General features: G+C 47.4%; 2 protein-coding genes, 1 long non-coding RNA gene and 1 pseudogene across 3 annotated transcripts in view; 1 reads left to right on the top strand and 3 right to left on the bottom strand.

Annotated features, from left to right (window-relative positions):
• Positions 1-407, bottom strand: part of LOC125943888 (uncharacterized) — a 1,754-nt gene extending 1,347 nt beyond the window's left edge. Inside the window, exon 1 of the mRNA XM_049663444.1 lies at positions 1-407. This exon is cut by the window's left edge and continues 615 nt beyond it. The gene's annotated coding sequence lies outside the window, so the exon portion shown is untranslated.
• An 8,746-nt stretch (positions 408-9,153) lies between these two features.
• On the bottom strand, positions 9,154-12,799 carry LOC119444569 (uncharacterized; annotated as a pseudogene).
• Positions 12,800-26,624: 13,825 nt separating this feature from the next.
• On the bottom strand, positions 26,625-28,187 carry LOC119444570 (tigger transposable element-derived protein 4). The gene has a single exon (XM_037708948.1). It carries the CDS (start codon positions 28,185-28,187, stop codon positions 26,625-26,627), a length of 1,563 nt encoding a protein of 520 aa, XP_037564876.1.
• Positions 28,188-45,384: 17,197 nt separating this feature from the next.
• On the top strand, positions 45,385-56,812 carry LOC119445591 (uncharacterized). Its single transcript, XR_007465963.1, has 4 exons — positions 45,385-52,077; positions 52,154-52,286; positions 52,479-52,669; positions 55,476-56,812. It is a non-coding gene; the product is annotated as an uncharacterized LOC119445591 (long non-coding RNA).
• The last annotated feature ends 6,520 nt before the right edge of the window (positions 56,813-63,332 follow it).

The raw sequence follows: 63,332 nt of genomic DNA on the forward strand, positions 1-63,332 counted from the left end.
GCTGTAAAAAAGAAACAATTGTAGTTTCTTGTTTGTCATTTGTTTATTCAGTTTCACTGAGACACCTGCTTAGATCTTTCATTGTGAAAAATAATTTTCTCTGCAAATGGCGAGCAGTGCCCAAAAGGGTTAAAGGGCAACTCACCAGGCTTGGGCTTAGCAGACAAGTTCAGTGTGCATATGGGTGTAGTAACAGTCATGTCTACAAAGTCTTATAATCACTGACATATGGCATGGAATCTGAAAGCTCGTTTGCGCTACTTCTCAGAAGAGCGAGTCACTCCGCCGGCAAGGACGTCGCAACTCGCCTTCATGTCACGCATGCTGCCTGCAGTGTACAAGTAGCCATAAAGATTGCCACTGATAAACACTACACAGCAAGAAAACAACGGAGAAGAAAAATGAAACACAAGGGGACAGTGTTGACATAGGTGCCACATGGATTCTCGACTTAGTTTCCAACCAAAATTTCGCAGAGGGCCTGGGGACTGGCATGTGATGCATGTGCCTTTTATGTTATGAAAAATACCGGGATAGTTTTTTCTTCAACACCTTTCTTTCCGAGAAACCCGTATGGTTTTTTGTATCTTTGTGCTACACATGAGTGTATGAAAATTTTTCTCGTGAATCTTCCTCCACTTTGTGGGCTTCTGCTGAACTGATTTGTTGAAAATGCTTTCTGTTCAAGATCTGTCGTGCCAAATCGTCGCTTCTAGCTGCAGTTGATACTAAAATGAGCCGATCCATAACCAGTGACAGCTTCTATGCACTGGAGTGCTGCGTGTACAGGCTGGGTTGACAAAGAAGTTGGAGCAGTGTTTGACAAAAGGTTAGTGGCAGTATTGTTTCATTATGTCTCATATAATGGATGATAGAACACTGGACTTTTGTTAACGGCGGTTAGCTTTGTTTATTAAGCATGTGGTTACATAGAGGTACCGAGTGTTTATATAGAGACGGGGGCGGCCGACAAGCAGGAGGGCCTTCGAGGTCTGGCGGGAGTTCGGCTTGTCTGATTTGTCGGGCTGGTATCCTCTTCTGGTTGTGTTGTAGTGTCGGGCTGCTTATGTTGGCTGTTATCAGCAGTTGCAGAAGGTCTTGGTCTGATAAATACTCGGTTCATTCGCCGGATGCTGTCGCCAACTTGAATTCCATACCACTTTTCGTCAATTCCTCTAGTTATTAATTTTTTTACCTTTTCGCTTTTATTTCTCACGTCGACTGTTTTGGTCTGCAGTAGCTCTGATGCTCTTGGCAAAGTCGTTCTAGTGCGGGCTGTTATCAGCAGTTGCAGAAGGTCTTGGTCTGATAAATACTCGGTTCATTCGCCGGATGCTGTCGCCAACTTGAATTCCATACCACTTTTCGTCAATTCCTCTAGTTATTAATTTTTTTACCTTTTCGCTTTTATTTCTCACGTCGACTGTTTTGGTCTGCAGTAGCTCTGATGCTCTTGGCAAAGTCGTTCTAGTGCGGTGACCCATGAGCAGTTGTGCTGGACTAGCGTTCAGTTCTTGAAGAGGAGTGTTTCTGTTCTCAAGAAATGCTATTTGTGGATCTGAGTGGCTTTCTTGAGCATCATTTTTGGCATCTTTACGGCTGATTCAGCCATTCCATTGGAACACGGATATCCTGGGCTTGACGTATGTTCGAAGTTCCAGGTTTTTGAAAAGTTGTTGAATTCTTTGAAGCTGGTGAATTGTAGTTCGTTGTTGCTTATCATAAACGTCCTCCGCGATTCCCTTCAACAAATGGCCAACTGTGGCGTTCTCATTGGCCTTCTCGAGCGGTACTCCTCGACAGTCATTGCAGCGATGGAAACGGGAGCTGGTGGAGGATTGTACAGAAGTTGACTATCACGGACCTAATTGTTCAATTCCGTGCAACGACGAAGCTCCTCTCTAACAATATGTCTAATGGTCGTCGCGAGATCAACTGATGGGATGTCGTCTTCAATGCTTGCAACAGTTGTTATGTTTGCTGGCCGACCAAACTTCGGGATTATGCAACGCAGTTTGAGAGCCTCAAAGGTACGTCAATGACGTATTACGTCGCCGACTGAGCCTAGATTCTCTTTATCAATGAGAAAGTTGTAAACGTCCTCCGCGATTCCTTAAACAAATGGCCAACTGTGGCGTTCTCATTGGCCTTCTCGAGCGGTACTCCTCGACAGTCGTTGCAGCGATGGAAACGGGAGCTGGTGGAGGATTGTACAGAAGTTGACTATCACGGACCTCATTGTTCAATTCCGTGCAACGACGTAGCTCCTCTCTAACAATATGTCTAATGGTCGTCGCGAGATCAACTGATGGGATGTCGTCTTCAATGCTTGCAACAGTTGTTACGTTTGCTAGCCGACCAAACTTCGGGATTATGCAGCGCAGTTTGAGAGCCTCAAAGGTACGGCAATGACGTATTACGTCGCCGACTGAGCCTAGATTCTCTTTACCAATGAGAAAGTTGTAAACGTCCTCCGCGATTCCCTTCAATAAATGGCCAACTGTGGCGTTCTCATTGGCCTTCTCGAGCGGTACTCCTTGACAGTCGTTGCAGCGATGGAAACGGGAGCTGGTGGAGGATTGTACAGAAGTTGACTATCACGGACCTCATTGTTCAATTCCGTGCAACGACGTAGCTCCTCTCTAACAATATGTCTAATGGTCGTCGCGAGATCAACTGATGGGATGTCGTCTTCAATGCTTGCAACAGTTGTTACGTTTGCTAGCCGACCAAACTTCGGGATTATGCAGCGCAGTTTGAGAGCCTCAAAGGTACGGCAATGACGTATTACGTCGCCGACTGAGCCTAGATTCTCTTTACCAATGAGAAAGTTGTAAACGTCCTCCGCGATTCCCTTCAACAAATGGCCAACTGTGGCGTTCTCATTGGCCTTCTCGAGCGGTACTCCTCGACAGTCGTTGCAGCGATGGAAACGGGAGCTGGTGGAGGATTGTACAGAAGTTGACTATCACGGACCTCATTGTTCAATTCCGTGCAACGACGTAGCTCCTCTCTAACAATATGTCTAATGGTCGTCGCGAGATCAACTGATGGGATGTCGTCTTCAATGCTTGCAACAGTTGTTACGTTTGCTAGCCGACCAAACTTCGGGATTATGCAGCGCAGTTTGAGAGCCTCAAAGGTACGGCAATGACGTATTACGTCGCCGACTGAGCCTAGATTCTCTTTACCAATGAGAAAGTTGTAAACGTCCTCTGCGATTCCCTTCAACAAATGGCCAACTGTGGCGTTCTCATTGGCCTTCTCGAGCGGTACTCCTCGACAGTCGTTGCAGCGATGGAAACAGGAGCTGGTGGAGGATTGTACAGAAGTTGACTATCACGGACCTCATTGTTCAATTCCGTGCAACGACGTAGCTCCTCTCTAACAATATGTCTAATGGTCGTCGCGAGATCAACTGATGGGATGTCGTCTTCAATGCTTGCAACAGTTGTTACGTTTGCTAGCCGACCAAACTTCGGGATTATGCAGCGCAGTTTGAGAGCCTCAAAGGTACGGCAATGACGTATTACGTGGCCGACTGAGCCTAGATTCTCTTTACCAATGAGAAAGTTGTAAACGTCCTCCGCGATTCCCTTCAACAAATGGCCAACTGTGGCGTTCTCATTGGCCTTCTCGAGCGGTACTCCTCGACAGTCGTTGCAGCGATGGAAACGGGAGCTGGTGGAGGATTGTACAGAAGTTGACTATCACGGACCTCATTGTTCAATTCCGTGCAACGACGAAGCTCCTCTCTAACAATATGTCTAATGGTCGTCGCGAGATCAACTGATGGGATGTCGTCTTCAATGCTTGCAACAGTTACGTTTGCTAGCCGACCAAACTTCGGGATTATGCAGCGCAGTTTGAGAGCCTCAAAGGTACGGCAATGACGTATTACGTCGCCGACTGAGCCTAGATTCTCTTTACCAATGAGAAAGTTGTAAACGTCCTCCGCGATTCCTTTCAACAAATGGCCAACTTTGTCCCCCTCTGACATACGAGGATTGGCTGTCCTGCATAGCTTGAGCACGTTTTTGATGTAGGTCGTGCACGTCTCGCCCGGAACTTGAGCTCTTTGAAGGAGCGTTTGCTCGGCCTGCTTCTTCTTTGCGATTGAATCGCCGAAACGCTCCTTGATTTCGGACGTGAAACGATCCCATGTTGTCAGAGTTTCCTCGTGGTTATCGAACCACACGTGCGCCGTGTCCATCAAAGAAGACTACGTTGGAGAGTTGCGTTACGCTGTCCCAACGATAGTGCTTGCTCACCCGTTCGTAGTGGTTAAGCCATTCTTCGACGTCCTCGCTGAGCTTCTCTCCGAATGTGCGAGGCTCTACCAGATGTTGTCGCTGCCATGGACTAGCCATCGTTTGGGTCGAAGAAGCCGCTGGTTCCGTGCGAGTGTTGGCTTCGGTGTGGGACATCTGAAACACCGGAAGTAATGTGGGCAATCCAGCGATTCGGCTGCGTGGTGGTCGGGGGTACCCAGCACCTTCCACCAAAAACTGTTCCGGATGATCGATGTTTATTCACAGGTGAAGACTAGGATGGATGAGAGGTCGCCACGATGTTGCCACCGAAATATAGCCGTGGCTACTGCTGAGTTCTTCATTCACCTCCTCTTCTATCTCCTCTTTTCCATGTTACAATACGTTGGATAACTCCCTTAATTTCCATCTTATCGAGCTCATGTTTGACCAATGTTTATAATGCAAGTGGAATGTGTCGAGGGGTGCTTAGTAAGAAGGGCACTGCATCCGGTTTCAGTTGAATAGTGTACTCTTCCTTTAAAGTCTCGAGCCCAGTAAACAGTTTAGCATGATGTTCTAGTTGAGACGTTTGGGCATCAGTAGTGACAACACTGCCGAGGAACTTCACTACTTAGAGTGCTTGTGTCACGACTCAGATTCCGGCGGCACACGAGAACGAAGTAGAAGATCGCGGAGCGTTTGAAACCGCGCGAGCGCTCAAGACACGTGAACCGACGTGTAATCCGCGAGGGGAAAGCAACGACGCAGGATTATCGAAGTGGCTCTCGGACTGGAAGGTCGCTTCGTTAGCTACGCTCTGACGATGGGAGTGTGGGGAGCCTGGCCACGAAGCTTGAGACGCTGGCAAGGCCCAGGCGTGGCTGTAGACCTCGGAGACGTTCGGGCGAGGCTCCTGGGACCGGCTGCCGCTGCTCACAGTACCGGTCTTCGCAAGAATCCCACCTCCTCGGCTGAGCCAGATCAACCGATAATCGCCGGGACAGCGGGTCGCCATGCAGATAGACCGAGGGCGAAGAACGCTTCGTTCAGCCTAACCGGGGAGTTGACACGTCAGCGGCGGCTACCAGGGCACCAGCCACGTACTCGGTCAGGTCGATGGAACCGTGAGTCGTCGGCACTTACGGCATCAGTGACACTTCAGACGAATATGATGTGGACTCGACGAGAACTTCAAAACGACGGTCCGTAAGAACCAGCATTTCTGCATTGCGGCGCAGTTAGGCCGAGTCTAGGGTGGCCAGACTTTGATATGAGTAAGGGCTAAGACGGAGCTAGGCGCCAACACAGTCCACTGTTACGAGATAGGGTATAGCCGTTCCTTTTGTTTACATAAGCATTTTTTGATAGTTTTGTATATGATTGGAGGTTAATGTTTAAGTGAATATTTTAGTTGAGTTGTGTATTTAGTCTGAGTCATAGTTTTGAGTGAGCATTTTTGTTGAGCTATGTCTTTTGTGCCTTACGCTTTTCCCCGCTTTTGTTCATATTAAATCCTTGTTTGCCGTGCTGCCAGTCGTATCTCTTCTCCATTGCGCATAACACCTGCATGCAACCCTTCTGCTCCTGAGTAGCGGTGACAGCTTGTAAGACTGGAAAACCTAGTAACGGTATGGTGAGTGACTGAACATACAGGTTTTGAGCACTTGTCTTGCCTTGCCAGGTGAGTTGAGCAACATAACAGCTGAGTACTTGAAGCGGCTGGTTTTCATGACCAGTGAGTTGGTTATCCATGTGGTCGAGCTTCGGAGGCAGCATAGGAAAGTCATGTGGCACTGCTGAAACCTCAGCTCTTCAGTCCACTTGAACGAAGTCGTGTAGTTGTAGACTGTCACATCAATTTACTTTGCGTTTGCTGGCGACAGGCAATGCCTCCTTTACTATATATGCCTGCCACGTGGTCCGATAAACCCGGTTTCGTGCCCTCTCCTTTTTCTTGTCTGTGCAAAAAGGCAACCAGCACCGCTTATGGCGCACGCCTGCAACCTAGATCATGTGCTGCGGCCTCTGAGATTACCATGGCGTCTGTTACTGTCTTGGAGGCGGCAGGCACTCTCAACACGCCGGCAGAAGCATTCTGCCGCCGCCACCGGAAGTTGAAAAAGCAATGAGTGCCGCCTCACGGAATTTATGCAGAATTAAGGGAACTGCCGCCACAATGGGAAAGCGAGTGACTGTCACGAATTTCAGCATTCCAGAAATGGACAGAGACACAAGGAAACATGTTAAAGAATGTTTGTCCCAACAAACAATTATAACCCAAAACAAATGAACATCAAAGTAAACTCGCACAGAATAAACCCTATACAAACACAAGACATTCACAAAACTATCTATATACCTAAGAAAAACTAGTATGACTGGCCAAGTAACATGTAGTCTCTAAGAATAGAATGTTCTGGCCGTCAGCGTAGTGGTGAATGTCGGCACGGCGTGGCGAAAGACATTGGCCTGCGTTCTTCTGACGTGGCGTAAGCGTCAACCTCCATTGCGAGTGAATGGGTTGTTGTCATCCGCTGAGACCAGCATGGCACAGGACGCGATCTGGGCCAGTCGGGTGTTGTACCGCTGACATGGCCAAGCGATTGCCTCCGTTGAACGGGTCAGTGGCCAGTTACGGCATTGTGGGGCTGGACAGGGGCCGCGAAACACAGCCACTTCAACGCAGTCGGGGCTCAGGAGCTGGAGCTGTCACCAGCCAACTCTCGGACGTCCCCTTGTCGGTCTGTGTCACCTTTTACTTGGGAGTGCGGAGAGTTGCGAGCATGCGCTACTCTCGATGGAGGAGAGAGACGACTGGCGGCACGGCAAACGAAGATTTAATATATACAGGAGAGGTAGAAGCACGCGGCACACAACACTAAAACCGTAACTCCAAACTAAAGGCACGCGAAATTAAAATTGATTCAACCAAAGTCTTCACTGGAACTTAAACAGCAAACTCAGATTGACTACAAACTACTTAAACAAAACTATCTCAGTTTCGGAGCCTCGCTCCGCCTTAAAGTCTCTCGGTCAGTCTTAACTTTTGCTCGCCAGAGTCTAGCCACCCTGCCTTCGGCCTAACTGCGTCGCAAACAAAAACATGGGCTCTTACGGACCGCCGACTTGGAGCTCCTCTCGTTGGGTCCAAGTCGCATTCATTCGGGGCGTCGTTACTGCCGTAGATGCCGACGACTCGCGTTGCCTCCTTTGTCGGTGGTGAGCTCGTCGGTATCTCGTCGGTGATGCGCTCGTCAGCGATGGCGCTCGGCGCTGCTTAGGCCCACCTGCCTAGGCCTAGCGTCGGGATGCGTCGCAACTTCTTCAGGAGTGCCGACGTGTCGTCCCGAGGAGATTCGAACGTGCCGGTCTGCCGCAGAAGGGGGGTCCTCTCTGGGGTGCCCGGTCCTGCCGTGAGAGGCTGCAGCCGGTCCAGGAGCCTCACTCGAACTTGCCGAGGTCGACGGCCACACCTTGGACGGCCAGCGTCGCGTACTCAACCAGACCCCCAAGTCTCCCGTCGCCAGAACATAGCTGGAGATGCGACCTTCCTGACCCGGTGCCACGTTGAAACTCAACGGACAGCGCCGTTCTTCCCTCGACTATGCCTCGGTTCGTGCGCCTCGCGCGCTCGCGCCGTTCGGAACCCCGTGTTTCTCGTGCTCCTTTTCCTTTTCGTGCCACTGGCGGCCTCTTACATATGACAGTCTGTGGTACTCGAAGTTGCTGCTTCCCATCTCCAGAGCACAGCTGGAGATGCGACTGTCTTGTTTCTCGTCCACGTCAGTAATGCGAGCTCCTTTTTCCTTTTTCATTTTTTTCTCTTGTGCTTCATGTGGTTCTCGCTTCGGTCATGTTTTCGGATTCGGTTTAAAGGTCATGAATAATTCATCTACTGTTTGGTTTCTCAAGCGGCGAAACCTACGGTCATCGCTCGCCGACATGATGGTGTACACTAACCGCTAACTATGTGTAAAAAAAGTAGCCGTCGCTAGAATACCGCAACAGACTCCTTCACTTAAGGTTTTTACTTCACTAATAAATAAAAATGCACTCACCTCCTTTTTGGGACCCAGAATGCATGACTGCAAAGAACAAATACGGCAACGGAGGCACAGCAGACTCGCGGCCACGGAAACACAGAAAACGCGCGCGAGGCGCTGGTGTCTCTAGCGCTGGTGTCTCTAGCGCTGGTGTCTCTAGCGCTGGTGTCTCTAGCGCTGGTGTCTCTAGCGCTGGTGTCTCTAGCGCTGGTGTCTCTAGCGCTGGTGTCTCTAGCGCTATGGTCCCTTGAAAACTGGCTAGTCTGCCGTCCGCCGAGGAGGAGGAGCACGCTTACCGAATGACGCGGGACGTGGCGCTTCGAACAGTCCTCATGCTGGGGAGCGGCGCTCCGCTGACCAGCTGCGTGTCGTCGAAGCGCGGGCGCGCGTTCAGCGTAGTTCGGCTTGACCATTTCTTGCATTTTTTTTTTTTGCTGCAGCGTAATTGTGCCCATGGCAAATACTAACCGGTTCGATTAACACGTTCTCACACGTGTTCGTTCTCAAAGGCTTGCTTTGCCGAGGCACATATATCAAAGGAATGCATGGTACTGTGTGTAGGTTGTTTCTCAGGTGGCACGGCACCAACTGACACTGAAAAACCGGTTCGATTAACACGTTCTCACACGTGTTCGTTCGCAAAGGCTTGCTTTGCCGAGGCACATATATCAAAGGAATGCATGGTACTGTGTGTAGGTTGTTTCTCAGGTGGCACGGCACCAACTGACACTGAAAAAAACAGTTTACATTTTTTTCAAAAATTTATTGGCATGAGCATCAAAAAAATAAAACTAAAACGCGGAAACGAAAGTGGTTATGCAAGCAAATCAATATGAAGAATTGCACAGGTAGGAAAATTATTTAAATCTTCTCATTTTCAAGTGCTTCAGCTGCTCTTTTTTTGCTGTTCTCTCATTGTTCAAGGACTTCACAAAAAAGCGCAGCCGTAGAAGAATGTAAAACTTTACTATTTGACAAGTAATTTGCTGTGCATGCTCTGTGCAGGTTAGTGCAGGCAACTCTACCCGCGTAAGGAAATCGGCAAAATCAAGAATGCTTTGCTCGTGTAGCTTACTTGCGCTGAAAAATGTCGTGAAGCTGTTCTCAAGGACAGTTTTAATATCCTTAAGAGGGCCCGAAGGGTACATCAGACCCCCATTGTCGAAATTTGATGTGAATTCAGAAGCATCATCATTTTTCACAGCATCGCACTTTTCCACAGAGAGCAGCAATGTACACTCATTACAGGAAGTATTCCTCAGGATCTTTCTTACTGTGTACCCTGCCACATAATAAATAAGCATTTCATGGCTTTTTGCCATCACAGAAGACACGTGGTCCGACGAACTGATATTGCGCAAAGCGCAACCTTCCAGTGCATTTTCAGCATCACCAAACATTCCTCCATCAATCAAATTATCCAGTACAGCAACCTTGCTTTCCGTTTGTATCTCAGGAAGTGAAGCTAGAGCAGTGATAACTTCTGGGGCACAATTTCCTGATTTAGGTGGCTTTGCAATGTTATAAAACGCCAGTGAACTATCACTAGAAATTGTGCTGCAGTTGGATGGTCATTGGTTCCTGCAGACTGTCTGACAATCCCAAACAGATTCTCAAGTCTGTCCTGGCTCAAGTTTGCTGTAAGTATGTACTTGAAACCAATGTTCTTAAGGTATGAGACTAAGTTCAATGTGCTTTCAATGGTCACTCGGAGACCCTCCGCAGTAGTTGCACTCATGAAGCCACCAACTGTGGTCTTTGCATGCTCTTCCCATTTTGTCAGGTATTCCAGAAATTCCTTCAGGAACACGTAGTTTGGTGATGGCATGGACAAACCTGCTTTTGGTATTCGAGCAGTCATTATTCTTATGAGTTTGTCAATTTTTTTTACAAAAATCTCTGTTGGCTCCACAAAATTATAAGTTCTTTCTAAATGAGAGCGATAGAGAAAGAGACCCTTGATTACCTGATCACCAAATATCTGAAAGGCAGGGGCAACCCTCATTTTTTCAAAAGAGTTGGGACGAATGTGACTGCTGGTTATCTTTGGCATCACTTTAAGTGAAACACTCTTGCTGTCCATTTTCCAGGCTTCCTCAATGGGGCCTACATGCACACGTCCTTCAGGAGTGTTAAACCCTTTTGACACAAATGCATTTCTAACATTCTTGATAAGATGGGGGAAGTCTGACAAAAAGTGCAAATGACGAGTTGCGTCAACTGGATGTGGAGCCTTGCATCGCGTGCTTGTAGCTGCACCTGTGAGTAAAGGCACACATGATAGAAGAAAATGTATATTACCAGAACAAATTTGTAATTTAGTTCAGATGTTACCTCTTATGCCAAAGAGCTTCCACATTGATCTGTTCCAGCTGGCTCCATCGCAGGTAACGTAGTCAACAAGTAGGCCAGCTTTTTCACAGAGGATGGTGGCTTCCACGATGATTTTCGCTAATGTATCGGCTTTGACGTTGCTTTGCGATGCAAAGACTCCGAGAACTTGAGTCCATTTCCCTAAGTAAAGACCCCAGAAATTACTTCATTTCTCTAAAGCAATATTTGATATGCAAAAAAAAAAAAGAAGGAACCGTAATATTTTACCCTGAAAAGGCTGAAACAAGACCACCATGCCGTGATCAGACAACTGCTCCTTCTGAGATTCAGACGTGAATTGCGCCAGATCAACAAAGCCCTCCAGCTCACCTGAAATCGATGCATTAAATTAAGCCAATGAAGCACGCCGCTGTAACATTAATGTATAAGTGCCTGAAAGAAACTTACCATTTGATTTCACATCCAGATGCTCAGACAGCTTCATTTCGTCGAACACAATGCCTCCATGACAAGAAAAACTATCCATATGTTTTGTCTTCTCAGCGAGGGCGCTGAAGATGTTCGGGTTGAACCCAAATCCAGTCCTGAAGTTCATTATGCGCTTTTGCAGGCATGTCCGCCCGGGCAGAGTGAGTATATTGTGTCGGCGTATGTGTTCATATAGCCTTGGACTTCTCATTCGCATTAGGATGCATTCTATAAGCCATTCATCAGCATACTGCATTCCCTTTGTGGACCTTCGCTTTGCAGCTTCAAAGCAAGTTCGAACAGCAAGCTGTTGTTTACAGGGAAGGCCTCTGATTCTTTTCTCGAACTCTGTTGTTGACAGTTGTTGTATGTCTGCTTTCATCTGTTCCACTTCTTTTTGCAGCTTTGCCGTCTTTTTCTTCATCAGCCACACAGCACAAGTCTTAGAAGCAAGCATTTTTCTAGAGGTACTCGAGCTTGCTTTCTTTTTCCTGCGGGAAATCGTGTTTTGAGTCAATTTTCGCAGATATTTACAAGCTATGCACATTGATTCGGAAACAACAGCACAGTTTGCAGCATAATAATGTCCATTAAAAGTAGCAAATGATTTGCTCTGCGGCTTCAGTCCACTCCCCGGGCACAAATTGTAATTTGCGACATTTTTCAGCAGTTCTTGAACTTCTATTACAGACTGCAGCTTTTCTTCCTGGAACTTTTTTCCGCGGATATAAACAAATGCTCTTACTGGACCATCTTCAGCGCCACTGAAGTCCAGCACCACACGTCGACCCACATGAATAATGTCCAACGATCCATCGTCGCTTTTGTGGCACTCAGCAAACGTAATGCTGTCTCTTGCATCACGAAAGTGAACTTTAGTCCAAGGGGGTGCAACTTGAAGCTCAGCGCATTCTAAAAACACAGAGCTACCGGCTTGTCGTTCTCCTAGCTCCACATGTTTACACGCAACCGCATCAGCATCACGACGCTGCCTTTTTGCTGGTGGTGGTCGAGGCCGAGAAGCCTGCTCGCATAAGTTGCGCTCTTTTCTCTTCTGAGGCAAAGGCTTGGACAAGTACTTAGGTGCGTCCGGAAAAATAGTCGGCACAGCCTCCTTGACAAGGAGTGGTACGTCCCTCGGAATCTCTTCCACCTTGCCCTGAATAACTATTTTGAAGGTGCGCTCGATGAACGAAGGTTCAAAATGCCTCTCGCACACAACACACGCGTCGTCCAGCGTCTTGTCACCACGCTTTATGTTTCGCGCCCATTGCTGCAGTCTCTCTGGCTCTTTCGGTGCACGAAAAAGGGAGTGTCTTGCACGAGCGGTATCCGCTGTTACAGCCCGGTACGAAACACGTGCTATCGCGCTTCTCACGCTTTCGCGCGGACATTTCGTTAGCTCGAAAAGACTAAGCACACAACACAATATAAAGCATGTTCCTCACATCGTATTGGAAAGAAAGCACTCGTGATGAGGTCCAGGTAGTCCAGCAAACACGCCGTCGCAGTTGTGGTCGCAGTAACACAACGGACGACCCGCAGCACCACAACACAACACAGTCAACAAGCAGACGAGAGCAATGCGCGGGTGACATTCCGAATGCGCGCAGCGCCCCCTGCGGGGTCATTTAGCTAGCGTCAACCTCTCCCCATACGGCGCGCCATGCGGACGGTAGACTAGCCAGTATTCAAGGGACCATACTAGCGCTGGGCGTCTCTAGCGCTGGGCGTCTCTAGCGCTGGGCGTCTCTAGCGCTGGCGCTGACTGGCTTTCTTCTGGACGTGACTTCGTTGCATGCGCAACGCTGACATCACCGGATCTCAAATGCTTTGCTTTTGTGCACAACAAACAAGTGCCAGAAGCCGCAAGCCTCCAAGATTGCGTTTTCTTGAGGGCACGATGGTTGAGAGCCTGCGCCATGTGTTTCTGGCTCTTTCTGCATGCAGCCCGCTAAAGCACAGCCTAGCAAAACATGAGGAAAAGGCCGGTAGGAAGCAAGAAAACGTAAAGGAAACTCCTCTGAGGAATGCTCCAATAGTGCGTAAGCATTGTAGCTGTAAATCGACCTTACGCAGAGCTGCCCGTATGAAACATTGATCGGTGCTTTCTTTACTTTCTCGGTGCGGTGTCCCCTCATGCGCGCTCTATCCTCAACCGTCAATTTTTTCCTGGGGCGTCCCATATTGCTTGCTACCTCCCTTTTTGTAGAAGTTTCAGCATTCTTGCCTAGAAAATTTGCGTAGGTCTAAGCCTGCTTCAGCTAAGCTGCGTGTGTGCAAGGGTCAACGGGATGGGCCCACCCACCTTCGCCGCGTGGGTCGGCCCGGTATTGCACTACCACTGGGATCGGCCTACATAGCGTTATACGGTACCCCATGCATTCCTATGGAGCGTATATAGGTTACAGATATGTTACAGACGTACACACAGGCATATTTGGGAGGGAAGCTTAGCCGAAGACTGCCTACGCATTAAAAGAAAGCAGCGCGTGCCATTCTTCCACACGGCACGGCTAAGCGGCAGAGGCGGGGCGACGTTCCACCTGCGCCTGTCTCGCGCACATCGAGAGGCTACATGCACCATTGAGATCTCAAGATGTACGATTTCTTACGGAAACATATATGTATGTATATGTATATGTAAGGCAGCAGCACAGCTGTTGTCTAGTCGCCTTTATTTGGCTGAGGCACGCGCTGAACGAAGACGACGCGCCCAGAGATGATGATTATGTACAGGTGAAGAAGATGAAGGATTAATATTTTGCTCACAATATATATATATATATATATATATATAATTTATTGTATATTTACTTATTATTTCCAAGGGGAATTCATGCCGCTTACTTAAAGGCACTGCACTTTTCATGGCATAGGTATGATGGTTCGCATGTCGTTCTTTTCGGCAGGCGTCGGCAGTTTTCTCACTATTGCAAATTGGCAATTTAATACACTAATGAATTTATAATTTTTTGGAAAAAAATGTAGGCTCTTTTCAGGATTTCTATAGAACGTCCTATCATGTGTATTTTCTGGATTAAACTGCAGGCTATTTTCAGGAATTCCAGAGGATGTCCTATCATGTGCATTTTCTGGATAAAAATGTAGGCTCATTTCGGGACTTCCCGAGGACGTCCTATAAGGTAGATTTTCTGGAACAAATACCAGGTCGTGCTAGGGACGTCCTCGGAACGTCCACTGCGGGATGAGGACGTTTTGACCATTTGAGGACATCCTGAGGATGTTTTGTGTTGTCTGGGAAGCGTCTTGATGGCGGTCGATCAGCATCTCATGAGGTTTTGCGTTATAACGTCGAGAAGCCTTTTGCGTCCTAACAGCGTCGATCTCAATTCGCGATGAAGTCGCATTACTCGCTTGAGCTACCTTTTCCTTTTCGGCATCCTCCGATTGCCGGGCTTGGACCCAGGCGTCTTTCAGTGAGAGCTTCGGACGTCTTCGGCAAAGGTGATCTGAGAGGCGGGAATCCCTTAGGCCTACCACGAACCCGTTGCAGACGAGCCTCTCTTCGGCAACTGCAGAGGGGCAATTGCGGCATTTCACAAGCCTGCACAATTCACCGTAGTACGCGTCCACGCTTTCGCCCGGCAATTGCATTCGTTTATGGAAGTGAAACCACTCGCACAGTTAGTTGATGGGGCAGATGAAGTATTCCTTGAAACGCGTAACCACAGTGTCGTAGGAATGCACTGACGCCTGGGCGAGAGAAAACATTTCCAATAAAGGATGAACTTCTGGTCCCATGCAGTACAAGAGAGAACGTACTTGCACTTCGGACTCGGCTCACTGTAATCTCAATACTGCTGCGTAGCCTTCGTAACATGATTTCCAAAAGGGCCAATTTGCAGCGTTGGTGAAATCGAACGGGTGTGGCTGCCGGAGAGGTATGCTGAGCCAGTCAGAAGGAGGTGTCTTCTGGTCCTCGGCCATTTCGGTGCTGATTAATCTTGCTCTAGTGTGCGCAGTAGTCTATCTATGCTGTTATTTTAGCTGCCACCACTTCTGACATATCAGGACGTGGAGTACACGTTAGGAAGACATAACGAGGCGCGAGGCAGGAGCGAGAAATGAGGCAGCCAGCCAGTTAGTTCGAGACCAGAACAAGACTGTCCCTTTATTAACATATACGAGTATTGGTAGGGCAGACGGTACTACCAGTAAGTCACGTACCACGGTGGACTAGTACCCACCACGACAACTGTGAGGGGTTTCTTTCTAAAACGGATGAGTACTATGCCTAACAGATTGTTGTCAAATCCAGTCCAGTGAGCAGGACGTTGGTTAGCGAAGCATCCTCAGTACTGTGCACTAGAATAAAACGTGACCCTAGTTTTTCCAGGCTTCCGTGGATGGTACACACCAAAGATTGGCTGATATCAGCATTGTTTTTCTTCAAGGGGTGGAGCTTCTTCTGCGTGACCATTTTTCAGTTGTTGCTTCATGAAGTCAACAAACTGTTGCTTTGCTTTGGCTTCTTCTCGAGGGTACATTTCAGCGAAGCAAAGCTGAAATTACGCCATTGTTTTGTTATTGGAAAGTCGCAGCCTCAGAGAGCGGAAGGGGAGGGGGGGCCACCCAAGTGCCCGATTCATTTTCGTAGGACTCATTGGCCATGTTATAAAATAATTCCCTGTCCTCCACATCGAAAGAAGGTTGGTTGTCATCCTTTGTCGCATGAAACAACATGACTGCAACATCATTGGTATAGCCGTCTTGTACAGCTGTACATAGGAGAGGCTTGGAGCACTGTGTGCGTTCTGTCGTACGAGAGAGCTTTTCCTTGATAACGAAATGACTGTGATAGAGTTCTAGGAGAGAAGCATGGCCATTCTCAGGCACGTGCATTTTCAAGTTGCTGACATAAGTCCCGTGTGCGCTGGCGACCGATGCAGACATTGCCCTCTATCACCCAGCCGAGGTAGGGTCGTCGCTGGGCGAAGGGCTGCATTAGCCAGTCCATTTTGCTGCTGGCGAACTTTGTGAACTCAGAATGTCCCTCTCAAGTAGAAAAATATCTGCCTTTGAATCGAGAGAAGGAATGTGTTGAGCTATTCCCTTGAGTTGAGTGTGATGCCTTGCCGCTTCTGGCGTAGGATTTTTATCCCTGTTGTTCAACAGCCTGTTGCACTCCATGAGGGTTGAGAGTGTTAGCTTCACATACTCGTAAATGCTCACAATGGAAAACCCATAAGTCTTCTGCCTGATGTCTTCGCGACTCCAGAGCATATCATTAAGGTGTCTGAAGTGAATAGTCGCAATTCATTTCGAGAATATAGAACTGTGTTCGTGCAAGCGACCTATTACTCTGGTCATCTAGGATGGCATACATTCTCACATTTTTATTTTTTTGAGGCCGGCTAGCGTGGCTTACATCCACCAAGCAGATCATCGAGCAGGATCTTCACGCCAGGAGTGAACTCTTTCTTTTCTGGCACTGTACCTCCACAAAATGAAGTGCAAAGTTTGAGGATTTGTGCAGCACTAGAAAAATGTGTACAAAAGTGGTGCACTTACTTAACTAGTTCAGCAAGTGCAGCCAAATCGAAGAGACCTAGTCGAGGCGGCCCAGGGCAACCAGGGCAGCACAAACAGAATTAGGCCGAAGCATGGAATAAGCAAGGCTTGTAAGGAGTCTCGTGCTAAATAAGAACATATTTCATACGCATTGAAGCTTGGTTTGGAACATGAACACATGCTGGCTCATAAATGCGAAATGAAGTACCGTCAAGTGGCACCAATGACCACTGAAGATTGCAGTGAACATTTTGCTTGAAAACTTGAAGCAGAGCAGCATCGATATGCAGCTAAGGATGAATTGGAACACGAGTGCACATTTGCACATCATGTGATGTTGGGCAACATCAGTACATAGTGATGTAACAGCAGCGGAACAGGACTGTGTTATAGGTGTGTAGAAGGTGATCACACAAATCAAAAAGACCGGATTCTTTGGCGTCAGGAGGGCGATAAAAAGCACAAAGATAAAACGCTTCCCCCCAAACAGACACTTTCAATAATAGAGGTTAAAGTGATTCAATCCGCTCGGCAAAAGATACATCAACACCATTCCCTGTGACAATTGCTACACCACCGCCACGAGAAGCACGATCACATCTGTACAGTTGATAGCCTGGCGGAACAATTTCTTCGTCATAAATGGCATTGTGCAACCAAGTCTCAGTAATAACGCACATGTGAGGATCATACAGTAACAAAATATTTTCAAGTTGATCAGTTTTATTTGCAATGCTTCTCGCGTTCAATGAAAGAAAGCGCAGTTGGTGGGTGCCTGACCGCTAGCTCAGCCTCATTTCATCGCGCTTTTCCGACGTCTGTTTTCGAGAGTTAGAACCATCATCCCAGCAGTAAAACCGGTTATCAATTCGCAACTCATCGTGAACAAGCAATACCTTTTACCATGCTCTTTGTCTTCTTTTGCGCTTGCCCACAGCAGCTTGTGTTTCCTCAATGTATCTGCGCAGTAGTCATTTTGAACATATATGCGTGTTCCTTTCAGTTTAGCTGAGCTGCGGAGCACCGCTTCTTTCTCTCTATAATCTTGAAAATACAGGATAATCGGTCGGTTGGCTGATGGCTTTCCCAATCTGTGAATTCTTGCCACTGAATAGCATGTGACTTGAAGTTTCTCCTGAAACACTTCCTTAATAACCATGTCATGCAGTGCAGATTCAGACTGATTGGGCATGTCCGGTATCCCCAAAATTAGATTTGAGCGACGGCTGCGATCTTCTAAATCAACCAGCTTGCTGTGTTGAGACTGAAGTGTACCCTGGATAGTGTTTATAGTTGCATATAAAGTTTCAATTGACCCTGTTTGAGCTTTCAAGTGCTTGGCATTGATTTCAATGTATTCAAACATGAAGCAAAGTTATTAATCGCCAATTCAGTCGATTCAAGGCGTGTTTTTATTCCGACAAGTTCAGTACGAATTTCGGCTTGCCCCTGCAAAATGCTCTCGAACATCTCTTTAGCACCAGGTTCAGGATTCTCTTCAACATCCCACAGAGCAACATTTTACAAACAAAAAGACACTCATATGCAAAATTCAGACAGGTTTCTTTCGATTTTTGTCAGTCTCATCAATTACTGGAAAAGCCAGCAGCAACCATTAGATTGTCATATGCCAAGTGTTTCATTGACGACTGTAATGCTTTAAGAAGGTGCAGTAGTAATAAAAAACAACTTTCGAAATTACACAAAAAATTTGTGCCATCTGCAATTTTGATTTTCCTTTTGCTGGGTTATCTCTTGCATTAAACAGTTATCATTAAGAGCCTAGAAGGGACATCTATCAGTGTACCTTCAATATTATAGATTTAACAGCTCAGATTTTATCAGTTGGCTCATTATTTGCCTACACTATCACTTTAAAGTCCTTCCTCACTAAAACAGCTAGTATACTTCTAATCACAGACATAGGCTCTCTGCATTTGCAGTTGTCATGAGCTGAAATGGAGTGTTCATACAAGTGACATATTTGTACATGACAACATTTCGTGCTGCTTGAATTGTCAACTTACTTGGAGTGTACTCCATTTTATATATAGCAGGAAATGCTAGGTATAGAGACACTTCTCTCACTGTTCACATCTGAGACCTAAAATTACATCACATATGAAAAAATATTAGGTATGCGCCATGCAATTCAATGTACAATTATGCCTCATAGCATCACGCCGTGAAATAATATGTACGCAGTACATGAAAGGCGTCAAAAGTCTGAAAGTAATTGCAACCAAGTGAGCGGAGTGACATGTTTCTATGACCTGCTGAGTGGTCACAGAGAATCAACTGCAAAGGCGCCCAAATAATACATAATTTGGCATGAACTTGCGTGTACAAGTTGCAATTGTAATAGATGAAGTAGATAATTCTTTAGAAGATATCACAGATTTAGAGCTACTGCACTTTGAAACGTGCAGAGTGAGGCTTGCGCAGCATCTGCAATGTTACCTGCGGTGTATGAAACGGAGTGTAGTTGCAATGAAGTTACCATGAGTGGTATCTGAGCATAGCATCTACTGGTAGCTAGAACAGTATTTGCTTTGTGAGGAGTGCTCGCACATAAGTACCCTTTGAGTGTTCTGTCAACCTTTTTGCCTGCTCTCTGAGGCGAAGTATACAGTATGTCCTTAGCATGAGCTTAATCCATCCGATTACATGCTCAGGGTTGTCTCTGTAGTGTTCAAGGCCTGATAAGGTCCTTTCATGCCTCTCACAAAACTGGCGAAATGATAGTAGGACTAGCCGCTGTATTGTCATTTTTCTAACATTGGCCAAATTATTTCGAAAGACATGCTCAGCAGTGTGAAGGACATGGTGCACCAGAGCAGATGGCATGATGAGTCCCCCATTATTTCTGATGAAAATCAGTACCCTAGTGATGCTGTCCTTAACAAGTATATCAGTGCAAGTAGGGCATGTTACACGTTTCGCTACTGCTTTGACAATGAAACCTCCAATGTACTCCACAAGCTCACTACTGAAATTTGTGAGGCCATAGCTGAGGTTTCCATAGTCATGGTCAGCTACCTTCGAATAATAGATGCCTCTGTTGAAGGAGATTCATCACTTTCCTCAGCCTGGCTCCGCTGCATCCTCTGATGTGGCACTGTCATGAGGCCCTCAAGGTCTGGAGCGACATTTCCAGTTTTCACTGCTGTTATATCAGCGTGAACGAGGAGGCTGCGATAAGCATAGCGAAGCTGCATGGCAGAAGGATTGTTGTTCCACCCTCCTCGATGGCGCACACAGCTAAAAAACATTTCCAGGTGATCTTGGCTGAGGCGGTATGTGCAAATGTAGCTGTAACAAAGATGATATCACAATTTTATTGCACATTGAAAATAACTTCATTTCCATGGCTACTGAATTGTCACATTTCACACACATGACCTATACTTTATAAAAAATAATTTATCCTGCAAATTCTAACTTACGTTGAAGCACACATCAGGGGCTATATTTTGTAACTATTCTTTTCCTCTAAACATTTTTTTCTTATGCTGTTGTGCCAAGCAGCTGATGCTAGTGATGAAGGGCTAATTGTACGACTAATCTGTCACGGGGGGGCAAGCATATAAAATTAAAGTAAAATGTGAAAAGAGTACAACACATTTTATTTTAAGGTGTCGATATTAAAAATTTTACCCTGTTTAATCGGTACATTTTAATTGATTGAGTAATTGATTAATCGGATTTGTTGATTTATGTACACAAGCGAAAAAAAGCCAAAGCCGCTGATTTGTCATGCTGCCTACACTTTGAAGAAAAATGCGTGCTATGTAAATCGACATTTGCCTTTTTTATTACCTAACGCCACTATGCACAAACAGACATTCAAGCAGGTCAAACGCAAACGCCATTACAGGTCCGGCTGCGAAGCAAATAAGCTTCTTAACATTTTCGCGCAGTAGAGAGTTCCTTCGCTTATTAACAGTCATTAACAGACATGCCAGCTGCGGAGAATATGCACTTGCATGGCATTGATATTGCTGGGACACACGTAACTGTTCTTTTTTTTGGGGGGGGGGGGAGTGGCGTAAGAAAGAAATGCTGTACATGCACGTGTGCTAGAAGAACTAAAAATTTCGACAGATTTTTCCCACAAGTGCAGCATGCGTGGGTGGGTGCAGTCGGAACTCATTTCCTTCCTTGCTGTTGTGCGAGAGAAGTGAGGACGTCAATGCCATCGCTTGCCTGATTTTGGTCGTGTGAACTCAATTGATTAATTGCAATTAAATAGTCATCAATTAACTGGGATGTTAATTGATCAATCGTCCAGCCTTAAGAAACTGTTGTATCTGGTGCATGGTATCAATCCTATGATTGCAACTATGGCATCACCAAGAGCAATGACTTGAGCAGCCAAATTTAGTCAACTGTGCTTTATTCTTGGTGCATTTATAGTGTAAATTTATGACATTTCATTTCCTAACATATGTCTGATTGTGCACTGACCATTCGCTTCAGGAAAAAGTGAAAGTTGCAGCCTTACCTACACAGTGCTGACTTGAAAAGCCTGTCTGCAAGTTCACCTATGCTCTTTAAGGTGAATGTCAAACTGATTATTGACACGTCTCCCAGATGTGCAGGCTGTCTCCAGATGGTAGTTGCAAGGACATCAGACTGTTGGAAAGATCTAGCTTAGTCTTTTTCTGACGGTGAATTGTGGTTGCTCGAAGTGGAGCTTTGAACCCCAATGCTCTTGGCGTCTGGGAGTTCAGGATGTAAAATAATCTGGAAAAGGCAGATTGTTGGTTGAATGTAGCATAGGTTTGCATTATGACTTACCGATCGACATCAGCAACAAACTTTGATGTTCCTTCACTCCCCTTAAACTGTTGCAAGTTTAGTTGCCGTGCCAGCTCCAGGCTTCTGCTGACTGACCAACTGAATGTTTGTGCAGCCAGTCGGACTTTCATTATCTGCTGGTAGTACTCATTATGGGCCCTTCTGAGCTTGTTGGCTGCTCGAAGGCCTTCAGCTTCTTGAAGGTATTGTAGTTTTTCAGTGTAGCCCCATTCAATTTTCTGTAAAATAGAATTTATATCTTAGACTGCATAGTAGTTCACCAGATGCATTATGCTTACTCCATATTTGGTGCTTTGCAGAACTTTCTTGTCTCCAAGAAGATTTCTGAGCAGTTTGAGGCCATGTGCTGCATCAAATACAACTGACACTTCTTTTGACGGCTCCAAAGGGTGGGTGAAGGACATCTTGAAAAGGTTGCTGCTGGTCTCATGGACACGGCACCCCAGCAATTTTGCCATTGCAACATTTGCAGCAAGGGCATCACATACGATGGCAACCACATTGAGTGAACATTCGGTGAGCTGCACAATGGCCTCATTAATAATGTTCTTTAGCATTTCTCCACTGAGTTCATTATTCAAAAAGTAAGCAAATGGCATTTTTCATGGGGAAGCAACACCCACTGCCATCAAAACAAGTGCATCTCCAGCTAGGCTTGTGTCATCTTTTTCAATTGGGGTCTGGCCATTGCCCAAGTCGACGTAGCCTATCAGCCGGCCACTTGCGGTGTCAACATCACATTTTTTTCTTATACTCATGCCATCTACCATCACACAGCATAGTTTCTTGCACTCTTTTCTTTGAAGGATTTTTTGAAATGTTCGGGGGCTTCCTGGGTAAACCTTGTCGGGATATGTGGGGATTGCCGACGGCTCTCTGCCTCGGCACACCGAGCCCCGCGGTTGGCGCATGCCTGCGCATCAACCGCGGTCCGGTACAAGCTCGAGGAAACAATAGACGACAGCCACGTGTACACTCGGAAAGCATTTATTACGACTGCAACTACCACTTCGAGCAGGCCAGCTAGCTATAGTTGACATCGCTGAGGGTTCCCTCGAAGAAAATAATACACTAGGTAAAGAAGGGCTTCCGACTTACCAACTGGGGAATACGGGGGGCCGCGGCGTTTGCCGCGGCAAGAACGCGGTTGACTAACCGCGTGCAGGAATACGGGAGCGAGTCTCCGCCGTCGCCGCTTGCTGGAGACCAAAGAGGCTCGGGCGATATCAGCGGGATCTCACGTGACCCACCTGGTGGCGCTGATAGCGCTTGCGATTCCCGCGTGCCGCCCGCAGAAGGAAAGTTTCCCCTCTCCCTGGCACGCATGCGCTTGACGCGACGTTCGCTGCCTGTGCGGCGGTTATGGGACCCGAGGATTCCCACAACCTTGGCCAAGCATCAACCACTTTCAGCCAGGTACGGATTGTCTGTTTGCTGGGCATGCAGAATATCCTTGATACATAATAGTAGGCACTGGGCGAATGGTAATACAGTGTCGTTGCGAATTTATGAAGCTTTTCACTGTAGTGCCTGCGACCTTCGGCTCGTGACGTGAGTACTCCAGTTTTTAATGAGCTCCTTCGGTAGCTTACCAAACGATTCTAATACCAGCTCCCCTTCAGGAGAGAGTAGCTGCTTTTTTTTTTTTTCATTTCACTAATAAGTTCTTTAAGGGTCGCTACTTTCTCTCTCTTCTTTTTACGGTTATATTTTGTGCGTTTCAGTTTCCGTCTTGTCTCAGATAGTCTCTTGCTTGTGTCCAGAAGCTGTCTTTGGAGACTGCAAGGTGCAGTACATGTGATCACTCCTAAGGTGATGAGGAGATGCTGCTGCCTGTAATGAAAGGTTTCACCAGTATAGGTATTGGTGTAACAACTGGGATGTGACACATTTAACATTGTTTTCACTACAGCTTACACTACAAACTAAATTGTTGCTGAACAGCTAAATACTGCACACAGCAGAGAACATGTTGTAATGAGGGTATTGCATAAAGCTGCAGTATTTTTAACAGTAACTTCATTTGCACTGAGTAAGAACTTGATAGTAGGCGGTCTTCTCAAAAATGTATAGTTTTAGCATAAAAGATTAAAAAAAAATGCCAGAGGAAGGGAAGGGAAATGCCAGAGCCCTTTGGAGCTTTAGTCTTGCAGAAAAGGCACGAAGGTACTATCGCGTCAACCGATGTCATCGTGCGATCACATGTCAGAGCTAAACTATACCAAACGAAACTACCACGCATCCGAAAACACAAATAAATAATATCCGAAACTTGCGCCATGCGTTATTGAATGAATGAGTACATTGTGAATGGCATAAATTACGTTAGCAAGTGCTTCCTGTAAGCTTAATATTCACACATCACCTTCATAAAGCCATCAGGTATTCGTTTTTGACGACACAGCATAAGGCGACCCATACTTATTTTCATCTCTCAAAACAGCGCCTCTTCTACTCCCAAAAATAATTGCGCTGGCCACATTGACGAGTTACAAGATGGCGGGGCTCTAGCGGTCCCCCCTTTTTCAGTCCAGCTTTGCCTCTAGAGTCAGTATATTAACTCTATGGCCTTCATATTTTCCTTCATTTTTTTGAGCTCCAATTAACTCAGTGACCACAGTATTGACTTTATGGCTGTCAGAACTGTTTATTTATCTGTAGCACCCATTTGGCCTTTGAGGTGGCATCAGTTCAAGTCGCCATGTGGTACTTGAATCAGTCAAAAGTGTTCGGTATTTAGCAATGTAACTTTTATTCATACCTTGTATATCCATTCATGAGCTTAGAAATGGCACTGGATATGTCCAGTCTAGGATGGGTCTTCCCAAGCTGCCATTTTGAGCTCATGAGCCCCACTTGGCACATTCATCAAGTACAGTGACCACTGCGACTTCCAGTGTCACAGCACTTTCCACACTCAACAGTAAGGGGAAGTGACTTTTTGACTGGATTGACCATTTCACATTGTTCAGTGACTCGATGATGTTTTAAGTTTTTCCTTGCTAGCACCTTACGAGGAGCTCTCTTGGAGAGAGGCACTTGTGCATTTTAACGCGATAGCGTTTAGGGCCCTGTGTCGCAGAAAATCCGGCGTCGGAATTGGCGCCTGCGGCCGAGAAAATCATCCCCAACCACATTTATTGACAGAAATGCTGCCCGGGCATGTGCAGGAAGTTCAGGCTTGTTTAGAGAGGCTGGTTCCTCTGAGGCTATAGCAGAATTAACTCCACGAAGCCCGAACATAATTTCAGGCAAATAAAAATTCCAGAAACTTGTGTAACTTTATTTAGGGCTAATGTAAGTTTACTCATACAAAAACAAACATGAAATTTCAAAGCTGTGAAAAATTACTGAACGTATTAAATATACTACAGTGGGCTCTACTGCTAGCTCCGTGCCAGCTGCAGTCTCACGGCTTGTGGTATTCAAAGAAGCACTTGCGTTGCTTGTTCAGGCAGAGAGTTACATTGCATTTCGAGCACACAACTGTGCTAAACGTGTTGGAGCTTGGCACACAATTTCTGCATCGAAGTCGCTTGCTCGTCACAAGTGGAAAGTGCCCAACCCTGTCTCTTCGAACGTCATCTTGGGGCTGCCTTGGCGTGACCTTCCTCTTCTTCACAGAAGGCGTAGGCAGACTGGTTGGCCCTATTTTGGTGCTCTTCCTGCAGAAATCAGGCTTTCTGATAGGCTGGCAATGAAGGTCCTCAGCTTGAGTGGCCGCTCCTTCAACTGATGGCTCTGGCGTCTGTGGACACTCGATGCATTCACTACACAGATGAAGATGGCATGGCATATGATATACATGTGCCAGCGTCTGGAGCGAATAGTGTACTTGTACGGCGACACGTAATAGTTATGCTGGTTGATACCCCCTACAAAACTGTTGTACACACCAAAAATTGCAGGGCATGGTCAACATGGGTTTTGGTCTTGCGGTCATACCTTTTCACCTGCTGTATGGGTTCTACAGAGACAAAGTTTGACACGAGCGTGACAGCCTTCCTGTCAAACCAGCACACCACTGCAGTTATTTTGTCATTGTCAACTCTGTAATCATGCGAGCCTTGGCCAGCTTTCTTCAGAGTCTTCTCATCCTGGAATTTGCAACCTCTCGGCCGATTTTTTCTCAGAGTCCCAACGTACTGTAGTCCTCTCGTTAACTCTTCAACAAGGTCCAAAGAGCTACAAAAATTGTCGACTGCTACCTTGAAGCCTTCATTCACAGGTATTTCAGAGCACATGCTCAGGACTGTATCACCACTAAGTCCAAACATGTATTTTTCTTTAGAGTGGCCTTGGTAAACCTCAAACTGGTAAAGAACACCTGTGATGCCTGCCCAACCCCAAAGCTTGAAACCCCATGGAGTCGGTTTGTTTGGAATGTACTGCTTCAATGAGCACCTCCCAGTAAATGGTACCATGATCTCATCTACAGCGTTGAACTATTCTTCAATGTTCTTGAGGTTACGCTGCAATAATGAAATCCAAGGGCGAACCTTCCACAACGTATCCTTTTTTGCTTCTTCGGAGACTTCCAGGTTGTTCACAACATTTATGCATTGCATGAGCTTCAAAAAACGATTTCTCGCCATGTTGTCAGCGATAGGAGAATACCTTGTACCGTTTTCCCAATTGCACCTGACGTTCGGAATTTTTGCAAACCCCATTTTTAGTTACATTCCAAGATATTGCTCGAGCTCTTGCAGAGTTCTGTTCACGGATCAGCTGTATTTCTGCGTACTGTGTGCATTTGTCTGCTCCACAAGCATGGCGAGCATGTCATTACTTAGAAACCACCGCAAAAGGTATGAAGGCGAATTCGTAGCGTGTGGTTCAAAAAATGTATGGGAAAACTCGGCATGAGTGTTTTTCAGCAATTCCTTTCGCCATTTGTTGTCTGCACGGAAAGATTAAGCCACAGGTGACCCGAAGGAATCGTCTACGATTTCCTCATCATCGCTTGTCTTGGAGGGGTCAGCGGCGGCAGGGGGACTGCAATCTTCGTCACTTTCTGTTACGTCACTAAAATCACTGACGTCATTGCCGGCAACGATGCGGTCTACAGTCGCCGACCGATAATTCGGACTTCGCGGGGATCGCGAAACAGTCCGAACTATCGAATGTCCGAAAAAACGAATTCGGCAAGAAAACACTATTTATTTACTAGTTACAGCACCTGAGGCTGAAAAAACTGTTCAATGCTTTGTTGAACAGTATTCCGCTTGCGCAGAACCAAATCTGCTTGAATTTGGCCAAGCGTCACGTCCTCGCTGAAGCACGACGAAAGCACCGCGAGGGCTTGCGCAAGGTCTCCATTCGTTGGCCCCACAGCACACGTTGCGTTTTCCTCAGAGTCGGAGTCTTCTTCCACGGGCGCGAGCACTTCATTAACGATTTCCTCGTCAGTGAGCTCGGCACAGGACACTGTGGCACTGTCTACATTAGCGAAGTTTCCGAAGTTCAATGTGGCCGGAATGGGCACGCCGCTGCTTCGCAGGTCTTCTATCAACTCGTCTCCGCTCACGTCCGGCACAGTAGCTGGCAGTTCAGGTGCAGGGTCCTGCGTTGCAGCGTCCGATTCAACGCCGGCAACAAATCCTGCGTGGCTGAAACAGCGGTGGATTGTGCCTGCTGTCAGTGCCTTCCAGGCATCGGCAACAATGTGAACAGCTGACAACAAATCCACGCTGTAACTTTTGCCACTGTCGATGCACAGCACCATGCGACGTAGCAGGCGTGACCGGTAAAACACCTTTAGGTTCTTGATGATGCCCTGATCCATGGGTTGGAGGACGCTCGTGGTATTTGGTGGCAAAAATTCGATTTGAATTGCCTTCAAATTATTGATCAGGCCATGGGCACCGCAGTTATCAACAAAAAGCAGCACGTTGCGCTTTTGTGCCTCAAATTTTCTATCGAGCCTGCGCACGTAGCCTTCAAATAACTGCTGCGTAATCCAGGCTTTCGTGTTGGCTTCATACAACACGGGCAAACTTCTAATGCCTTTAAAGCATCTCGGGTTTTTAGACTTTCCGATAACCAAAAGCGGTAGCTTTTCACTTCCGGACATGTTTGCGCCTAAAAGAACAGTAACCCGTTCCTTACTGTGCTTCCCACCATGGCAAGGATCTCCGGAAACAGCAAGCGTCTTCTCTGGCAGAAGCTTATAAAATAGTCCGGTCTCGTCACAGTTAAAGACATCGTCCGGCGAGTATCGGCTGAGCAAGGTCTGCAGCTGGTCAGTGCGGTAATTCGTGACCAACGTGTTGTCCACAGCACCACTTTCGCCGCACATTTTCTTAAAGACGAGGTCGTATCGCTTCTTGAAGTTGCGGAGCCAGCCGTCGCTGAACTTGCAGCCTACGATTCCCATCCGTAGCGTGAGGGTGTCGGCCTTTTGTTTCAGTAGGTCACCAGATATGGGAATGCGCTGCGTAACCATGGTGCCTAACCAGATATTTAGAGCCTCTTCAAGTTTGGGGTATGTGCCTTGACGGAGGTTTTTCTTCTCGGCCGTAGCACATTTCTCGGTCGCTCCAAGAATCTTGGCTTTATTCTTGACGTAGCCCGAGATAGTTTGCTTCGAAATGCCGAATTCCCGGGCTACCTCAACCTGTGACCGGCCGTTCTGTATGAGCTGTACGACAGCAGCTTTCTGCGCCATTGTCATTGTCTTGTACTTGCAGCGCTTCGTCACCGGCGCTAGCTGCGAAGGTGGAGTTGGCGCCATGCTCCGCTTCTTGTAGATGAACGATACTACCTACTGTTGAAGTACTGCAGGGACAACCTCGTGGTCAAAACGTAGTTATCACGGGCGTTACTACGCAGCACGCTCAACGAACACGGAATGGCGACTGAGGCAACGTTCAACACAACAAAGCACAAAAAAAAAAAAAAACAGCAACGGAACCGGAAAACGATGGTGATGGCGAATGACCTACTAGCCTCAGAGATTTTGGGCCTGTATGAGAATCTCTGAGGTTCTACTTCACTTCACAGTTTGGTGGCAGTGCTGGCGTCAGTTGGCAACAGCGACAATAACAAAAAGTTTTTCGCGGACCGCGCGGACGGAGTCCTAAATATCGAATGGAGAGCCCTAGTTTGTCCGAAATTTCGGTCGTTGTTATGCATGGCGTCTATCGCGGGAACGGCGGTGCCGCAAAAAAGTACGAATTACCAAGCAGGTCCGAATTTTCGGTGTCCGAATTTTCGGTCGTTGACTGTATTATGTTCCTAACTCCAGGACCTAAACAAAGATAAAGAAAAGAGTAAAAAACAGTTGAAATGCCTACGGTTGAAAGCTTTATTGGAAAGCGTCTTTTTGAAAGCTTATCAAAAGTGATAGGAAAATTGTGCCATCAACGAAGGCCCACTGTATCAAAAATGATACACAGAAATTTGAAACGTTAACAAGTGGATGGGCGTCAAAAACAGCAACAAAGACATTATTTTGGTCGCGCAAACTTTCCTTAAGAAGAAAATGGCAAAATGTAGGACAAGAGTGAAATACTCACTGTTTTTCGAGTAAAATGATGCCGGTGGGATGCCACCGTGCGAGCTCCCGCGTGCGGCCATTTTTCTCGAGCTGCCAGGACACCCCTGGCAGCGCCTTTCTGAGCTAGTCACATGAGAAAACTGCCGCTTGGTATCAAAAACGATACTCTGGGCTTTGGTTTCACCTCAATGCGATTTATCGTCACTTTCTGAGGTCTCAAACACTGCGTAGCAAATATGATACGATGAGCGTTGTGGGGTTAAACTTGCACTTGAAGTTCACTTCAGTATGCTTACGATGTGGCTCCTTATCCACTGACATGACACGGTAAAAAGCATTCATGATGAGCATTCAGCTCGCAGCCTAGAATTTTTTGGGCCCTAAATGTACCAGAGACCAAAATACCTAGCAATTTCAGCTCTTGGAAGAGCTGCACAGAAGAAAAATAATTGTCCGTGTAGCACCTCATCTTCAGACCACGTGGGAGCGCTTCCACAAGCCGCATCACGACCAATCCACCAAGACCCAAATGTGAATGGTCATTGCCCATGTCAGTGTCTTTCCTTTGACAGACCTCAAAATCATGAACAATGCTGTCTGAACTGCAGCGGACGAATACTTTAATTCTTTCGTGGTTTGGCTTGTTCTTCACGAACTGCTCAACCTTCCGATAAAGGGCACCATCTGTCCTTCCTATGCTACTTTCTGCAATAGGTTGCAAAGCAAGACATCAACTTCTGACAGCTTCAGTGATTGGTGCCACTTTCCAAACCTTGTCCTTCGGTGGATCCAGCGCAGTATTCGCGTCAGCAACATGTAGTGCTGCTCGAAGCTTGAAAAATCGTTTCGATGCCATCGCATCTGCAATACATGGTATTCATGTGTCCTCCTGCCAGTACATTCGGATTCTTGGAAATTTCAAGATTCCCATGCATATTGTCACGTAGTAGTGACGCTGAAGTAAACAGTCTTAAAACTGTGTATGACGAAACTGGTTGTTTATTGGGCGAACCTGTGCCCACAAAAGCAAGCTACACTCAAAGCACAACGATAGCGGCGAACACAGTCGGCGATCGTCGAAAATCTGATCAGCGGCGAAGCGCGTCGGCTTTTATATCTGAGTCATCGAAGGTTCCAGATTAATCCCTGATGCCCGCGTGTCTTCCAGAAAGTTCTAGACAATTCGCGGCGGTCATACAATCAGATAACGTAAGCGTAGGTGAAAACAGGCAACGGAAAGAAGCATCGATAACGTTCTAGAAACTTTCAATACAGGCGTCTCCTGCGCCGAGCGATAACGTTTAACATTTGTTAGCCGGGGGAAAGCGGCCACCGGTGAAAGATAAACATGTGTACGTGTCAATACCCTCCCCTTAAAAAGCATCGTCCCGATGCTACAAACACGGCAGCGAAAACAAAACCACGCGTAATAAAAAAACAAAATAACAAAGTAACAAAGTACCTAACGTCGTCAGCGGGCGTAGAAAGGCTTAAGACGCGCCACATGGATGACTTCAGGTCCTGCCCGGCGCCGCTGTGATTGCGAAATGCCGTCTGGCACGACCTCATAGTCTAGTGCGCCAATACGTCGGATTATCTTATATGGTCCGAAATAGCGACACAACAGTTTCTCGCTAAGTCCTCGTCGGCGTATCGGAGTCCAGACCCAAACACGGTCGCCGGGCTGGTACTCGACGTAGCGTCGTTGAAGATTGTACTGTCGGCTGTCGGTCCTCTGCTGGTTCTTGAAGCGCATGCGGGCGAGCTGTCGACCTTCTTCGGCACGCTGCAAATAAGTGGCAACGTCAAGATTTTCTTCGTCAGCGACGTCCGGTAGCATGGCGTCAAGCGTCGTTGCCGGGTTCCTTCCGTAGACCAGGTTGAACGGCGCCATCTGCGTCGTTTCTTGCACGGCCGTGTTGTATGCGAAGGTCACGTACGGAAGGATGGCATCCCACGTCTTGTGTTCGACGTCGACGTACATTGCCAGCATGTCGGCGATGGTCTTATTTAGGCGCTCAGTGAGGCCATTCGTCTGCGGGTGGTAGGCGGTGGTGCGGCGATGGCTTGTCTGGCTGTACCGCAGGATGGCTTGAGTTAGTTCTGCCGTAAAGGCCGCGCCTCTGTCGGTGATGAGGACTTCTGGGGCACCGTGACGCAGGAGGATGTTCTCAACGAAGAATCGGGCTACCTCGGCGGCACTGCCTTTGGGCAAGGCTTTTGTTTCGGCGTAGCGGGTGAGGTAGTCCGTAGCGACGACGATCCATTTGTTCCCGGACGTAGACGTCGGAAAAGGCCCCAGTAAGTCCATGCCGATCTGCTGGAACGGTCGGCGAGGTGGCTCGATTGGCTGTAGAAGTCCGGCTGGCCTTGTCAGCGGTGTTTTGCGTCGCTGACAGTCTCGGCATGTCCTTACGTAATGGGCGACGTCACCAGAGAGGCGAGGCCAGTAGTATTTTTCTTGTATCCTCGTGAGAGTGCGGGAAAAACTGAGATGTCCAGCCGTTGGATCGTCATGGAGAGCTTGCAGAACCTCTGGACGCAATGCTGAGGGTACCACGAGGAGGTAGTTGGCTTGGAGAGGCGAGAAGTTCTTCTTTAGGAGAATGTCGTTTTGCAAGAAAAACGACGCCAATCCTCGCCTGAACACCTTCGGCACAATGACGGTCTTGCCTTCCAGGTAGTCTACAAGGCTCCTTAGTTCCGGGTCGGCTCACTGTTGTTCGGCGAATTCGTCGGCACTGATGGGTCCCAAGAAAGTGTCGTCATCCTGGTCGTCTTGTGGCGGCGGTTCGACGGGGGCGCGAGACAATCGGCGTCAGAGTGCTTTCGCCCGGACTTGTAGATGGCAGTGATGTTGAATGCTTGAAGTCTCAGGCTCCATCGTGGGAGGCGACCTGAAGGATCCTTTAAGTTAGCTAGCCAACACAAGGCGTGGGGGTCGCTCACAACTTTAAAGGGCCTGCCATAGAGGTAGGGGCGAAACTTTGATGTAGCCCAGATTATGGCGAGGCACTCCTTTTCTGTTGTGGAATAATTTGCTTCCGCCTTCGATAGCGACCAGCTAGCGTAACTTACGTTTTCTAGTCCGTCAGTCCTCTGCACAAGCACGGCGCCGAGTCCTACGCTGCTTGCGTCAGTGTGGACTTCGGTATCGGCGTTTTCGTTGAAATGCGCAAGTATTGGCGGCGATTGGAGGCGTCGTTTCAGTTCTTCGAATGCTTCGACTTGCGGCGTCTCCCACTTGAACTCGACGTCGGCCTTCGGGAGATACGTCAGTGGCTCAGCGATCCGTGAAAAATCTTGACGAAGCGCCTGCAATAGGCGCACAGTCCAAGAAATCTACGCACTGCCTTCTTGTCAGCGGGCGGAGGAAAGTTGGAGATGGCCGCAGTTTTCTGAGGGTTGGGGCGCACTCCAGACTTCTTGATGACGTGGCCCAAAAACAAGAGCTCCTCATATGCGAAGCGGCACTTTTCGGGCTTTAACGTGAGTCCGGAGGTTTTGATTGCTTCAAGAACTCTTTCAAGGCACCGCAGGTGTTCTTCGAAGCTTGAGGCAAACACAACGATGTCGTCCAAATAGACGAGGCAAGTCTGCCACTTCAAGCCTGCCAGTACTGTATCCATGACACGTTGGAAAGTGGCAAGCGCCGAGCAAAGACCAAACGGCATGACCTTGAACTCGAGCAGTCCGTCTGGTGTTATAAAGGCAGTCTTCTCCCGGTCCTTCTCGTCGACTTCGATTTGCCAGTAGCCGGTTTTGTGGTCCATCGACGAAAAATACTTTGCGTTGTAGAGTCGATCCAAGGCGTCGTCACTCCGTGGGAGGGGGTATACGTCCTTCTTCGTGATCTTGTTGAGGCGACGATAATCGACGTAGAAACGTAGGGTTCCATCCTTCTTCTTCACTAACACCACGGGGGACGCCCACGGACTCTTGGATGGCTGGATGATGTCATCGCATAGCATTTCGTCGACTTGTTGCCTTATGGCCTCGCGTTCGCGTGCCGAAACTCGGTACGGGCTCTGACGGAGTGGGCAAACATTTTCGTTGGTTATGATGCGGTGCTTGGCAACAGGGGTTTGTCGAACTTTTGACGACTACGAGAAGCAGTCCTTGTATTGCAGGAGCAGAGCTTTTAGTTGTTCTTTCTTATGCCTGAGAAGGTTCTGATTGACGTCGAAAGTTGGTTCAGGTACTATAGTCGTCGTTGCAGGTGCACTGGAATCCGTGAAGGCGAAAGCACTGCTGGCTTGTACTGTTTCGTCGATGTAGGCGACCGTGGTGCCTTTGTTAATCTGCTTGTATTCGGGGCTGAAGTTCGTGATCATCACCCTTGCTTTCCCTGCACGTAGCTCAGCTATGCCTCTAGCGACGCAAATTTCACGGTCGAGCAGTAAGTGATGATCGCCCTCGATGACGCCCTCCATGTCTGCAGGCACTTCGGTACCGACGGAAATCATTACGCTGGAGCGAGGCGGAACGGTGACTTGTTCTCCAAGCACATTCAAGGCATGGTAACTTATGCTTGTATCCGGTGGTATCGCGTTGTGCGTTGAAAGCGTTATCGACTTGGACCTTAAGTCGATGACTGCACCTTGTTGATTTAGAAAGTCCATGCCTAGGATGACATCCCTGGAGCAGTGCTGCAGGATTACGAAGCTCGCCGGGTAAGTGCGGTTGTTTACCGTGACTCGCGCTGTGCAGATTCCAGTTGGCGTTATTAGGTGGCCTCCCGCTGTCCGGATATCGGGTCCTTGCCAGGCTGTTTTCACCTTCTTCAACTTGGCGGCAAACGGGCCACTGAAGACGGAATAGTCGGCTCCAGTGTCGACAAGAGCGGTGACGTTATGACCATCGATTAGCACGTCTAGATCGGTAGACCGGCGTCGGGCGTTGCGGTTAATTCGCGGCGTCGGATCACGGCTGCGTCGGCTTGCTTTGCTGCTGCTACGTTGCGTCGGAAGGTCTTCTTTCGGCGGCGAAGTGCTGTCAAAGCTGTTGCTAGGCGGCGTGCTGATATCTCGGCGTGAGGATTCGCGAATCGTCGGCGGCGGAGGATCTTCGGCATTGCATCGTACAGCAACCGCACCTCCATCGGTTGCTGCCTTTAGTTTCCCGGGTAAGGCCTCGGAGATCGGCCCCGGGTGGAACCGGTGTACTGACGGCGATGCGGCGAGATGTAGCGGCCTGGTGACGGCGAGCGTTAGGGTCGTCATGGTTGCCACTGGTCTCCCGCTAGGTAGTCGGCGATGTCGCGCGGTCGTTCACCTCGCACTGGACGCGGCGCGTTGACGGAAAACCCTCGTAGGCCCATCTCGCGGTATGGGCATCGGCGGTACATGGCCAGCTTCCCCGCAGTGATAGCAGAGCGGGCGGTGGTCGGGGGCGCGCCAAATGCAGTCTTCCTTTGGTAACTGTGCTGGGCGACTGGCGGGTGTGCTGGCGGTGGCGGCGGTGGACGACGGAACTGCGGCGTTATGGGGCCCTGGCGCGAGCGCGGAGGGGGGCCTTGACAACGGGCGACGGCGGCGTAGGTCATCGCTTCCGGCTGGGGTTGCGGCGATTCGGGAAGTCCTAGCGATTGCTGGATTTCCTCCCACACGATATCGGCGATGGAAGCAACTTGAGGCTGCGACAACGGTAGCAACTTCTTCAGCTCTTCGCGTACTATCGCCCTGATGGTGTCTCGTAGGTCGTGGGAGAGTCCTTGGACTTTGGCGTACTGTGGCGTCGAACGGCGATTGTATTGCCGGTTGCGCATGTCCAGTGTTTTCTCGATCGTCGTAGCCTCCGAGAGAAAGTCTTGGACTGTTGTTGGTGGATTCCGCACAAGTCCGGCGAATAGCTCCTGCTTAACTCCCCGCATGAGCAAGCGAACTTTCTTGTCTTCTGGCATAGCGGGGTCGGCGTGCAGGAATAATCGAGTCATTTCTTCGGTGTACATACCGATGCTCTCATTCGGGAGCTCTACATGGTTTCCCAGCAAGGCTGCAGCTCTTTCTTTACGGACGACGCTAGTGAAGGTGTCCAGGAATGCGACTCGGAAGAGGTCCCAGGTTGTTAGTGCACGCTCCCTATTCTCGAACCAGGTTCTGGCGCCGTCGTCAAGCAAGAAGTAAACATGGCGCAGCTTGTCATCGCAGTCCCACTTGTTGAACGTAGCGACCCGGTCGTATGCCTCCAGCCAGCTTTCGGGGTCTTCACATGGCGAACCACGGAAAGTCGGCGGCTCCCTGGGTTGTTGCAACACGATTGCAGATGTTGGCGCAGGGGCTGTCATGGTAGCTGCTGCCGAGGTCGTGACTTTTGTCCTCTTGGTCTTCTCGGAAAGAAGTCCGTACTCCGGGGGTTGGTTTTGTAGCCTGAGGCTAGCTCGATGCTCCGGGACGACGTTGCTACTCTCTTCGGGGTTCGGGCTTGGATCACGGCTTTTCGGGGGCGTCCGCTGCATGGACACAAAAGCACCTCCACCAGATGTCACGTAGTAGTGACGCTGAAGTAAACAGTCGTAATACTGTGTATGACGAATCTGGTTGTTTCTTTGAGTGAAACTTGCTGAGCAAGCTTCACTCAAAGCACAACGATAGCGGTGAACACAGTCGGCGATCGTCGAAAATCTGATCAGCGGCGAAGCGCGTCGGCTTTTATACCTGAGTCATCGAAGGTTCCAGATTAATCCCTGATGCCCGCGTGTCTTCCAGAAAGTTCTAGACAATTCGCGTCGGTCATACAATCAGATAACATAAGCGTCGGTGAAAACAGGCAACGGAAAGAAGCATCCATAACGTTCTAGAAACTTCCAATACAGGCGCGTCCTGCGCCGAGCGATAACGTTTAACATTTGTTAGCCGGTGGAAAGCGGCCACCGGTGAAAGATAAACATGTATACATGTCAATATAATAATGTCAAAGAAAACTGATGTCTTTCATTGTGGCATTTAGCTCAGCTTCATCTCTTTGCAGTACATAAATGTCGGTGAAATGTGCCTGGTCATCAAAATTTTTCTCTGGAAAGTACTTCATAAAGTACTTCATAAAGTACTCAAGCAGTTCAAGGACAGTGGATCCTCAGTCAGGAATGAACCTGCACTCAGTGTTTACTGGTGAGAATTTTCTCTTAATTCACTTCGCTACTGTTTTCTTTCTTTTTGTTGGCGGTGGCTGCACATCCTCTTTGTCACTGCTGCTGATGTTGTGGTAAATTAGCAAAGGATCTTCATTTGAAGCAGACACTAAAGAAAATGAAAAATTATCCAAGTAAATATAAGGAAGATTTTAAAATTGTTTTAGTCTAATGGCAGAACTTGCCACAATTTCGGCCGATTCTTCGAATTCATCGTCCGAGAAGTCCCCCATCCAAGATATTCCCGTCGGCTATTCTGTCCAAAAGAGCCCGAGCTGACGTAGTCGATGCCTTTTGCCGGCATACTGAGTGGTGTCAAAGACTTAAACGCATAAAATATTCATATAAGTTCAGTATTACCAGTTAGAAACAAAATAAAATGCAAAAACATGGTGATCTGGTGAGGCAGCCTTGAGGTGCCATGTGTACAATTGTACACAAACATTTTTCATTGCACGGTACAGAGCCATCTTTAACAAAAACCACAAAAACTTCTTGTTTGCGACAAGCCATAATCTTATGTGGTAAGCTGATATGAACATCATTTTTATAAAAGTATTTTACACCTGTAAAAACTAAAAGAATTGCAATGCACTCAAGTGTTGATTCGTAAAAGCTGGAGATGTCTATTTTGAGAGTTTGTTTGGGCTTCAGCTTTGGCGCGAAAAAACTAGATGGCACTAGCTGTCCACTTCGAAGGCAATGTCTCAGTGCTCACGTGGTGTGCCATTCCATTTGAAGCAAAGGTGGGCATGCAACATAGTGCCAAATTTGATGTGTACAATTGTACACATCGCCGTGGAAGGGGATAATAAAGGCCTAGGGTTTGTGGCCAGATGCGCAGGCAGCCAGTGCGACTGTGAATGCTCTCCGGGCGCAACTAGTGTTAGTGATCGAACATAGCTTTCTCTGACGACGCTGTTGGTTCGCGTTGCCGGGGGGTCTATTCACACCATTGTTTGATCTATATATGCCATGTTGAATGGTGTGTAGTTGTGCTGCAATCGCAGCTCGTTCACAGCTGACTAGAAAACATGCGCTGCCTCTATGTGGTCTTCAGGTCTTTTTGACTTTTGTTGGGGGCTTGGCGCATAGAGATGCCAAAACGCTGCTTCCACCTGCCGATATGGTGGCCAAAGGCAACAAGGTTCCTGAGCTGCAGACTCCTGGCTAAGCGGACAGCCTCTTTGGAGAGCAGCCTGTTACTAACAGCGCGCCCTGCACTGCGCTCGCGCTCGGAAACCTCTGAACAGAGCGTTGCCCACTTCGTCGCTGAAAACTGGAGCGTCATTGCTCAACTTGCGTCAGACATTGATTTGCCAAAGATTTGTTGGAGCAAGGATTTGAAGTTTCTGTCCCATTCGTGAATCTGCTTGTGGTTAATCTTGAAAAACTGCGAGGTCTTGTGCACATTTGTCCAGCTTGGCCATGCCACTGCACCAGCTCAACTTTCTTTGCTATCGTATAGGAGTGCATTGCATGACCATACTAGGGTGGCTAGAACTGGGAGGTTTGAAAACTGGCCGCTCCTAGCTTACCAAGATGCACATTCCCACTGCAGTGGCGCTGTCGTCAAGGGTGCCAGGGCGCGGTAGTTGTGACTTGCACTCGTGTCGCGTGTTGCTTGCTTTTTGCAAGTTAAGAGTGCTGTATATACATTAATGTTAAACACTATTGCTCTTTAACGTTATACGCATCTAGCACTGAACAACCCCCACTGCAGAAACAGCACGAACTTTGCGCCAGTTAGCTGGTCAATATATATATGTCCAGCCATAATAAAACCATTCTTCGATAAAGCATATTTTGAAGGTACCACATTCAAGTTCTGTGAATAGTTTAATATTTCTCAGCTCAGAAATAGCGTGCGCTAACCTGTGAGACATTGTCACTTATTACGGCATTCACGGACATCTAATAAGTGCAAATGACCGTGTGTATGTATGCATCCTCTTTTTCTCAATGCAGCTTTGAGTGACATGGTCCATGCAATAGTGAAGCCAGTATGCGCTCAATGTTGTCTTGGAATTGAGAATGCCACTTTGTTTCATGGTTTTAACACATATCTTTATCAGCAACAATTTAATTATCCGTGAGTCTTAGGTTGATGTTGCTCTATGCTAGGCAAGGCTTCAGCCTCTTGATTTTCTTTTTAAATTTCTGCTTGGTGGAACATCTTTAAAAGGAAATGAATTCTTGTGAGAAAAAAAAATACTAACTGCTGATCTGGTAATTTGTGGCACACTGCTGCCTAGTTACTGTAGTTGGGTGGTTACGATCTTTGAATGCAGGTACATTGCGCTAAACATTTGTTAGCCTGCTTTCGACAGTATCAATCAAGTTCTACAGTCTCAGTCAAGTTCTACAGTGACGCTGGCGGATAAAGAAGCCGGGAGTCCGCTACGATCCCATATGGCTATTTGTATACGTCATTGTCAGCTCTGGTGCATCACTGCCCTTTGGCACAATGCAAGCATCTCTGCATAATCCAGATTTTGTTGGCAGAACTCGCTTGTCACATCGCTCGCAATTTAATACACAAGGCAAGCTTAGTTGTGTTGCTCGGTGTAGTCAGCACATGGTCCACGGCCTCTTCTGCTGCCTCCATGGGAGCCGTACCATTAGACCTGTTGAGTCTCATTTTGCTCTAGGAACTCCTCTGCAGTGCACACACAGTGGAATTTTCCTGTAAATGTCTGTCACTGTGCTACCAATTTGCAAAAAGCTCTCTGTACGCCGCAGCATGAAAAGCATGAAAAAGGGACACATTTTTCTGGGGCGATTTGTGCCCCAATTGCATTTTTGCTGAGATTCTTTTTGCTGAGATTGCACCATTGCTGAGATTCTTTTTTGACAGCGTTCTCGATGAGGCGCCCTAACACAAGGAAGATTTGCAAAAACGTGGAACGGTAAAAAAACTGTTAAAGTACTGCCACACAGTGGTATTCATGCCTCAGTGATGATTTTCATTTCCATTCCCTTTGAAATGGGGCAGCGACATTCACCTAGCATACTTCCATCTAATCAGGTTTTACTACATGTTTCGCAGTCTAGCATTTTGCCTTTCTCTCATTGATCTTTATACACTGAAACCAACCTATAACGACTCCGGTTTATGAATCTCTTCTCTGCTCTGTTGCTTTACCAATACTTAACGCCTCTTGCTTACCTTGACTGCTGATCCGTCCCCAGTGCCCCCGACCACAGTGCCCTGTCTCGACCTAGCAGGGGAATGCGAAGGTGACACCTCTGAGCAAGGGAAATGCTCAGCGCTCTTCGCACCTCCCAGTTCGTTCTACCCGCCCTAATCACACTACACACACTGCTGAACATAGCGCTGAAGCACAATCACCATCTGGTTGTATACAGAATAATTGGCTATGAATGGAGATTGGAATAGGTAGGATTCGTGTGGAAAGTATAGATAGATTATGTTTGTAATTAACTCCCCTACGATAACGCCCAACTTGGGCACTGTAGGTATTTGTAATAAATAAATATTTAAAATAAAAGATAGCAGCGTGGATAGTTGCATGTGTCACTGAACAGAGCTCAATACCCTCAGAGTCTAGTAGTTGAAGCCGATGTGCTCTCTGTACTGCTCTCTGTATGGCTCGGTGTGCTAGTTGCAAGCAACAAAGCAATTTGCCTTGCACGTATAGCTGTTCTGCGCAAAAACAGTGCGAGGCTGATATGTGCAACACTGGGAGAGCTTGTGCTAGAGGCATCCAGATGCTCGTCGTTATAATTCTCCATGTGACAGTGGTTTAGTGGCTGCTCATTTGTTGGAAAGCACAAATTGTGGAGGACCGCACACGCTGCTACAATTGTTGCTTTGCTCTTTAGGCCATAGTGGAGTGTGCACTACCGCTGCAGGCAGTGGAATCAGTTCATCATGCCAATGCAGCGCTCTACCTCAAACCTAGTAGAAGCATCGGCACTGTTCCAATGGGCTTCAGGTGTGTTCAGAGCAGGGTGGCTGGGCACAGGCATCATGAGCCATGGCTGAAGAGGTTAAGCGCTCTCGCCTGCACTAGCGAGGTAGCAGTCACACTATTCTGCCAGATAACACAATCTAGGGGAGCACGTACAAAAATTATGGTGAGGCATTAAAAAGAAAATAAGAGAAAAGCCTCGCCTGTACCACCGAAGTATAACAGGCAGCGCCTACCGTTTTGCTTTCTGTGCAATTCTGTTGCTACTTTCCCAACAGGAACTCCTCATCATCAACAACAATGCAAGCAGCCATGAGGAGCATGCGAAGCAGCGCATTTTGCCACATGTATATGTCGTTGCATGAGCCAGTGAAACGTGGCTCAAAGAAGGCGATTCTCATGGCTGCATCGCACACCTGTGAAAGACATGACAGAAAACGCTGTAGCAGTGATGCCAGTGGCTGTGTGTCAAATACTTGCTCCATAATCAGTCTAATTACGTTTTAAACTTATGGTGTTGACGGTATAGTTGGCCTTTTGGCACCAGTATGCTGCCTTCTGCACAGGAGGGAGGTTTGAGGCAATGATAGCGATGAACATGTCGCCAACACATCCAATCACACCGCTGAGCTTGCCGTGCTTCAAGAAACCTTGCTTGACGCCTGCTCGTTCTCTTGCGGTGCGTGAAAACGTCACCCAGCCTCCCTACTTCCGAACGACAACAATAGCCTATGAATATTTTTATGCACTTGATGACAGGGGGTAAAGGGTCTCGCTGCCCAATGACCTTTTTCATGCACTCCAGTGCACTATCAAAAAGTATACACACAGATTTATTCATTGATTTAGCATAATTCAAATTTTACAAATTATTGACTACTGGTCAGGTACAAGTGATTGCAGACCCGGAAACACGTCATGGCCACCACCATGTTTTAGACACTACCCATTCAGCACGTTTCCTTTTATACCCCCCCTCCCCCCCCCGCATGCTGCGGCGGCATTTCTACGGCCATTTCTCGAGTTTCATGGAAAGCTAGCATCTCGGTAGCTCCTTCGCATGCAAGTGCACTGTGTGAACCGTGGTGCCCCATTTAAATACGCTCATAGTCGGGGGTGTCATTACTCCTTTTTAGACGTGGCATATTTTTGGCTAAGTAAGCGAGGTTGAAAGGGACGTCAATTCGAACGTCATTTAAGCACTCTATACATATAAAAAAAACTAAGTAAAGTGGCTTCTCGGTGCATAGCAACTGAAATTGAACCTGGCTTTAATAGCCATAAGCCCATTTTCTGCAAGGACAAGTGTCTTGTCCTGGCTCAGCCTGACATACTTGCCATGCCCAATTAGCTCTATGATGTCAAGCAAATATGGGCATTTTATTTCAGCGATGGCATTTGCACAAGCCACAGAAGCTTTTGATTTAGTACTACCGTGCCCACTTCTCCAACTAAAAAACATGTTTTCTTTGAGGATTCAGCACAGGCAACTGCCTCCATTTGTTTTCCATGTTTTGTGGCTCTGTTGCCAGGGAACACTAGGGAAAGCATTCTTGTTGCGGGTTTTTTTCCTGGGTTGGTTTTCTTTTCTGACACTTTGGCCACATTTGATGCAGTCATTCGCAGTCTGTGGGAAAACATCCACAGCTGCAGTAGCGCACCCAGGATCTCGGCCAGGGGAGGGTTGACAGTTTGCCAATACCATCTAAACAGCACTAATTTCGATGTCTTCACGGGAAATTGTCAAAAAATGCGCTTTTTGCGAGTGTGCAGACGATTGCGCGTCTTACATCTTAGTTGCAGTACCCGAATGCGCAAGGAAAGAAAAGGGGTTAAACAAAAGGGGGGTTAGGTCGGCCTCAGGGGGGGGCGGTTGCAACCCCCGAATCTCCCCCCGTCGGTGCGCCACTGCACAGCTGAGAAGACTGGTTGGCAGTCTCTGAGCTGAGAGCAGGAGCAGCTGTAGTAGATAAGGCTACGTACTTATCACAAAAAGTGCGTTTCGTCCGAAAGGCAAAGCATCAGTAGCAAATTAGGGAACTGCTATACAAAGCAAGGATAGCACTAGTAGTCTTATCGACCATATAAGCTTGTACACACAGGCATACTAACTAAATTAAGAAGCATGGTGTTGGCGCACAAGCACACATGAACACACCTCACTCGACCGTGGAAATTCACTGTTAAAACACTGGGGTGAGCAAATGTGGCAGCATCAGCGAGCAAATTGACCTTTGTGCTGCCTCTCGCATCAACCCAAACTATGCCGTGAAGACAACACACGGTGGACTGTGTCCCCATAGCAGATAGCTTTCAAGATGCAGCGGCCCGGGTGTGCATGCGCAACCGACCTCCCGGAACTTGCGATAAGTGCCATGAACCTTGTACAGTAATGCATATTATTATGACATGCCCACATATTGAAACACACGGACAGAAAGAGAGAGAGCAAGGAGAAGAAAGGCAGGGAGGTCAACCAGACGAGCGTCCGGTTTGCTACCCTACACTAGGTGTAAGGGAAAGGGGGAATAGAAAGAGGAAAAGAGGGAGAGAGTGAGCACTGAGTACACGTGGGACGATGTACAGGGACACTGTAAGCAGTCTCTTAAACCAGTGCACTTCAAATACTGTATTAATGCATGAATCGCTTTTTCTGCTAGTGATGGGGTGTAGCCATGGTCCGAGTATCTTTGACTCGGAGAACGGTCTCTAGTCCAGTTGGTTTTAAGTTGTCCTGAGAGAGAAGTGTTGTACGTTGTAGCGAGGACAGGTACACAATAGGTGCTCGATGGTTTCCTCGCATCTACAGGAGTCGCACATTGGGCTCTCGGCCATTCCCATACAGTATGAGTAAGCGTTCTTGAACGCCACTCTCAGTCACAAGCGGCACAGCAAGGTTGTTTCACCGCGGGAAAGGCTAGATGGCAGTTGTAGCCGTAGCAAGGGGTCCAACTTATACAATCGGCAATTGAATGTACTTGAACTCCAGAAAGCTTGCGACTTTTTGCGTGCAAGCAGACGAAGTTCCCTGGCAGTGTCCTTCCTCGCCAAATGTATTGAACGCTTCTGGGTGTCTTTGTGGGCAGACCAGGCAGCCCTGTCAGCAATGTCGTTGCCAACGATGCCACAGTGAGCAGGAATCCACTGGAATACTATGCTGTGCCCTGTTTCCAGGGACCATGGTGCACTTCTCTGATGTCGGATATCATCTGCTCATAAGTTCTGTGATGTAAGGCAGACTTGATACTGTGAAGGGCTGCCTTAGAGTCACAAAATATGACCCATTTCTGTGCCGGCTCTTTGGTGACACGGACGGAAACATTTACAGAATCTGTGTAACTTGCACATACCTTAACACCCCGCCTCATTATTGGGAGATGATCTAGTGCCATTCAGTGACTTGTTCAACTTTTTAGATGGAGCCGGTTTTTTACACAGAATATAAAGTAACCCAGCTTTCGCTGCCTTAACATTTGATTTCTTAATATTTTGTGGCTGGTGCAACACAGCCTCCATCACATTTGTGCATTTAAACCCGAATTAAATAACTTTTCAAGATTTGCGGCTGTATTTCTTGATGCTGCATATATGCTTAACGCTCAGCAGCCATGAGGCGCCTCTTCTCTGTGAGGGCCTCTCATTCCATTTGGTGCTCCTTTAGTCCTTGGTGCCACTCTTCTGCATCTGGCGTTCTTGCATTTCCATTTTTTCATCCTCATGTTGTCAGTGCTGCAGCTGCAGCCTCCTTTAATTTGAAGGCAATTTGGGCAACTCAATTTCGTACTCCTGTTTTGACCGGGACTCATAGCACAGCCTCTGTCTCTATTGTGCAAATTAAACCCAAATTAACTAACTTTTCAAGATTTTCGGCTGTATTTCTTGATGCTGCATATATGCTTAACGCTCAGCAGCCATGAGGCGCCTCTCCTCTGTGAGGGCCTCTCGCTCCATTTGGTGCTCCTTTAGTCCTTGGCGCCGCTCTTCTGCATGTGCCTCTCGCTGCATCTGGCACTCTTGCATTTCCATTTCTTTCATCCTCATGTCAGTGTGCTGCTTTAGCTGCAGCCTCCTTTAAGGGGAGACGTTCCTTGAAAAAACTTTTTTTTTATTTATAGTCATAGACACTTGAAAATTTTGTTATTAGTATAGTTTTTCATGCAGATTTTAAATATGCAATCATTTGTTGTATAGCTGCTATAGATTCGGCTGCATTCTGTGTCTTGCCATGAAGGCACCGAATAAGGAGTTTCTCCTCTGTAAGGCGCTTGTAGGTAGGCATAATTGCCAATCCTTGAGCCTTCGTCAACAGTGGGGTGTGGTGCGGTGCAGGCTCCCCCAGTGCTTCCGCACGCTTGTGCTTGCACCACGAATTTGGTCCCGCGGGGCAAAAGTTGTAGCTACTGGCACCATCACTAGAGCAGCAATGAAAATACGATGCCCATATGGCAGTGTACATACTTCGGACACTGTCCTTGTTGCTCGTGATGGCGATCTTGTAGTATGTTTGTAGTTACATTATTGTTGCATCTTTAAGTTTGTCGCCTCGTTTCAGTGGTGTTGCCAATTTCCGTAGCGCAGTTCCCAAGCGCTTTGCAACGTGGTTAGTGCACTCTTCTTTGTCAATGTGTGTGTCACAGTACACATTTGCCTCGCAGACTGCAGTGTAGGCCTTGCTGTCACCATCACTTAGGAAGCTGGTGAATTGCAGTGGAGTTTCATAAGACAAGGTCCTCTGCCATATATTGACAGCTGCCGCAGGTTCCATTGCGTGGGATGAGCAGTCAGTGTTTTTTCGCAAACTGGAAGATGGAAAGCTCGCCATACCTCTTCATCCTCCCCAAGGTCCCTGTGGATACTGCAAGCATGGCAGTAGTTCGAAAGAACTTCAAAATTGAGGCAGAGCCCCGTGTCCAGGGACACGACTGTGCCCACTCCATTGTGGATTTTATGACCTCTTTTCTGCCAGGTGCCATCAAACATGACTGGCACATCTCTGCCGCCGACTGCGTCCTTCGTGATGTTTCTTGCCTGGTCCAAGTTTTTGCTCACTGCCGTCATCGCCGCACCATGGAGCTTCTTGGAAATGCTGTTCAATGTTTTGTGATGCATCGGGCTCGGAAGACCGAGAATCGCACAAAATCGTGAAAGTTGGTCATGGCCTGCGCCTATAGCGCGTGCTGCCAGAACTGCCTTCACATTTACAGCAAAGCTGTCACGCGAGCTGCCGCTGTCGAAACGAGCGCTCGTCCCTTGGTTCCCGGCTGAAGTAGTACGTCTCGACGTGTGCGTGAACGAAAGTGCAGATTCAGGGCAATCGGGATTTTCACAGCACAGTTCAAGGAATGCCCTTTGCACTTTCCAGCTGCCTCTCGGACGCCGAGCTTCCGTTCGCGGCAGGTTGGGCATTGCGCACCCGCCACAAGTACCGTCAGCGCATCGATTTCGCAAAGCAGCGTGTTGGCAGTAGCAGCATCTACTGGTCTACGTTCACTCTCGAAGAATCCAATCTTCCTTTGGGATGCACTGACGAATTCCACGGCAGCGGCTATTTCACAACCACTGTCGCGGTGTTCAGTGTCGGTGTTAGGCCTATCCGAAGTCGGAGCGTCGGGGCTTTGGTCGGGGGTGACATCGTCGTTCGCTGTCGCTTTGGGAAGCGTCCGACGCCGTTTCCCTCGATACTTGTGGCGAGTTCTGAACTTTCGATTATCTAGACTGCGCTTCTTGGGGCTTGCCACGACGCAAAAATGCAGAGAAACGCAGAACAACTCGATCGCGACGTCCGAGGCTTCGCTCTTTTGCCGGAGAGATAGGAGGGGGAGGGGGTGGAGCGCACCGCCGTCCAATGGCGGCCTCGCACTGTTTGCCGCGATATTCAAAACGCGTGACGTATGCATTGTTTTTCTTGTTTTTTGTTTATTCTGCGTGAAGCTACGAGACTGGCTACTAATGGATTGTGAAGGGGACGGCCTTCGCAGCATGTGTGCACGATTGCAAATGGCGGCCAACGCATTGTTTTTTCGACAGGACGACGCGAACTACGCCATTTTTGGCGACTTTTGCGCATTTCTCACGTCACCGCTGCCCACTTGGAAGCATTTTTAGATAATTTCTCGCGCGAATTTCAGCTTGATATTTTCAGAAGTAAAAGATTATAATCCAAGGATGCCAATACAACCGGAAAAAAAAAGCGAAAATTTTCCGGAAAACTGCGACTTTTCGACCCGCGTCTCCCCTTAATTTGAAGGCAACGGCTGTCAATTTCATACTCCTGTTTAGACCGGGACTCATAGCACAGCCTCTGGCACTTTTGTGCAATTAAACCCAAATTAACTAACCTTTCAAGATTTGCGGCTGTATTTCTTGATGCTGCATATATGCTTAACGCTCAGCAGCCATGAGGGGCCTCTCCTCTGTGAGGGCCTCTCGCTCCATTTGGTGCTCCTTTAGTCCTTGGCGCCGCTCTTCTGCATGTGCTTCTCGCTCCATCTGGTGTTCTTTCATGTCCATTTCTTTCATCCTCAAGTTGCTCATCAGCCGTATTCTTTGCCGACCCTGGTTTGAACCTACGTGAGTGGGTGGAGCAAAAACAACAGTACGGGGGCAGGTATTCTGTAAGAGTCTACCTAGTGAACTGTCCATTTTAGCTGTCGCTGATTGGCTGCTGCTTTACGTGCAGGAAGGAGACTGGCTGGCACTAGGTAGACTAGAGAGAATGCCGCCCCAGCTGTGCTACGGTTACAGAGCTGTTAAGAAAGCGCATTTGGTGTTGAGATTAATGAACACAAACAGCATGCAACGAGTAACATGCATAGACTATAGCAGGCAAAATACCTGGGTGGCAAGCCTGACACTCGTCTTCTGAAGATCGTAAGGCGCAACATGGGCTCGCGTCAGTTTTGGCACGACTCGTTGGTGTTTGTCTTTTTCTGTATCAAACAGCGTGACGTAGTGACCGATTAAAATCTAATTCAAAACATTCGCAACTTTGTTCTTTTGTTACCAGTTCATAAGTATGCTTCTTCAGGTGATTGCTGATGCATTTTATGTATGGGACATCATTATTGAAAGAGATCCTCTGAGAAGGCTCCTAAGGGTGATCGATGTGATGGCATGCAGAGTGCAGCTTCCCTGATATACCAAGCTGGGTCCACACTGAGTGGCTGTTCCCGGCTCCTTCACTTATGACAGCAAGCACTGAGGCATTGCTCTTGCGCAGTTCAAGCACAACACTCAGCACGAGTTCAGAAAGGACCTTCCCAGGGGCTGCTCCTTTTGTCGCGAAGCTTGCTATGGGCTGCACCCAGTCCTCGAACAGTGGCACAAACATGACTAGTCCATGATCAGCGAGTTGATCTGTGGCTGTGGATGCTACGTCACCATAGTCGACGAACCTGTCCGTTTTGCAGGACACCTTGTTGAAGGCTTCAGACTGCTTGAGCTTTATCTCATCCAGAAGTAGAATGCCACACCTTCTGATGTGGCTCTTGCCCTGAAAGTGCCCCTTAATGGTACTTAGCGCAACTTCATTGGACCCAAATTTGCATGGGATGCCACTGATGATTTGGTGCAAGTCAGCTTTAGTAGGAAGCGGCAACAACTGCATGTCTGAAATCAGGGTTTAAGCTTTTGGGCTAGAAATTTGCAACAAGAGCCACGTCATCAGCCATTCATCATCATATCGCCTTCCGTTTTTCATCTTTGCTTTTGCTGCCATTATGACTGTTTTGAATGCCAGTTACTGCTTTGCAGAGAGAACATGAAGCACACTTTCAATGTTAGCTTCAGTCACGTGACAAAGCTTTTTCATAGCAGCCAGCTCTTTATTCAGCTTTTCTCTCTTTAGCATCGCTCGATAACTTTCCGATGCAACATTTTCAGGCATTTGCTCTTGAGTCTTGGTTTCCGCCTTTGGCAGTTCTTTGTGCGCATAAAAAACAGTCTACCCAGCATTTTGCATTCTGGGCAGGTGGCATCCAAGCTCAATGTAGTGCATGTTTTGCGTCGCCATGTCTCACCGTCTTTACTGGCTATCGACGAGGACGATATTTGTTGGTAAAGCTTGGCAAGAAAGTCCTGACATGGCTTCAGCTTTTCCATGTGGCTGCGCAGGCATGTTAGGCTCACTGAATGAGTTAACCTCCAGATGCGACCAGTCCTGTGTAGACAGTTGATGGCATTGATGGTACAAGCCGCCCATTTGCACTGACTGACAAAGATCGCTTGAGAACTTCACTGCCTTGCCGACTCGGGGGACTGCTTTTTGTATTTGGAGTTTGTACAGGACGACAGTAGAACCAACAAGTTCAGTCGGCCAGCCTTGCACCCGCTGTCACGCTTGCGCCATTGTTGATAGCTCCTCGAACAGGGACTGGGTGCTATCGAGTGCGACGCTGCCTGCCACAGAGCAACCTCTCTCCCCATAATCGAAGGTGTTCAGCGCTGTGTCTTCTTGTTCAGCGTCGTCCTGAACATTCCGACACTTCGGTTGTAGAGGTGGCCTCTCGGCAGGTGCTTTGCGTTTCTGCACAGGCTTTGAAAGATATTTTGGACAGTTGGGAAACAAGCGGGGTACGGCGTCATCCTTGAGGCTGCTATTTGTCTCGTGGAATGACGACTTCACCGCTGAAAGTGAAGGTCACACACAACACTAGAGCTCGTGAGCTCCTTGTCGCTTCTTGGGATCGTGTGTTGCCATTCTTGAAGCCGCGAGGCGTCGTTAGACGGTTTGAAAAAGTGCCTATTCTAAGCTGCACCCCTCGCATAGTCGTAGCCGCTTTTACAGCCGGTCACAAAGCAACGCAGCATTGTTTATCACTACACAGGCACAGCAGTCCTCGACATCCTACGACTATGCATGGGAAATAAAAGCAAACGCGCATGATAACAAGAAGACCAGAACGGCGCGGTTGCTTTTTGCAACGTTGGCCTTTTGGGCATGCAGTCGCTCCCACATTCCATTGAATCCGATGCCAGCGCCGCCACCTGGTCTGTTGGAGAAGCACATAATAGAGAGGTTTAGCTTGTCCGGTAATCGGGTAAACACAGGCGGTTGGGGCGGAGGTGTAAACGTGAGCGGCCTGTATGGTGCTGCCACCTGGTGGTGCAGAGCTCAGACAAAAACACCTAATATAGCAGTAACCAAGTGTATTCTATTTCGCTGCTGGTGTAAATTTTTGGCAATGGCGTAATCGTGTTGCCGAAAATTTACACCAGCAGCGAAGTAGAATACACTTGGTCGCTGCAATATTAGCTGTTTTTGTCTGAGCTCTTAAGGTGGCAGCACAATACAGACTGCTCATGTTTATGTCTCTGCCTCAATGCTCCAACGCCTGATCTGTCGGCGTTTACCCAATTACCGGACAAGCTAAACCTCTCTATTATGTGCTTCTCCGATAGTGCGGGCGGCGGCGCTGGCGTCGGATTCAATGGAACGTGGGAGCGGCGGTGCAGCGGCCCGAGCATATTAGCCCAAGTTTGAGCTGCGTTGGGTTGCTGTGGACGTAGTCGCATGTTTTTTTTTGTGCTGCAGTGTTTTTTTCTCAGCATGCAAGAGATGAGTATGCTTTGTAGTGACTGAGCCATGGCGCAAAATCGACAAAACCATTGGTACGTGCCTGGGTGCCAAACAGTCTACGTTTACATGAAGGATGGGCCGAAGTTGTTTTTGTTTGGTGTCTCAAAGGATGAAAATAGGCGGAAAGAGTGGGAGAAGACCACAACCAGCACGTGGCCAGAAGCGACTGAAGGCTCACTTATCACATTGCTGGCTATGTTGCGTGAAAGTGTGTGTCAATGCCAGTACAAAATGCCAAGAATGCATCAAGCTGCTTACTATGACTCCACCAGGCGAATGTTTTCAGCTTGCCCAGCTAACGAAATACTGTAACCAAGGAGGCCTCCTTTATCCCTCCAGTCAGTTGTACAGCTTTGTGAAAAAGCTCCAGGATCTCTTTTTGGAATGCTTCTGTCAGGACGAGCTACACTCTGACAGCATTGTGGATATGCTGGCAGTTGTTCAGAGGAGACTTCCCCTCCAAATTTGTTGCAATGCATACGCTCCTACCCTCACAGCTTAAATAATTAGTTTTTGCCTTGTCACACGTCTTCATTTTTGTGTGAAAGGACTTAACAGTGACAAGGCAAAGGTGAAATTGAGCCATTACACATGAGGTGAAAATGGCTGGATGTTGTATTTCAGTTCTTAAAAATAAAAGCTTCGTGTCAGCAACAGCCCTGTTATTGCCATTTAGTTTACCCTTATATTGCTGTACATAAGCATAACAAAAGTAACTGCGTAATGATGGTAATAATAAATTCAGAAGGTTAGTGAAACAAATAAAGTGGAACAAGGAAATATTTAAGCCTTATGCACAATTTTATTTTAGCTAAGCAAAGGCACAAACGTGGCTAGCAAACCTGCATTTCTTTAGCTCGGCTAGGAAGTATGTGCACACTGTTTTCCGACTAATTCACTGGTGGACTACCGGTCATAATGTTGATACAAAATCATTTCAGGTTAGGTCGATAATGCATGAAACTGTATATATAGACGCTTTCAGTGTTTACAAACCGACGGCGCGCGCGCTGATTGGTTGAACCCAGCAAACTTCCGGCCGAGCGACTTCCGCCCGTTGGAACGTTGCGTTTCAAGTGTGTACTGCGTGCCTCGGTTGCCTCGGTCGTCGGAATTACGTTAACGTGTTTTTTCTTCGCTCTCTGGAAGCGGTTCTCAATGTCTAGTGAGTACTTCAAGCAGCTCGACGCCGAAGCTCGTCAACGGTATCGGCAGAAGCTCACGTTCGAGGGCCAAGAGCTACCCGATCCACTAGACTCTGATGTGGTGCAGTTCAGCTTCTCGTCGGGCTGTAAGAACATTCCACCAGTGTCCGCAGCGGATATTTTTGTTTATCTGGTTGAGGGTGTATGCTTCTACACCAAAGAACAATTTAAGAACTTCAAGCTAAGTGACGCGTACAATTTATTCGTGAACGGCAAGGTGAAGCGCGTCTCGTCTTTTAAGGCTGGCAAATGCGGCAGAGGTGTCGTCCTCATCGTGGCATCTGTGGAGGCGAGCCAAACCCTTTCTAAGACGTACCAGTCTTGGTGTGTGGTGAGGGGCGACGGTGCCGTTGCAAGTGCTCACTGCACGTGCATAGCTGGGTAAGTGCACTGTGATAACGTTTCTTAGGAGCTGATTGAACGTGTTGGCAATGAGAGTGTCTTCGTGGGCGTGACTTCGCGTGTTGTCATGACTGAGTATCGGCGAGCTTAACCGCGCTCGAGTCGTGTGTGTGTGTATGCGCGCGGGGGGGAGGCGCTGCAGAGTGTAGTTTCTTTTCCTTGACCGGTCCATAATTTAATCCATGATTTTGGCTAGGTTTCATAAGTTTAGGAACGTGGGTTCGTTCTGTGGTACAGTGCATGTTGCGTCAAACATTAAGAAAAGATCATTTTGTTGGCGTTAAATGGCACGGTGGGCAAGATGGAAGAAAAAGATGCACTCAAGATGCTAACGTATTGCACCTATCCTGCCCTTTTGTGGATGTGCAAGGTGACAAACAGGGAGCTGCATGCATGCAGTGTGAGAACATAATGAATCTAAATCGGCAAAAATGAAGTCACTGAAGAAGCGTCCGCGATCTGAAGAAAAGTGTTCATGCTTGCTGCGCCGAGCTTTTAGCTTCCGAATGAGTAAACAGTGTTTCATTTTATTGCATAGATCAACTTAGTGTGTCGACGCACCCTACACATGCTTAACGAAAACAAAAAATGCATGGTGCTCCTTTCCACTTCCCCTCCGACTACACATCCTTTTTTTTTCTGGCATTACCACGAGTGCGTTTATTTCACAAACTAGTGTTAAACTTAAATTACCAGCCATGTATTTCCATGCATTCTTTAAAAAGTGCTTCTGCCGTTGTTTTGCAGTCTTGGAGAATGCTTTACCCATGTTGCTGCCTTGCTTTTTAATGTGGAGGCAACTGTCAGGTACGGCCTTGACAAGCATTCACCAACAGATACTGCCTGTGGGTGGATTGAGGTGACCAAGAAAGCTGCAGTAGGTATCACGATTATGCTTGTTCATTTTGTGCTTCAGTATTACAGGCAAACCAAAAAAAATTATGTGCTTTCAGGCGGCTCCAGTTAGTGACATTATTTTTCAAGCCGAAAATTCGTCAAGGTGTACCAGATGAAATACCAAGGCCCGAGGAAGCTGTACCCACTTGGAGTACAGAGCAACTGCACAGCTTGTTTAATCAAGTAAAGGTAAGACTGCTCAACTCCATCCCATCATGTGAGCACATATAGTGCAGCAGTGGATATCTTAATGAGACATTCCTGATTTTTGAGCACTAGATGTTTTTCATACTTATTGTCAACAAGCTTCAAAAATTCCATTTCTAAATTGCAGCTCCTCATAAACCAGTAATATTCATGCATTTCTTTTCACTCTTGCAGTCACTTGCACCAAGCACACTGCTCATCAGCTCGATTTCTGATAGCGAGGAAGCTTATTCTTCCCCAGAAACAAGTGAAAAAGGCCCTGTGCAGGCAGTGAACCAGCAACTGGCAACACAGCTTCCAGTTGGAGGCATGTACTCTGGCATTGACGCAACGGCAGCCAAGGAACTGCGCTTGTCAAAGGAAAGGTGTGCTTCTATTGAAAGAGCAACATGTGGCCAATCGCACTCTTCAAGATGGATAGAAGAATGCAGGGGACGAATTACAGCTTCCATATTGCACCGTGTTGTAGGATGTAAAACTGGCACCATGGGGTTAGTCGCGCAAATAATGGGCTACGCAAAGGCACCCCGAGTCGCAAGCATTAGATGGGGATGCGATATGGAGCCGAAAGCTAAACAAGCGTTCATTGAACATGAAGCCAAAAAGCACAAGAATTTACAGCTTCACGAATGTGGCCTTTTTGTACTAGAAGACCTTCCCTTTCTTGCTGCATCACCTGACGCTATTCTGTCATGTAGCTGTTGTGAGAAGGCAATTCTAGAAGTTAAATGCCCTGCTTCAGTGAAAGATGCTTCTATGAATGATTTGTCAAAATGTTTGCCGTTTCTTGATGACATGATGAAGCTGAAGCAAAACCACGCATACTACATGCAAGTACAAGCAGAGATGGCTGCCGCAGGTCTAAACAAAGCATATTTTGTTGTCTTCACTGGTCCTGCCATGACAGTTGTTATTATAAAGTTTGATAGAAAGTTCTGGGAAGACACAATATCAAAGGCAAAATCTTTTTTCTTTCATCATGTTTTCCCGAGATTCAGTGTGGAAAGCTATTGCAAAAAATTGAAAATGCCAAGCTCACATGTCATTGTCATGGTGCCAGAGCAGGGTGTGTTGTAGAGTGCTCAGCTTGTAGTGCCTGTTTTCACTTATGATGCGTAAAACTGAAGAGGGTGGCTAATCCGTAGATGTGCGTTAAATGCCAAAGCAAATGATAACATGGCTTCAAGCAAGTGAGCAACCTGTTTTTTAATTTGATTTAAAGCAGTTTAATACCAAGACATATTGTAACTGATAAATACTACACCATAGTCATGAAATATATCCAGAAGAATAAAGTTTTGTTCCAGAGGATGCTTAAACATTTTTTTAGTTGAAACGTTTTGCAACATTAAAAGTCCCATTCGCAGCAAACTGTGATCGTGATTTTTGTGGTGAAATACCCAGTAAAGCATTTACTCACTCTGATACAGTTGTGAACACGCAGAACTTCAATTTTTATTTGCTCACGTGCAGAGTACCCATTCAATAGCAAGCCTCTTGGCACACTGCTGAATGTGGATTTCGTGTTGGAATGCAAACATGAAACAAGAACACAATAATTACCCAACAATTCTTCAAAACAAAACGTATATAAGTATTATACAGCATAATAATGTAACTCATACGTAGTGAAAATTGGCTTCAATTTTTTTCAAAAGCATGCCAGAATGACGATTAAACATCAGTTCCATGTGCATGTGACATTATATTCATAAGAATTATCTCGCATGAACACTTGCTAGATAATTCTGGAACATGAATTCAAGGTGACACGCAGCACACTGCACACATCCTCTCAGGAGAACCAATTACACAGTGTAATATAACCCTGGAAGATAAAGAAAACACATTCTCTTTTTATAGTCTACTTTTTGGTCACATGTGCTAAACAGCCACTATGTGGTCAAAAGAGCGACTCATGTGATACCCTGCAACACAGTGCAGTAGTTTTACCAGTACACTAACAAATCGTGTCGTACACTAACAAATCATGTTCACTGCAAGCTGGAACAGCGTTTAATTGCTATGAATGTTCCGCTTTAAAAAAAAAACCTCTCGGAATGTTTAACCTTCGTAATAGCAGAATGAATGCTGCAAGATACGATACAATAACTAGTACAAAATCAGGTGTGAAATCTGTTACACATGGAGAGCATTAACAACAGTCATCTCTGCTGCTTTGAAACTCTGTGGTACACTTAAAAAGTGTACACTACATGATTTGTGTAAAGATGTAGTACACTAACAAATCTTCACTGCAAGCATTTAATTGCTATGAATGTTCCCCTTAAAAAAGAGCCTCTCGGAATGTTGAACCTTTGTAAAAGCAGAATGAATGCTGCAGGATACAATAAAATAACTAGTACGAAATGAGGTGTAGAGCCCCAGAAATCAATTATTTACTGAAGCTATGATGGAAGCATTATTTTGCACAACATTGCCTCTGACCTGCATGAGGGATGCTAATGACATGTTATTCTGTTGCTTTAGTCTTGAGCATATTACACTGTCATTCAAACATGTTCAGAATTCGAATTATCACTGCCATTAATAATCAGAGTCTGCAGATTTACAAGGCCACTGCATACTACAACTAGCTTGTCAATTGTGGCATAGGCGTCATCGCCTACCCTCTTAACAAAGCTAACAGGTAGCACAGTCTGAAACACCCTAAACACCTTAAATCTTTGAATGGCTCTTTCTACATGTATGCGAACACTAGACAGCTTCCTTGATGCTGTGACTTCAGCACCAGGGAGCTGGCTTCGCTTCTTTGTAAGTGACGGCATCAGGATCGATGCACCCTTTGCGGCAAACATTTCCTCGCACCAAAATCCCCTGTCGACCAGAAAGACATCGCCTTCTTCAACTAAATCAAGCAGTCCACTGTGCAATGTTAGTTCTTTGTCAGAGACGCTACCTCCCCACGCCTTCGAAACAAATGTTATTGCCCTATAGGGAAATATCACAGCAAGCAGTTTGTGTTGTGATGCTTGTAGGTTGAAAATGTTTGGCTCCTTGCCGTCATTGATGTAGGCCTTTGAATGAACGCCTCAGTGCAATCTATTATGCCTCTTACATTGTTGAAAAGTTGATCCTTAAAGCAAGATGGGCGATTGGTAATAATTGCACGTCGGGATGGCCAAATAACTAATTTACTCATGTTTGCAGCTAGGACGTCAAGCCAGGAATGGAAAACGGGAGCTCACAGTAGCTGACGATATGCCGAATCTTCCAGCCAAGTCCTGTGTCAGCAAGCCAAGCCGCAGCCTCATTAATACCAAAATAAACTGCTGGGTATGACTGAGGCGAGTCATGGATGGAGGATGCCGAATGGACAACATCTGCAGTAACGAGTTAAACATGGCAATGGATACTAGCCCTGTGTGAAATTTTACAGTCTTGTTTGTTTTTGTAACGATGCCCTCAGTAACTTTTGCATGGTCCAGTGGCACTTTAAGCTTTTCTAGCGTGGCAATTTGGTTTTTGGCGGCTTCCAACTCTAGCTCTAAACATCTCACATGCTTTTTGTATTTTTTGTTCTCCAGAATTTGCACTGAAATATCTTGTATTGAAAGAATGGTCTCTGTTGAAGCATTGCATGCTACTTCAACGTCCACTGCCCCATTGCTGCTGTCGGAACCTGCATTATCGCTTGTCTGAGAACCAGCTGAAGCAACGGCATCCACTTGAGCAGCACATCTCTTGTTAGTGCGCTGGAAACGATCAAGCTTCTGCTGCAAGTTTCCATGAGTACGGTGTGGGAACAATGTTGGAATGTAGTCTGGGTGACTTGGATCGGATGATGGTTTACCTGCAGAGCACATTGACAGAGAATAAAAAAAACTGCTGAATTAATCACAAAGAAATGGAACTTGGTCACTCTTCCCTAAAGCAGCAAATTAAAAGCATTGAACTATTAAAAAAGGGGGCATCAGTCGCAAGGAACAATTGTTTATTTTTGCAAGAGTTTGTGTGCAAATTCTGCCATGCAACTTAAATCAGTAAGGCTGATTGTGTGCTGATAAATTATAAATCTACAATAAAGGCATACGACTGTTTAGTTGGCAAAGTTTGCCTTCATTATTAAGCTTTGATGTTTTGGTTGTTCAAAACAAGAGGCTATCAATGTGGAAACTTACTTAAAGCACTTAGTAAGAGATGTATATTTCTACCTAGTGTTTGCACATCTTCATGGATTGATCTCTCATTTCAAATGAAACAGCAGACAGCTTTACTCATGAAGCTTAAATGCTATCACAGAGAAATGAATTAACACTTTTGAATAATCTCCTTTATGAAAACTTGCTACGCCGTTCTTTAACTGATGTAGAAATGTAATAAGTGGTTTTACATCTTATTTATGAAATGCTTAATTCATATAACATTAAACAAACGTTCTAGTGCACTGGATGTTACATTTTCTTCCTTTTCTTTCTGTTATCCTAATTTTCTGTAATATACTGTACGAGCTTCTCCTGCCTGCAAGTTCATGTAAATTTTGCTTGGATTCACACTAGCATAACTCTAAGGATCCAGATGTTTGCAAACGTTTTGGATGACCATACTCTGTAAAATTTCACTTGTCTACCAGAGCATCATAAAATACAGCCCGTCGCCGTGTTTCAAAGAATACATGTAGCTATGCAATGCACAAAAGTTCTTACACTTCTGTTTGCGCTAACTGAATTTCAATAATGAAGCTTACTGTTACATGCGTGCTTCCAAGAAATCCAACACGCTGCTGACCTTAGTAGCGGGCAAATTTGGTGCTCCTCGACAGACCACTCACGAGAAAAACAAAGCGAGTTCCAGAGCCAAAGGTCACTGCTAGAATTTCTAGCCCAATGCGTCCGAAACCAGAAAGCGCGAGCTAAGTGAATACTGAACTCTTAACCTTGTAAAAACTACAGGAGCACTACGTTACGGTGATGTAGGCGCGATCGAACCATAATACGTGTTACTGCGGTTTTAGCATGCTGTAGGCTGCAGAGCTCGCGATCCGCATTGCAAGGCATGCTTGGCTCGGTGATCAAGGTTTCAAACTGATTTACCATGGATGAAGTGAGCTGAACAAATCCGTGAGCCTTTCGTAGTGCGCCAGTTATCTCGTTTCACTGCAGCAATCCAAGCATTTATTCTGTCATCCTCAGCAGGGAATGTAAACGCCCGCACTTTAAAAAGATTAGTTCCCGAGCGCAAACTGCACCCAGGCACAATACAACAAGACCCGCATCGCGAGGCCATTGCAGGAGACAGTCGGAGCGCTAAGAATACCGCAAAATTTGGTTATTTTTCTGCAGTCCGACAGTCGAAGTGCATGTAAACAGAAGAAAACACAGGCAAACCGGAAGCCGTCCTGGGTTGAGCCGCCGCCGCATCCGGTGACACGGCAGTGGCGAACCCTGGCGGCTAAAAGGGTCTATACTTTGGTCACCGACCCTCTAATTCAACAGGATATTTTTTCTAATTAATTTTTTTTACGATTGCCCGATAATTCGAAAAATTTCAGGCCCCTTCCGCATAAGCAAAATTCGTAGGTGACGAATTATTTGCATAAAAAGTCTTGCGGTTAGGATAGGCAGCAGATCGCCCAAGTGTTGCCGTCGTCATTTTGTCATAATGTCATTTTGTCGTCATAATGTGGCCTCAACAAATATAATGCTTGCTAAAGATATCTAAAGAATCTCAAGTGTGCCAAAAAAAACAAGACTGAACTGCTTTGAACTGAAATCAACAGAAGCGCAAGGAAAATGACAGCTTCTGCAAGCAAAGGGAGCAAAACTTCCCTTGAAGTTGCCTGTGGCACCACCTCTTAGATGCGACGCTAACTGTGTGAGAGGCGCCACGACCGCCTGGATAGGCGCACGTGGTGGGGTTGGTGTGGCTGTCCCATTCAGACGGAGAGGGTGCAATTGCGAAAAGGGGCATGGCCGCTCCTTTCGCCGCACCGCAGCGCGCCTCCGACCTCTCAATTTCCTTGCTACGGCCCCACGCAAGACGATTTGCGCCACATTGCAAATACCGCTTTACAAGAAACCACAAAAAGTTGTGCTGAACTAAAAGGCACACAAAAGCTCCGATGGCCCCTGTCACTATTTATTTCTTTGCGCTCCGGCCTCTTTTGAGATGATGCTGCCTGAAGCAAGTACACTCATGAGCCAAAGCTTGCGGAAAAATTATTTCCACGCTCTCAGGTGTAGCATGCCAATGGAAAGCCTACAAACGAGAGAAGGCATTCGAGCTCTGTTAGGAGGAATGCCACCTGACTGACGAGGCAACGCATATTTTTTTTTGCGGATCCGCAGCCCGCAAACTTTTGTTTATGACTTAGACTGTAGCTTGACCAAATGGCTGCCTGTCAAAATACGCTTTGGAAAGCGAAAAATAGGACTCTGAACTTGGAAATGGTGAGCTGAAATTGTGGCAGTCTTGTATCTGTGTATGCTCAATGCAAAGTGCAGTGTATTGGACTTGAAACCATTTTTTTCTTCAGGCTTTCATTTTCCCTTCGAAGCCTTTGCATGGCATCATTGTTCCTGAAAAGATACACCCTCAAGCAGTTTATTTGCTTCACATCTGAATGCTTATGTGGCACAATGTCATTGGTAGTTTGAATTGCGCATTCTATTGAATCAGCTGGGCGCCGATTTTCATTATCTCGGGGGTTAGCCTGCCTGTCACTGGTAGCATGATATTCCAGCAGGCTATTACAACTCAGGGTATGGCAGTTCACAGAAGATAACGGCTGTCTTCATGGCCCCCTGTTGCAGAATTTTCGTCACTGTCGCTGTTCACTGTACCCATAAGACCCTTTGTTATGGCATCTGTGCACAGTGGTCATTCCCGCTTCAACTTTCGACGTTTTTTTGTTTTGTTTTTTGGTATCTGCCACTGCATATAGCGCGGGTAGGCAGGAAGAACACTGGGGACAGCAGTCCACTTCAGGCGCAGTGTCTTGGCGAACTCAGAACAGTAGTCCGTGCGGAAGAAGTGTAATGAGCAGACGACGCTATTGGTGGACCTGTCATATGGAAAGCAGTCTTTCCCGGATATAGCTTTAAGCCACGCTTGCCGAAGAGCTTCATCCACTGGAAACTCGTGAAAGCTTAGATGAAGATTTTTCTTGGTGCTCTACTTGCAGCAGGGCACGCAGCAGCACGGCATGTTTCTGAAGAATACAGTAAATTACACACGGAATCTCAGGCAAGATTATGAGAACAAATCACTTGCCTCAAGTCAGTGTGGTACACCGTGAAAATGCATATGAAAACATATGCTAGTCACACAGGGCCTTCAGCAGCGACACTTCCAAGTAACAGAGTAGTTCGAGGCTTAAAGGAGAAGCCACTTCAGCACCACTGATGTATTGCGGGAACTTCACCATGTCAACGTGACGCGCGTGCAAGGGCCCTGAATAATTAATTTGGCCAGTACATCAGGCCGGAAAAATGTACTTCAAGTTTATTATCACCATGATGTCTGTATAGTAAGACTTCTGTGAACACAGTGCTCGACCCGTGAACGTAGCCACACAGTGACCACGATGATGAAATACGTTTCTTTTGGAAGGGAAAAGCGAGCACAAGAAAAGAATGACAAGCATGGTCAGGGGAAGCACTTGGGCACAGCGGCAACTCACTCGCCAGGATACGTGTCTCAAGTAGAGTGTACTAGACACGCTAGTCTCAAGGCACATGCAATGTGCCATACAAAGTTGCGTAAACACCCTGCCTATGCGTTAGCTACATCTCGATTGTATTATGCTACAGAGAAACTTCCTATGCAAAGCCTACTTAAAAATGTATCACTGCATACCTCGATGCTCGTGCAGTTTCCTGTAGCGGTCAATACACCTCTGGGCCAACGATCAAACCATCTTCACCCCGTACACGATGTCATATGCGTTTCTCTCCAAGCATCCCTACGGCTGCGACGCGGTCAGCAGGTGATGATGATGATAATGTGGCCTTACCCTTTCTATCGGGGGGGGGGGGGGGGCGCAGGTTTTGCACCCTAGCCATTACGTCACAGCAACAAAAAAAATGAAGAAAAAAGAAATTAGAAATGACAAGGGGCGCACGCTGTCAGTGTAGATCACTAGGTGCCATGTGAGTCAGTGACACTGTCAACCGCACTCTTGTCTCTAGAGTCTCCAAGGCCGTGCTGCCGGGTCAGCCACCAGCGCTGTAGAAGTCTCTTTGGTTGTCGCCACCACCGGGGATGGCGCGACGTTGTTGGTCTCGAAGCCCAACGCTTGTGGGAGAGTGGTACCTCTAGGCGAGTTGACGACACCCCAATATACTGGACGACATGCATCGCGCATTCTGGAGCCTCCCCACATGCCCGGCAGATGGCACTTTGCACTGTTGGGGATGTATCGAAGCGCTGCCAGTATAGGAGGGTCCAGAGAGTGCTCCTGCGTGTGCTTCAAAGAGCAGTGCACTCCCCGTGTCGTTGTCGCAGAAGTTCTCCATAGCTGGAGTGGACTTGTGCGGTAGAGCTCAAGGGTCGATTTGTTAAGCATGAAAGAGCGCCACTGCTCCGTTTCGACCTCGTGTACACGTTGCCGCGCCGCGTGGCTCCGGTTCTGAGTGCCTGACGCCTGTAGCAGCTGGGCAAGAAAACTGAACTTACGGCTCAGCGTGCGCACTCGAGTGGCACACGCAGTCTGGGTGCCCCTGAAGCCCATGTATCGGAAAACACGGCGCGCCCATCTCTGGTCTTTCATTTAGCGAAGTAGATCCTCAAAGGCCACCTTACTGCTCGCCTCTCGCGCCTCGAATGGCGACCACCCCAAGACGCCCTGTATGACCTCAGTGGCCATGCCTAAGTGGCATCTGAGAGCCACGCGTCCCACTTCGCGCTGCCCGCACTCCAACCACGCTCGGGTGCTGGCTGAAATACACACCACCGCGTTGGCAAAGGTTAACACTGGGACGTGGACAGCCTTCCATAGTTTGCGAATGAGTATATATCGGTTGCACCCCCACAGTGACCGCCGGCGCAGCATGGCACTGGCTCTCCGGCATGCTTGTCGCAGGTGTTCTTCGTGTGCCCCCAGGACATACGGTGATGGAGAAAGGGTAACACCAAGGTATCAATATTCAGTGGCCCACGGGATAGTGTCATTGTCCGGTAAGAGCACCATGTTCACTTCTGGTCTGCCAGAGAACTGTATAACTGCGGATTTCTTTGGGATGAAGGAGAGGCCGAGGCGGGCGAGATGAGTGGAGCTCAGGGTGACGAGTCGCTGGAGGTCGATGACAGTTTCCGCCAGGAGCACCAAAGTCCAGGCAGCACCCAGGTGTCGGGTAGTCCCTCGCTGAGAAACTGGAATGGGAAGCCCAGCGTCGAGTCGGACCAGGCTTCGCACCTACCTCGAAACATATAACATGTATATAGCAGCGGGGAGAGCGGGCAGCCTTGCTTGAGGCCCCGGCGCACCGGCACTGGTAGCGATTGGGCGCCGCCCAGACAGGCAACAACTGGGTTGTTTTCGTACAGTCTTAGTAGCCTGTCTACCAGCGGTGGTGTCATATTCAGGGCTGACATTCTGCTCAGCATCGGCTCGTGAGGGATGCTGTCTTGCACCTTTGCTACGTCGAGGAAGCATGCGACCAGACCTTGCGATTCCTTCCGGGACAGATCAGTGGTCTGGCTCAGGGTGAAGAGATTGTCTTCCAGGCGACGATTTGATCTGAAGCCATTCTGTAGCTCTGTCACGGCACGCGAGCACTCCGCCCAGGCCCTCAGCCAGCTCTTTACCACAGTAGTGAAGAGCCGGTATAGCATGCTGGTCACCGTGATGGGTAGTGTTGTATGAGGCCCACGCAGGGGGGCGGAAGCACAGTGCCGCCTCGCGGCACCCGGGGGACTTCCTCAATTACATTTTTTGAATGGGGCGCAGTCGAATGGGACGGCCTTAGCAACCCCGTCGCGTGTGCCGATCCAGGCGGCCATGGAGGAGCGGCTGAGTAAGCCCACTGCCCGCTTCTAGGGCACTGTATCCGTGGGCTCACCGAACCAGGCAAACTACCGGGCTGGATGGATGGATGGATGGATGCTGAAACGGGGTGGTGGGTTGCGCCACCAAGCTCTTATTATTTTGTGCACGACACGGGCAAACCTATGGTCCCTCCATAACTTTTAAGGTAGCGACATCTGCCGCGCGCACCACCTGGAAAGTTCTTGTAGCAGACAACGCCCAGGTTAAAGCACGGCATTCAGCAGGCAGAAAATTATCTGCATATGCTAGGAAATAAAAGCTACTGATGGCTGACAGTAATGAATACCGAAAGAATTGCCCAAAATGCTAAAACTGTGCCTTTAATTTCAAATGAACACTGAAAGAAAAGCACACAAGAGAGCGGAAAGAATGTTTGATTGCCTCGATTCGGCATGTTTACATCTCGTTCGTTCACGCTCGTATTACATTGCATTTTGCAACCTAAATTAGCTGTGTATAATTAATAAAAATGAAGGCATATTGATTCGCTTTCATTTCACAAAATAGCCGAAGCCCTTGACGGTAAACAACAAGCTGGAACCGAAGACAACGCGAGGCGAGTTTATCCGCGCTAGCCTTGGTCGCTGTACTGGCCGTACCTTACTGACTGCAGGCGCTTAATCCGTTTGGTCTGCGGCTTTCTTGGTCGTAAGTGTGCTGCGTACAGGTGCTCACAAAATAACTCGGAATGCTGGACCGGTGGCCACTCATTGGCAGATCGTTGGTGCCTTTGAGCTTTCTAGCATTGCGCATGACAACTTGTTTTTCTAGGAAATCTTGGAAGTAAACGATCACTGGCCTGTTGCCCGACTTTTGCCCAAGACGCAGCGGCTGGCCCATTGCCGCGCTGCGTCTTGTTGCAATTCTTGCGTTCTGTTGCAATTCTTGCAACAGAACGGTTTGGTTTAGCTTCTGCGCTAGCCTAGCTCATCCACGATTACGCGCTGCAGCGATTTTTCATTTTCTCCTTGTTGCTCTTTAAAACCATAAATAATGACGTTGCATCGTCGGCTGCGATC

Source organism: Dermacentor silvarum, chromosome 3, assembly GCF_013339745.2.
Source record: "Dermacentor silvarum isolate Dsil-2018 chromosome 3, BIME_Dsil_1.4, whole genome shotgun sequence".
Classification (NCBI taxonomy): domain Eukaryota; kingdom Metazoa; phylum Arthropoda; class Arachnida; order Ixodida; family Ixodidae; genus Dermacentor; species Dermacentor silvarum.

Coding starts and splice junctions, on each gene's coding strand:
- LOC119444570 (XM_037708948.1), bottom strand. CDS start 28,187: ATGGCGCCAACTCCACCTTCGCAGCTAGCGCCGGTGACGAAGCGCTGC.